The 72,089-nt window shown below is 46.8% G+C and overlaps 1 protein-coding gene across 4 annotated transcripts; it reads right to left on the reverse strand.

The window, feature by feature from the left end:
* Nucleotides 1-31,157: 31,157 nt before the first annotated feature.
* PMP22 (peripheral myelin protein 22) lies at nucleotides 31,158-58,947 on the reverse strand. Of its 4 annotated transcripts, XM_088828921.1 has the most exons (6): nucleotides 56,204-56,373; nucleotides 55,379-55,634; nucleotides 54,512-54,628; nucleotides 53,237-53,336; nucleotides 38,728-38,868; nucleotides 31,158-32,477 (listed from the first exon to the last, which is right to left on the reverse strand). In XM_088828921.1, the coding sequence occupies exons 3-6, from the start codon at nucleotides 54,587-54,589 to the stop codon at nucleotides 32,314-32,316; spliced, it is 483 nt and encodes a 160-aa protein (XP_088685047.1). In that variant the 5' UTR covers nucleotides 54,590-54,628; nucleotides 55,379-55,634; nucleotides 56,204-56,373; the 3' UTR covers nucleotides 31,158-32,313. The 4 variants fall into 4 exon arrangements, with proteins under 4 accessions (XP_088685047.1, XP_055263313.1, XP_055263310.1 ...); XM_055407338.2 differs by lacking the exons at nucleotides 55,379-55,634; nucleotides 56,204-56,373 and adding an exon at nucleotides 58,802-58,947; XM_055407335.2 differs by lacking the exon at nucleotides 55,379-55,634 and having other exon boundaries at nucleotides 54,512-54,623.
* Nucleotides 58,948-72,089: the final 13,142 nt, after the last annotated feature.

Genomic DNA, 72,089 nt, shown 5'->3' on the forward strand with positions numbered 1-72,089 from the left:
CCTTTTCAGATACCAACTTTTGGTTTCATTTATCTTTTCAATTCTTCCTCTGTTTTCTAGTGAATCAGCATAAGCTTTTATCTTAATACCCACCTCCTGCTTTCATATGGTTTACTTTGTTTTTCTTTTTCTCATGTCTGAGGTTATATGCTTTGTTCATTTGTTTTTGGTCTTTTCTCAAAATTAAAGATAATATCGTAGACAGTGATACACTTTTCTAGAAACAAGTCTGATCCTGTAGGTTTCAGGAATGAAATATATTCTTGGTTATTACATTTGAGAAAAAAATTTTTGGTTATAAATTCTTATTTAGTAAAGGGATTACTTACAAGTGTTCCTATATTTATGAAAAAATCATTTGGGGTCTGTTTTTCATTGTTGATTCTTAGTTTTATTGGATTAGGATGAAAGAATGTGGTTTGTTAACTTTCTACTTTGGTAAATTATTAAAGTTTTTTTTGGTCAAGTATATCACTGAATTTTTATAAGTATTCCACAGACATTTTTTTTAAAAATCACATTTCCTCAGAGAAAGAATGTTCTTCCTCTATCAGTGTGTATGTATGTGGTCTAAGTTACAAATGTACCTTAGTTTACAAATTGTGTTTTTCAAATATCATGAATACTATGACTACCTCCTAATAGCTTGCTAATTGATTTGCCAAATTTTTCATTTCCCACTATAATTACACTTTTTATAAATCTCTCCCTGCATCTTCACTTTTCAGATATTATGATGTTTAATAAGCAGTGTTTACATAATCTGATCTCCACCCAGAGGGTGGGACTCCACCTTCCAATGCAGGGGGCATGGGTTCGATCCCCAGTCAGAAAACTAAGATCCCACTTGCTGCATGATGAGGGCACCAAAAAAAAAAAGTTATTTTTTTATGGGCAAAATTTTCTCTGTTCCCCCTCACCATATGTTTCAGTGTTTAAAAACTGACACCATAATTCCTCTTTGATGAAATTTTAAAGGATAGATGAGCCTGGTTGGTGACTGTAGCCATGAAATTAAAAGACGTTGCTACTTGGAAGAAAAGCAAAGACAAACCTAGACAAGCATATTAAAAAGCAGAGACATCACTTTACCTATAAAAGTTTGTATAGTCAAAGCTATAGTTTTTCCAGTAGTCATATATGGATGTGAGAGTTGGACCATAAAGAAGGCTGAGAATTGATGCCTTCAAACTATGGTGCTGGAGAACACTCTTGAGGGTCCCTTGGACTGCAAGGAGATCCAACTAGTCCATCCTAAAGGAGATCAGTCCTGGATGTTCATTGGAAGGACTGATGTTGAAGCTGAAACTCCAATACTTTGGCCACCTGATGCGAAGAGATGACTCAATGGAAAAGACCCTGATGCTGGGAAACATTGAGGGCAGAAGAGAGTGACAGAGGATGAGATGGTTGGATGGCATCACGTCGACTCATCACCGACGTGATTGAGCAAGCTCCAGGAGATGAACACAGCTGAAAAACTGAACAACAACAAAGCATGTTCAACTATATGTGTGCTAAGTCATGTCCAACTCTGCAACCCCATGGACTGTAGCCCACCAGGCTCCTCTGTCCATAGGATTCTCCAGGCAAGAATACTGGAGTGGGTTGCCATTTCCTCCTCCAGGGGATCTTCCTGTCCCAGGGATTAAACTGGCATCTCCTGCAACTCCTGCACTGGCAGGCAGATTATTTTACTGATAGCATCACCTGGGAAGTCGTTCAACCTGTAACACTGTTTAAAAACTAGAGAAAATAGATTTTCCCACTGAAGTAAAAATTTTTGAGAAGACTGAGAAAACCAGAACAGACCCTGTACCAGAGAACAAACAGGGCCAGCCACCACAGAGGAACTACTAGAAGAAAGGAACCAGTTTCAGATGATTTATATCTCAGTTCAATATATCCTTTGGGCCTCCCTGGTGGCTCAGACGGTAAAAGCGTCTGCCTGCAATGCTGGAGACCCAGGTTCAATCCCTGAGTCAGGAAGATCCTCTGGAGAAGGAAATGATAACCCACTCCAGTACTCTTGCCTGGAAAATTCCATGGACTGGAGCCTGGCTCCAGTCCATGGGGCCGCAGAGTCAGACACGACTGAGCGACTTCACTTTCAATATATCCTTGAAGAACAGAAAATGCGTGTGAATGTTTGAACAATCCAGGCCTTGTGTCTCAGTATTGTCCAAACATTTTACAATGAACATTGTAGATTATTTTTTGTAATCGAATAGAATGGATACTTTATTATACAAAATATATTGAAGAATGCTTCAGTTCAGTGGCTCAGTTGTGTCTGACTCTTTGCGACAAGATGAAATGGGATGATAAATGGAATGAAAAGTTGGTTGTCGGAATCGTCTGTGTGGAATAATCCCAAGTCATTATAAACACTTGCATTGAAATAAGCTGGAAAGAAAAATAACAAGGTTAACAGAGGTTATTTCTGATGACAGAAATATTTGTTTTTTCCTGAGTTGAGCTGTATTCTGCCACTCTTTCCACCATTCAAACATAACATGTTTTCAGCTATAAATAAATCAATGATTTGTTAAAGACGCTGACCCCTTGAAACTAAGAACTGAGGACATAATCGTGTTCACTGTCTCAGAAACCAGCACCTGCTGCAGGGTGATCAAGTTTTGTACAGAAAGTTTCAACCAAGCCGTTTCTGGCCATCCTTTAACTTCATCCAACAGGAAATTTAAAAGGAGAGGAGGAGCAAAGGGTGAATGTATCCGGGGAATTCTGGGCAGTCGTGGGACAAGAAGGGTCAGCCCAGGTGCCCTGAGGGTGGTCATCAGCCAGTGAAGGGCTCCAGCATCTCTGATGAACTCATTTTGCAGGCATTTCTAAGAAAAACTCAACAATATAAAAGATGCTGCCTTACTGTTGCACTCCGGCCGAACCGTGAAGTGGATTGTATGGTGGTGGTCCTCAGATGCAGAAGTGAAATATTGGATTTTTCAAAGAGGTATTGAGAGCACATTTCTTCACCCTGGGATTTCATCTAGTCCAGCTACCCACGCATATTAGCTTTGTGCACCATCTGGCCAATGAGCCCCTCTGCCTTCTCTGGACACATCATCACGGAGCGTCACAGCCCAGTTATGGGAGAGACACATCCCTGCCTCCTACCCCTGCTGACCCTGCAGAGAGAACAGCCCTCACTGAGATGACGCAGAGAGGAACTGCTCATCTGTCTCCATCAGGTTGTTTCTCTCTGATACCCAAACATCATTAACCCAGAGACAAATTCAGTCAAACCAGCTGCATGGCGTCCCATGGACACAGAGGTAAACATCATCCCGGGAGCAGAGGTGCCCAGGAGCATTTGTTCATTACACACATCCTCCCGCTCAGCCCACCTCTGCTTTCCTGTGAATGGAACATCTGGACCAAGTGATGCTCCGGCGCTGAGCAATCTAAATGCTGGAAAAAGACCCGCCCATCTTCCCAACAACCCCCGGCCATTGCAGCCTTCTGTGCAGGGAACAAATGTTCCTTCCCTGTCATTTTCTTTCTTTCTTTTTTCTTTTTGTCTTTCTTCTTTTTTATTAGAAAAAGAACTTAATGGCAGAAGAGGTGTCTGACAATCTCCTTAACTCAATTCAAGAGTCATTTCCACATTGGATTAAAGATCTAAATGTGAGCCCAGATTTGTGCAGCAACATGGATGGACCTAGAATCTGTCGTGCTGGGTGAAGCACATCAGACAGAAAAGCAGGAATATCATATGACATCCTGTTATATGTGGCATGGAAAAGGAAATTATACAAATGAACTTATTTATGAAACAGATACAGACTCAGAGAACAAGCTGATGATTGCTGGGGGGGGTGTAAATGGGAATAAATGATAGTTAGGGAGTTTGGGATGGATGTGTACACACTGCTGTGTTTAAAATGGATAACCAATAAGGACCTACTGTAGAGTATAAGGAACTCTGCTCAATGTTATGTGGCAGCCTGGATGGGAGGGGAGCTTAGGCGAGAATGGATACATGTATATGTAATGGCTGAGTTCCTTTACTGTTCACCTGAAGCTATCAATAATGTTGATCAGCTATATCACAATACAAAATAAAAGGTTAAAAAAAAGAGTCATTTCCTTTTTCAAAGCTGCCCCAATTCTACCGCAGGTGTCCTGCCCTTTTGCACCTATCTCCTCCCCAGAAGTTTGTACAAACACCCCATCATCAGTTGGCCTCCCCAGTGGATTGTGAGCTCTTGAAAGACTAATAGTTACTGCAAAGGGGAGCCTTTACCACACTTAATATTTACTCTGTCTACTACACTTAAAGCATTTAAAACATCTTACATAGACTTAATGCATCATTACACATACATCACACTTAAAGCACAAGTATCCTTTCTTGCAATAATATCCAGGTTCGTTCTATCACTGTGTCCATTACACACACGTGTACACTGAGGTTTAAGCAAATGAATTAACTTGCCCAAGGACCCTAGCTACTGGTGGCAAGCGGTAGGCTGCACAGCCCAAGCACGGCCTCAGCTGGTTGCTAAGAGTAGGGAATTCACAGACTCACTCACACGGACCTCACAGCCTGCCTAAGACAGAGAGAGAGATCCCCAGGATACAATGATGGACTGCATACCTGACACATTTATAATAGCAGCAAAACCAGACAAAGATCTTCTAGGTGAGGAAGCAGAAAAGCTTCAGGAAACTTCAGGGTCAATGTTACACCCTGGTTACTTCTCTGACCACCCTCTTCTTTTTTATTTATTTTATTGAAGTATAGTCTATTTACAACGTTGTGCTAATTTATATTGTACAACAAAGTGATTCAGTTATCCACACACACACATATATATGCATATACATTATTTTTCATATTCTTTTCCATTATGGTTTATCACAGGATATTGAATATAGTCCCCTGTGCTCTACAGTAGGACCTTGTTGTTTATCCATTCTGTAAAAAATAGTTTGCTAATCCAAAATTCCCAGCCATCACTCCCCCTTCAGTTCAGTTCAGTTCAGTTCAGTCGCTCAGTCATGTCTGACCCTTTGCAACCCCATGAACTGCAGCACACCAGGCCTCCCTGTCCATCACCAACTACCAGAGTCTACCCAAATCCATGTCCCTCGAGTCGGTGATGTCATCCAACCGTCTCATCCTCTGCCGTCCCCTTATTCTCCTGCCTTCAATCTTTCCCAGCATCACAGTCTTTTTAAATGAGTCAGCTCTTCACATCTGGTGGCCAAAGTCTGGAGTTTCAGCTTCAACATCAGTCCTTCCAATGAACATCCAGGACTGATCTCCTTTAGGATGGACTAGTTGGATCTCCTTGCAGTACAAGGGACTCTCAAGAGTCTTCTCCAACACCACAGTTCAAAAGCATCAATTCTTCAGTGCTCGACTTTCTTTATAGTCCAACTCTCACATCCATACATGACCACTGGAAAAACCATAGCCTTGACTAGATGGACCTTTGTTGGCAAAGTAAATGTCTCTGCTTTTTAATATGCTGTCTAGGTTGGTCATAACTTTCCTTCCAAGGAGTAAGCGTCTTTTAATTTCATGGCTGCAATCACCATCTGCAGCAATCTTGGAGCCCAGAAAAATAAAGTCAGCCACTGTTTCCACTGTTTCCCCATCTATTTGCCATGAAGTGATGGGGCCAGATGCCATGATCTTAGTTTTCTGAATGTTGAGCTTCAAGCCAACCTTTTCACTCTCCTCTTTCACTTTCATCAAGAGGCTCTTTAGTTCTTCTTCACTTTCTGCCATAAGGGTGGTGTTATCTGCATATCTGAGGTTATTGATATTTCTCCCAGCAATCTTGATTCCAGCTTGTGCTTCTTCCAGCCCAGCGTTCCTCATGATGTACTCTGCATATAAGTTAAATAAGCAGGGTGACAATGTACAGCCTTGACATACTCCTTTTCCTATTTGGAACCAGTCTGTTGTTCCATGTCCAGTTCTAACTGTTGCTTCCTGACCTACATACAGGTTTCTCAAGAGGCAGGTCAGGTGGTCTGGTATGCCCATCTTTTTCAGAATTTTCCACAGTTTATTGTGATCCACATTAGTCAAAGTCTTTGGCATAGTCAATAAAGCAGAAATAGATGTTTTTCTGGAACTCTCTTGCTTTTTCGATGATCCAGCGGGTGTTGGCAATTTGAACTCTGGTTCCTCTGCCTTTTCTAAACCAGCTTGAACATCTGGAAGTTCACGGTTCACGTATTGCTGAAGCCTGGCTTGGAGAATTTTAAGCATGACTTTACTAGCGTGTGAGATGAGTGCAATTGTGCGGTAGTCTGAGCATTCTTTGGCATTGCCTTTCTTTAGGACTGGAATGAAAACTGACCTTTTCCAGTCCTGTGGCCACTGCTGAGTTTTCCACATTTGCTGTCCCTCCCCCTTGGCAGCCACAAATCTGTTTTCTGTGTCTGTGAGTCTCTCTTTATTTCATAGATCAGCTCATTTGTGTCCTATTTTAGATTTCACATACTATCGATATCATATGATATTTGTCTTTGTCTAACTTACTTTGCTTAGTAGGACAATCTCCAGGGGCATCCATGCTGCTGCAAATGACATAAGTATTTCACTGTACCACATCTTAATCCATTCATCTGTTGATGGACATTTAGGCTGCTTCCGTGTCTGTGCTGTTGCGAATAGTGCTGCTCTGAACACTGGATCTGGACCCCCTCTGCCTCATGGCTTACACAGTAGCCCCTAGAGTACCTACTGCACAGAGCAATCACATGTTTACATATCTGTGTGCTCATTCCTTCAACTGTCTGCCTCCCCCTCTTGACTTCGAAGTCCTCAAGAAGACCTGCACCCCTGGTGCCTGGCATGTCCTCTCTCACTCAATAAAAAACGAGGGACTGAATGAATAAAATGCACCCAGTTTCTCCCAAATGCTGCTCCTCTTCACGTCTCCATATTTTTTAAACAAATGATGATGCTGGGAAAGATTGAAGGCGGGAGAAGAAGGGATGACAGAGGATGAGGTGGTTGGATGGCATCACACAATCAACGGACATGAGTTTGAACAAACTCCAGAAGATGGTGAAGGACAGGGAAGCCTGGTGTGCTGCAGTCCATGGGGTCGCAAAGAGTCAGACATGACTGAGCAACTGAACTACAACAATGATGCCAAAAGCCTTCTCCATCACTCTGGCTGGACAGCATCCCCTCAGCAAACACCATCCAATTTCCTCTTCCTTCCGTGTTGTGTCTCCTTCCTGTGGGGAAGTTCGACACCACCCTTGAGGAAAGTGAAGTGAAAGTCATTCAGTCATGTCCAGCTCTTTGTGGCCCCATGGGCTATATAGTCCATGGAATTCTCCAGGCCACAATACTGGAATGGGTAGCCTTTCCCTTCTCCGTGGGATCTTCCCAACCCAGGGACAGAACCCAGGTTTCCCGCATTGCAGGCAGATTCTTTACCAGCTGAGCTACCAGGGAAGCCCTTGTTTTCACAGGGAGTGGGTCCTCCAGGAAGAAAGGGAACCTCCGTTAAGTCCTCTCCTCCCAGGGATGGGGGCCTTGCTCCTGGAGGTCTGGCCTGATTCAACTTCAGCAAATAAAGACATGTGGCTCGTATATATCCTCCAATATCCAAAAGCAAGCATCCTTCACAGTGTTCTTCTCTTTCCTCCCACCACGATCCTTGTTCAGACCCTGCCTCACGTTCAGACGGTGCAAAACCCCCCTAACCACACATCAGAGGATCTCCCACAGAAAGGGAACTGGGAAACGAGTCGATACACACCCCCTCTCCTGACTTCCTCTGAGGCCAGATTTGTAAAGTGACCTGGGGGACGCCAGAGCCTCAAGCTGACCCTAGGCTCCCTGAGTCCTTCAGGTCTTTTATTCTCAATCTCGCTCTCTCATCTCTTAAGATCACTTTACAGCCTGTCTCTTTGCCATGCTAATAAGCAGAATTACGCTCAGTCAAGAACAGAGGAAACTGCACATTTTTAAAACATCAAGCTGACCATGAGTCGTGCGGAGCTAAACGCTTCCACGTCCTACAAATGTTTCCACTCAGTCCAGTCAGACGGGGTCCGCGGGGCCAGAGTCGGTGGTCACGCGCACCACCCAGTGGACACAGCCTGGTACTGCACCCACGAAGTACAAGAAGCCAGGCCAACATCCGCCCGCAACTTCCTTAAAGATATTTCCACCAATGGCTTCCCACCCCCATTCTTCTCTGTGTCGGTGAGCTGAGCAGATCAGCTAGACTGGTACTGCTGCTGGGATAGGAGGGAATTTCAACATTCATGACTGTTCGTTTCTCTTTAAAATGTGGAGCAGTGTTTAGAAAAGGCAATTGAGAAGTTGCTTATTATTAACTCGTGGTATTTAGAACCTCCTATGTAGTGATTTGGAGAAGGCAATGGCAAGCCACTCCAGTACTCTTGCTTAGAAAATCCCACGGATGGAGCAGCCTGGTGGGCTGCAGTCCATGGGGTCGCTAAGGGTCGGACACGACTGAGCGACTTCACTTTCACTTTTCAGTTTCCACTTTCACACCTTGGAGAAGGAAATGGCAACCCACTCCAGTGTTCTTGCCTGGAGAATCCCAGGGACGGGGGAGCCTGGTGGGCTTCCGTCTGTGGGGTCGCACAGAGTCGGACACGACTGAAGTGACTTAGCAGCAGTAGCAGCAGCAGCATGTAGTGATTATCTCCTCACATCCACCTCCAAGTTCCAAACCCCAAGTCCTTCATACCGGTTTCACTGTTTCTCCGAGCCAGGTTTTTATAATATATCCAGCATTCCTAATTCTCAGTAGGATAAAGCAGAGCCAAAAAAAAAACAAACAGTTAAAGAAGTCCCTCTCTGATTCCCAGTCCCACAGGTGTACAGAGACGTACACAGGTCCACCTAATGATCTACAGTGGCTGTCGCATCGTCTACAAATTCAAGAAATCTATTTGTAGATGTGAAAGTACAAAAAATGAGGAGTTCCCTGGAGGTCCAGTGGTTAGGACTCTGAGCTTCTACTTCAGGGGGCACAGGTTTGATCCCTAGATGCTTGCTCCTTGGAAGGAAAGCTGTGACAAACCTGACAGTCTTCTGAGAATTGCTTGGACAGCAAGGAGATCAAACCAGTCAATCCTAAAGGAAATCAACTTGAATATTCATTGGAAGGACTGATGCCGAAGCTGAAGCTCCAATACTTTGGCCACCTGATGTGAAGAGCCAGCTCATTGGAAAAGACCTCAATGCTGGGAAAGATTGAGGGCAGGAGGAGAAGGATGCAACAGAAGATGAGATGGTTGGATGGCATCACAGACTCAACGGACATGAGTTTGGGCAAACTCTGGGAGATAGTGAAGGACAGGGAAGCCTAGTGTGCTCCAGTCCATGGGGTCTCAAAGAGTTGGAGACGACTTAGTGACCGAACAACAACAGGAAACTAAGATCATGCAAGCCATGTGGCCAAAAAAAAACCCCATTTTAAAAAAAGTGCAGAAAGTCAAAAACACCTTAAATGACTGTCCTCACCCCTTCTCAAGTTGTAAGCTAAAAATTTTGAAAAATGAACCATAAATCAGGTGCAGAACCTCTATGGATAAGTTTAAAATTCTCCCCCAAATCGTGCAAGTTAGCCTGCATCTACCCACATCTACGATTCTTCTTGTGTTCATCAGAAATGGCCATTTGTTCATGAGAATGGTTGTAGCAATCCACCAGCAAGATACTTCCTTCCCGGACCCACTGTTTCTCAAATGCTTTTGGTCAAAAACACTTCATGTGCCCAGGGGCCATATTTGGGGCTCGCATGTCCTGAACCTGGCCATGTTTGCCTGCATGCATGCTAAGTTTCTTCAATCATGTCCAACTTTTTGCAGCCCTATGGAATTTGCAACCCTGTGGATCGAACCCATGTCTTCTGCATTGACAGTCGGATTCTTTACCACTAAGATACCTGGGAAACCCAAAATCAGCTGTACTTCAATATAAAATTTAAAAATAAAATAAAATGGGGCTGCAGATATTCACCTCGTGAGATGGTGTATGTAAGCGCTGAGTCCCTGCTGGGTTACACAAGTGTGTGCGGTGAACGAACCCTTGCAGGTACAAGGTTGGGGGTGGTGGGGTGTGGTCACTGTCGCTCTGAGAGATATCGGACTTTCTTAGCCTTAATACCTCTCCTTTTTTGCTTTTGTCTTCAGCTCTGGCACTTTCAGAGATTTCTCCTGGGTTTGAAGTCTCTCATTCCATTAAAGATGACCCTAACCTGACTCCTTATGATTCCCTGCAGTTACTGGCCTCACGCTTGTCAGTGTTGTCCACACCTCACTGAGCAGTTGTTCCTCTTTCTTAAGGAAGAAATTGGTTTTGAAATTCACCTGGACATGTAAAGGGACAGATCAGACCTCATAGGAATCCCCGAGTTGGCAGCTTGGCAGCTGTCTGCCCCCATGGCTCCCGGGGACCGCAGCCCCTCTGCCCTCCGTCCTCTTGGGTCTGCTCAAGCAGCTGAGGTTGCAGCCCCATGCCCTGCACTGCTCTGAGCACACCGGTAGACAGAATGTCTTTCAAAACAGAGATCACCAACTTTCCTGTCTGTGAGAAGTCTCCCTAACTTTTCTGATGAATGAATTCTACTGTGTGTGCATATATGTATAATACCCACTAACATAGAGGGCTCCCTAGTTTTTTGATGAATGAATTATATAATAATTTACAGCTTTAGAAGACTGCATAATACACAATTATATAATAGGATTAACCCTTAAAATGCATTCCAATATATAGTAGATGCAGACAAATACTATTTGAGTCTGCTTATATTAAATACCTGCTGCTGCTGCTGCTAAGTCACTTCAGTCGTGTCCAACTCTGTGCGACCCCATAGACGGCAGCCCACCAGGCTCCTCTGTCCCTGGGATTCTCCAGGCAAGAACACTGGAGTGGGTTGCCATTTCCTTCTCCAACGCATGAAAGTGAAGTTGCTCAGTTGTGTCCGACTCTTCGTGACCCCATGGACTGCAGCCTACCAGGCTCCTCCGTCCGTGGGGTTTTCCAGGCAAGAGTACTGGAGAGGGTTGCCATTGCCTTCTCCATGTATTAAGTACCTAGAATAGTCAAATTCATAGAGTCAGAAAGTACACTGGTAGATGTGAATATCTGAATTTTAAAAGCTGGCTGTTTCCAGAGCTCCACACTCAAGGCATCTGATGAGAATGACTGTGAAATACACAAAACGTCTCTGCCAGTTTTCCTCAAGTCTGATCTTGGCACCCAGACGTAAGACCCGTGACAGATCCATGTTACCTGGTGAAACGCTTGAAAACTGAGAGCTTATCGAGAGAGACCCTTAATCCAGCAGCAAGTCTCCTGATTCTCTAGCGAGTCCACATTTGGGTCTTTGAAGGAGAAACGACAGTAAGAAATAAGGTCAAGCTGGGATTTTTCAAGCTGAGTTAGTGCCTTGGAATGAAGGTGTAGCAATGTCTGTCTCTCTGTCCTGTGAAAAATCTGCCAGGGCTAAACCTTGTTGTTAGATGGACCTCAACAAGCAAGACGGGTTAGCTGGGCTAAGGAAGAGGCCAGGCTGGGGAGAGAGAGGGAAGAAAAATGTGGCTTCCTGTGGTTTTCTGAGGGTCACAGCAGTCTTAGGAAGTAGGGATACTGGGGCCAGCTAAACATATGCAAATAAAATGCAACTTTTCAGAGGGCATTTGTTGAGTTCCTTCATTAGCACCAAGGCCAAGGGCAGTCCAGAGCTCACGCAAAGCAGGTCTGAGGGTTTCCTTTTGTTTGTTTCAAGGTCCTCCCAGCAGTGGGAGTATCGGGGTGAAAAGGCGGGCAGCGCTGGCCTTGAAAAGGAGCAGGACCTGTGAGCGATCCCAAGTCCCTCTGGCTTGAATACCCGCCTTTGTCTCCAAAGGGCCACGGCTGGGCTCCCCGAAGAGAGTCCCAGTAATGAAGCAGTTGATTAAGACCTCATTAAAAGTTCATTGACATTCATCACGACCTGGAGGCATCCCAGCAGCCCAGCGAGAAGGAACAAGTGAGGACCAGACCAGCCAGAAGCTTGAACCCTGGGTCTGAACGCTCTTTCTGCCACTTCGCAGTGTTCCTGGGTAAGTGTTTTGATCCGTTCTGAGTGACTCCGATTCAACGCTACTGGGAGCAAATTCTTTGAAAGGTTTAGTCCTTTTTTGCATCTTTACTCTTAGCACCAGCCCCTTCCTGTCTTCTTCTGGTCATGGTCTTAGCATTACCCTCTCATCTGCTCACGGCAGGCCCTTTAAGAACAGGCAAGACACGCATTTCTTGCATCACAGCACCATGAAACTTCCTAAGACAACAGGACCTCTGAGGAATACCACTGGGAAATATGGGGGAAACAAGAGCCTTTGGCCTCTGGCAGGTGCTGATGGGACCTACCCGGGCCCCGAGTTTAACATCTCTGCCTGAAGGTGTCAGCTGTGCCCTTCTGCCCAAATTCAAGCTCCTGGCCTCAGATCCAGGATCTAAGGACAATAGCAAACCGCAAAGTGTCCTCTAGGGACCACTGGTTCTAACAGACATCTAGCCTTCCACCATGGGGCTGGGGCAGGGAATTCTGGCTGCTTTCCCCCAAGGAGCCCAGGAATCTTGCAAGGCCACCTTATTTTTTTTCAATTTTTAGTAAAATAAAGTTGATTTACTATGTTGTGTTAGTTTCAGGTGAACTGCAAAGTGATTCCTATATAAACATATACATATACACATCATATATGAATCATAATTCATCATATATGAATCCCCAGCTCCTAGGTCCAGGGGATTTCCCAGGCGAGAAGCCTGGAGTGGGTTGCTATTTCCCTCTCCAGAGGATCTTCCCAACCCAGGAATCGAACCCGAGTTTCTCGCATTGCAGGCAGACTCTTTACCACTGAGCCACCAATGAAGCCCCACAGCAATGTTAGCCAACACGTTTATCAGGTCACACAATTGTCAGTTCTTCTTTGTGTTAAGAAACAGTTTAGATCTAGTTTCTTAGTAACTTTGAAGTTACAGTATTTTTGACTATCATCATTATGCTGTGCATTAGATCTCTCAGCTTATTATCAACCAGTTGCCATTTGTATCCTTAAACATCATCTCCCCAAATCCTCCATCCCCAACCCCTGGTGACCACCAGTCCACTCTGGTGGACGAGCAGTCCACAACTCAGTTGTTTTTTTTACATTCCACATGTAAGTGAGATCACATAGTATTTGTGTTTCTCTGTCTGACTTATCTCACTTAGCCTAACACCCTCAAGGTCCTTCCATGCTGTTGCAAATGGCAGGATTTCCTTCTTTTTATGACTGAATACTATTCCGTTTTCTATCTACAGACCACATCGTCTATATCCAGTCATCAGCTGACAGACACTTAGGTTGTTTCTGTGTCTTGACTATTTTGACTAATGCTGCAGTGAACATGGATCTGCAGCTGTCTCTTCAAGACAATGGTTTGTTTCCTTCAGATAATACACTCAGGAGTGGGAATGCTGGATTGCACGGCAGTTCAGTTTTTAAGGAATCACCATACTGTATTCTATCATAGCTACACCAATTTCCATTCCCATCAACAGTGTATAAGGTTTCCCTTTTCTCCAAATCCTTGATGTTGGCATTTTAAAAGACTCATCAATTAACAGTTTATCTTCCTCCCAATGAATAATAAAATGGCTGAAACTGCAATACTTTGGCCACCTCATGCGACAAGTTGACTCACTGGAAAAGACTCTGATGCTGGGAAAGGTTGGGGGCGGGAGGAGAAGGGGACGACAGAGAATGAGATGGCTGGATGGCATCACCGACTCTGTGGACATGAGTTTGAGTGTACTCCGGGAGTTGGTGATGGATAGGGAGGCCTGGCGTGCTGTGATTTGTGGGGTCGCGGAGAGTCAGACACGACTGAGCGACTGAACTGAACTGAACTGAAGTAAAAGAGAAAAGGAATTAGACAGAGATAAATATTAGCTTGATTACTGATAAAAAACTGATTGGATGACATGGCCTAGACGCACAACTAAATGGTTTTGCTAATTCTTTGCCGCTGAATTCAATAACTCGCCCCCTTCCCCCACCCCCCGGTCACTGGTCCAGCGTGGAGCCCAGAGGCCCTCCCTGTGATGCTGGAGAAGTGGGGGAGGCTTCCCTTCCACAGAGAAACTCATTTTGAAACAGACCCAGCAGGTTTAGTGTCCTCTTCAACACATCCATGAAGCCAGTCATTTCTCCTCCCTTGGGAAGAACAGAATAAGGAGGGAAAGAATGGGAATTTTCCTTGAAACATGAAGAACCAAAAACAAAGTGTCCGAAAAATATACATGCATTTAGTCACTCAGTCGTTTCTACCTCTTTGTGACCCTTTGGACTGTAGCCCACCAGGATCTTCTGTCCATGGGATTCCCTAGGCCAGAATACTGGAGTGGGTGGTCATTTCCTCCTCCAGGGGATCTTCCAGACCCAGGGATGGAACCCATGTCTCCTGTGTCCCCTGTATTGTTGGTGATTCTTTACCACCTGAGCCATCATGGAAGCCCAAATATATATATATATTTAGAATTGAAATAACAGCCAGCCCAACTCCACAGCATGATTTGCTAATAGTATCCTTATCAAGTTCTGAATTCAGTTTGCTAGTATTTCATTTCAGTGTTTTTGCATCTCTCTTCAGAGGTTGGGTTGTTCTCCACCTGTGTTCTTTGTGTGATGCTTATCAGATTGCAGTACCAGGGGTGTGACAGGATTTCCATCAGCCCCTCCAGGGCCACCTCCACCTACGTCCACTTGCTGTCTGCCCTGGGAGGCTGACTCACAGGGGCCACATCAATGGATTCCACTCACCTGTGGCTTCCAGCTGCGTTTGGCCAATGAGGAACCAGGAAGGAAATTGGAGGATGGGAGAAGAAGGGGCTGAGGGCATCTATTCTCCTAGGCCTGCCCTGCAAGGTCTCAGGAAGCTGACTGGATCCCAGGAGCAAAGATCCCAGCTCCTACCAGGCCCTTCTGAGAAACTCTGATAAGGCCTGCTTCCTGGTGCCTTCAAGCCAAGGTGGGGAACAGGACTGCACTGCCACCTAGCACTTCTGAATCTTCCCCACTTCTTAACTGAGCTCTCTTCAAATTAGCCAATGTGAGAGTGACATCTCTTTCCTGCTGGGAACCTGATGGACGCCTGTGGTTAGGCTAACTTAGTAAAATGAGTTGGAAAGCCTTCTATTTTTATCTATGCTCTGGAACACATGAAATAGTGCAAGAATCTTCTAGTCTTGGAAGGTCAAAGAGCTAGTCTTTAGTGCCCCCTTGGCCTAGTATTTTTGGGATGGGACAGTCCTTTGACAAATGCTTAAAAATTTTCTCATGGTGATTGCTTTATTTCGGTCTCTTCTTCTTGCGTCAACATCTGAATTTCCAAGAAAAGCATTCATTTCTGTAAGAATTTGAAGTAGATTTGCATGGAATTGTTTACAGAATCCTCTCTTTGCTCTTTTAACCCACTCAGAATCTATGGTCACGTTCCCCAGCTCACTTCTAATGTTGTGTATTTGTTGTCCCTTATTTTGATTAAGTTTATTTTGTGTGTGTGTGTATGATCTGCCTCAGGGTCACATGGGTATCAGGATAAAATAGTTTGTAGTGCAGCAGTAAAGAACCCACCTGCCAATACAGGAGACTCAAGAGGTGTGGGTTTGATCCCTGGGTCAGGAAGATCCCTGAGAAGGAAATGGCAACCCACTCCAGTATTCTTGCCTGGAAAATCTTTGGACAGGAGCCTGGTGGGCTACAGTCCATGGGGCTGCAGAGTCAGAAGCAACTGAGCAAGCATTTTGGTTACATTTACCCAGTTTGTGTGTGTATGTGTGTGTGTGTGTGATCTGCCCCAGGTCACATGGGTATCAAACCAAAATATTTTCCCTGTAAATGGCAGTCTTTCCAAAACCTCTGCCTGCCAGTCATCTTGGCAAAGAATCAAAATGAGCCTCAGATCCAGAATCCCCTCCAAGGTGAAAATTTCAGGAATCAACTGAAGAAGGAAGTTCTTTCACAGTTCTGGGTCCTTAAAGCCAAGTCATACCTTGTGTAGAGCCTGTGATGTGGGTGATGGCTCTTGGCCAGATCACCAGGCACATGAGAGAGAGGGCAGGAGAACCCCCACTCCGCTGATCAGGGTCCCTTGATCTTCTGGGCGATAATACTTTTAATTTTCATCAGCGTGAGACGCCGTCCCAAACCAGAAGGGGTTTGCCTAATTCATCATGCTCCCTGGCCACACAATGGGAGCCCTGACAAGCAGAACACTGGGCACTGAGAGAAACGGACATCCTGAACGCTCATGAATTGCAAATGCTTCTTCGTTAAAGGATGCTCTCCTGCTTGGGACCATCTGCTTGATGTAACAGGGCCCAGGTCCGCAGGCTAGAAACATCTGCCACTTTAATCATTTTACCTCTTAATTAAAGCACAACCACAAGGGGGCCAAACATAGCTATGACCCTGGACATGTCAGACCTCAGCCACACAGAGGAGAGCATACATCTGCCTGGACAAGCCATGAATGAGAGCACGGAGGTGTGCTGCTCACCCAATACATGTGCTCCCCACTGAGATAAAACAAATGCGGGCAAATGAATCCCCTTTCTCTATTAACTGTGTGTATTCTTTCAAAGACACTTTGTCTTCCAATTTAATTGATCTTCCACCCAGGGCCCCCTGACCAGTTGTCTCTGAGCTGCTCTGCCCTGAGGCATCTTTATCAAGTAGTTAATGATCTATAAATAAACACATTAATACACAGGGGAGGTGCCATTTAAAGGAACCCCATGCTAATCCTCTTGTACCACAAAGAATTCTTTTATAATGCAAATAGTCACCCTTTAATTGATCTATTTTGTAAGTTCAGATTTTCATATCCATTTCCCACGCGGTGTCAAAGAAACAATGCATGGAAACACTCCAGTGCGTGCCCAGTAAAGCACTTAGTAAGTGAGAGTGGGTGACACCATTATTTCTCACTTTGGGATGTGCCCATATTGTTTTGAGCTTAGGTCAAGTTGCAAGGATGCCACAGAGATTCTGAGTGTACATCTGTCTACCCCACCCCGTTGGTCTGTAGTCTCTGAGAGCCTAGACGTTTAAATTTAATTCATTTTGTTTTGTGCTTACTTCTGTACCCCAGTTGATAAAATGTTGATATCAATAAAAATCATATATGTATCTTTTAATATTTAAAATGCTAAAAAAACTATACATGGATATATACTCAAAAACACTATACAAGATACCTAAAAGAATTGGAAGCAGGATCTCAAAGAGATGTTTGTACACCATGTTCACTGAAGCATAATTCGCAATAGCTGAAATGTGAAAGCAGCTCAAGTATCCATCAATGGATGAACGGAGAAGTAAAGTGTGGTCTAAACATACAGTGGAATATCGTTCAGCCTTCAAAAGGGAGGAGGTTCTGACACCTGCTGCAATAAGGATGAACCTTGAGGACACTGTGCTGAGTGAAATAAGCCATCACAAATGGACATGACCTCATTTGTACCTATTGTGGTCAGGTTCACAGAGACAGAACATTGGTGGTTTCCAGGGGTTTGAGTGAGGAGGAATAATGAGTTAGTATTTACTAGTAAACTAGTGTTTACTAGTTTAGTGTTTCCATTTTTCCGAGATGGAAAGAGCTATGGGGATGGATGGCAGAGATGGCTGCACCACCTTATGAAATGTTTAACACCACTGAACCGAATACTTAAAAATGATTAAGATGGCAAATGTTATGCATATTTTACCAAAAAGAAAAAATAGGGGGGAGACACTCTAAAAGATCATTGTTTAGACAAACACTATAACAAAGTAATGTGAGACTGGTAATGCATGTAAAAATTAAATATATAACAACAACAGCACAAAATGCAAAAGACACAGAAGGGCCACAAGAACTTGAAACAGATCAGAGTAGGGTAGTTGTGTAACAGAGCAGGACCCACTGGGGCCCTCCTTCCCAGGACAGATCTTCCCCCTTGGCCTCTGCTTTAGCTCCTCTCAGAAGTATCCTGATGATAGCATTTGATGCAGATTTCCTGAGTTGTTTCAGTTCAGTTCAGTCGCTCAGTCGTGGCCAACTCTTTGCGACCCCATGGACTGCAGCATGCCAGGCTTCTCTGTCCATCACCAACTCCCGGAGCCTACTCAAATTCATGTCCATCGAGTCAGTGATGCCATCCAACCATCTCATCTTCTGTTGTCCCCTTCTCCTCTGGCCTTCAATCATTCCCAGTATCAGGGTCTTTTCCAATGAGTCAGTTCTTTGCAGCAGGTGGCCAAAGTATTGGAGTTTCAGCTTCAGCATCAGTCCTTCCAATGAATATTCAGATGTGAAAACCTCCCACCAAATGGAAGATGCCAGACTACTTGAGGACCATGAGCACATGGCCCCAGGCCTTCTGGAGCCTCAGGACTGAGAAGGTTAACCCTTGTGACATCACCCTCTTTTCTCACCCATCAGCCAATCAGAGAACTGTACCAGCTGATCACATAATGCCCCTTTCCTCCCTTGGCTTTTTAAAATGCTTTGCTGAAACCTTTCAGAGAGTTGGGGACTTTTGGGGATGTGAGCCACCTGTCTCCTTTCATGACCCTGCAATAAACCTTTCTCTGCTCCAAACTCCAGTGTTTTGGTGTGTTTGGCCTCACCGTGAGCCAGGTATGCCAACTTGTATTAACAGTAACACTATCTAGTTTCCAGACTTATTATAAAGCCACAGAAACCAAGATAGTATGTTTTAGCATCAAGATAGACAAATAGATCAAAGAAACCAAGTCCAGAAATTGACCTAGACATGCAGAAAAACTGATTTTCCACACTAAGGAAATTTAGTGGAGAAAAGATTCTTTACAACACACAGTGGTAGGACAACCAGATAGCCACATGCAAAAAAAAAAAAAAAAATAGAAAGATGAAAGGAACTTTGACCCACACCTCACACTATATGCAAAAATTAACTCAAAACAGATGAGAGACCTAGATGTAAAACCCCAAAACTATAAAATTCCAAAAGAAAATACAGGAGAAAATGATTACAACTTTAGGTTTGGCAAAGGTTTCACAGCCACAAACACCAAAAACATAATCCATACAATTAAAAACTCTGTAAACTGGCCTTTGCCAAAATCAAAAACTTCTGTTCTTTGAAACACACTGTTAGGAGAATGGAAAAATGAGTCACAAATCAGGAGAAAATATTTATGAATCCTACACCCAACAAAGGACTTGTAACCTGAATAAATAAAAATATATCAAAACCCAATAAGAAGAAAGCAAACAACCCCATTCAAAAATGACAAAAACATTGAGCAGAGAGTTAAGCAAATATTTGCAGCTTGAAAATAAACACATTAAAAAATGCTCAACCTTGTAAGTCATTTGAGGGTGTGAGTTAAAACCACAATGAGATATGACTACATACTGATCAGAATGTGTAAAGGAAGAACTCAGTTGTCTATCTACGTCCTGTGTAGCGAAAAACCAAGTTCTATTTCTTCTCTGTACAATGTACACAAGCACTTCAATCCTGACGCGGTCGCTGAATGAGTGAAGGTTCCCCCACCCCCAGCAATTCTCGGTGACACCAGCTGGGGGTCCCATAATTTAACTCAATTCTGACACTAGTTACCCAGAAATAGTGTCGGATCACATGGGTTAAGGGCTCAGTCCCACAAGACTCACACACACACACACACACACACACACACACACTCCCCCTCAGACCCCTGGCAAAACCAGTGATAACCTGGACTTCTGACCAACCAACCAGAAATGGGAGATTTCAACGAATTCAATTAATTTACTAAAGTGGTTCACAGAGCTCAAGAAAACAATGGGCTTTTGCTTATATGTTTATTACAAAGAATATGATAAAGGCAGAGACATCACTTTGCCGCCAGAGTCTGTATGGTCAAAGCTATGGCTTTTTCAGTCGTCATGTACAGATGTGAGACTTGGATCATAAAGAAGACCACGTACCGAAGAATCGATGCTTTCAAATTGGAGAAGACTCTTGAGAGTCCCTCGGACAGGCAAAGAGATCAAACCAGTCAATCCTAAAGGAAATCAACCCTGAATATTCATTGGAAGGACTAATGCTGAAACTGAAGCTTCAATACAAGCCACCTGATGCGAAGAGCCCACTCACTGGGAAAGACTCTGTTGCTGGGAAAGATTGAGGGCAGGAGGAGAAGGGGGCAACAGAAGATGAAATGATCAGATGGCATCGTTGACTCAACGGACATGAATTTGAGCGAACTCCAAGAGACGGTGAAGGACAGAGGAGCCTGCTGTGCTGCAGTGCATGGGGCTGCAAGAGTCGGACCCGATCTAGGGAGTGAACAACAGCAGGTGAAGAAGACTGGAGAGAGGGGTTAGGGCAGGGTATGGAGGAAATGGGGCTGAGCTCCACACCCTGCACTGCCTGCATCTCCACATGGACATCAACCCCAACCCGGAAGCTCTCTGAACCCTGTAACCTGGGGATATTATGGGGCCTTCCTCACAGAGGCATGATCCACCATTAATGCCATTTTAGTCCTTCTTCCTTCTCAAGAGAATTGTAGTAAAATGGGGGAGCTGAAAATTCCAAGCTTCTAATCATGACTTGGTCTCTCTGGTGGCCAGCCCTCATCCAGAGTTGCCTCATTAGAACAAAAGACACTCTTATCACCCAGGAAATTCCAAGAGTTTGGGAGCTCTGTGTCAGGAACAGAGGTCAAAGACCAGTATTAGAATGAGGTGCTCCTAGTGTTCTTATCACTTAGGAAATTACGAGGGCTTTAGGAGCTCTGTGCCAGGAACCAGGGGGCAGAGACCGACACATATTTTCTATTATCTCCCAAAACTGCTGAAATCAAAGACTGACCTGATGATGGCAAGAATGTAGAGGAACCAGATCACTCTTGCCTTGCAGGTGAATGTATAAAATGACGCAGCCACTTCGCAAAACAGTATCGCTCCTTCTTATAAAGGTAGACTAGGGACGGGGGAGCCTGGTGGGCTTCCGTCTATGGGGTCACACAGAGTCGGACACGACTGAAGTGACTTAGCAGCAGCAGCAGCAGCAGCAGCCCTGACTGTGAAGTCAGTCACTTTATGCCTACACCCCATGCGGCAGCCCATGGGGTCGCAAAGAGTCGGACACGACTGAGCAACCGAACAACAACAAAAAGGAAATATCAATATGTATTCATTCAGACTCGTACATGAATGTTCATAGCAGCTTGATATATAATAGTCTCTAAACAGGAACAATCTTAATATCCATTAACAAGTGAATGGACAAAGTGTGGTAGCCAAACAGTGGAACATTTGTCCACAACTAAAAGGAATGAACCACTGACACATTTTTAAAATATATTTTCACATATTTCAAAAATATATATAATTGAACAATGAAGTTAATTTCAAAAATATATTTAACCCAGTGTATCTAAAATATTATCATTTCAATTTATAATGTGTGCATTAGTCGTTCAGTCATGCCCAACTCTTTATGACCCCATGGACTGTATCCCATCAGGCTCCTCTTTCCATGGGATTCTCCAGGCAAGAATACTGGGGTGGGTAGGCATTCCCTCCTCCAGGGGATCTTCCCAACCCAGGGATCAAACCCGGATCTGCTGCATGGCAGGCAGATTTTTTACCGTCTGAGCCACCAGGGAAATTTTTTTTCAATGTATAATAAATATACAAAAACACTGCACATGAATTCAATGTAAATTATTACTGAAGTTAAAAATTCAGGTCAACACACCGACCGCATTGCAAGTACCCACTGGACACATGTGGCTGCTGGTTCCTGGGCAGGAGAATGCAGATCGAAACCACTTGAGAATACTCCACACTTTCCCTGGTTCTGTTATTTATGCAAAACACAAAGGTCAGTTTAATCTTCCCAGTGCTTGCTACCCGCCTACAACGAGTGACGGCAAGTCCACATTTAGCAGCTAAAAGGCAGACATCTCTTTTCTCTTCCCAGTGTCTTAACACTTCATTTTTAGAAAGCGGTGGCCAGTGGCGTTTGGGAAAAGCTGGGTGTGTCCAAGTGGTCCTGATCCTTTGAACTGGCTGTCCCTCCCCACTGGAAGCTGCCAGAGGTCCCAGAAAACAGTCCTTTACTTTTGCAACCTCAGGTTTCTCCCCCCTGCCCCGGCACCCACCGCCATCAGTTTAAAGTGAAGATTTACAAGGAGAGGGAGCTTTCCACACCTCCTTCTTAAGAGGGGTGTCCACACAAAAATAACCCCCAACTTAACAACCCCTCCTCTTGCAAACCCTGTTTCATTCCCTCCAGACCTCTGGAACATCCTTCACCGAAAAGGCAGATCATGTAAGAGATTAAAGGCAAAAGGGCAAAATCAATAGGGGAAAAAAAAAAAGGAGGTTTAACAACAGCAAATGTTTCTTTTGTCAAAGCAGAAATGAGAGTGACTCTCAGGAGAAGTCCAATCAATAGAGACCAATTGGAGATAACCAGTTCAGCCCAGAACATATGGATTAAAATCTGAAACTGGATACTGAGGGTTATGCTAATAATTTTAGTTTGAATTAGACAAGAATTTATAAGATTACATTGGTGTACATATATTTACAGGAGATTTTTTTCCCCTAATTAAAAAAGTTTCCAGTGCCTTAAAGTAAGAAAAAGCCGCACTGGATCTGTCTTTGTAGGTTTTGCTTTCTAAGACATTTTCCTCAACAACTAAAATGAGATCTTGTGTCCACCCTGTCCCTCCCCACCCCAGTGTTTTGGGAACAGGAGAATGGTATGAGAACTCTTCAACTCCCTTTGATACCAAATGATAAAATTAAACACACAATGTAAAGTGGGGGGAAATCATATAGCGTATTACACATGACAATTGCCTAATTATTTGTCCTACAGTTGTCAGCAAGCTGCAAGGGTGAAGCAGAATTAGAGGATCTCAGGGCAAGAATTTAGGACCCAAAGCAAGTTGGGTTTAATAAAAACAAGAACAGCAATAATGCCTAACATATAAGGCTCTTATTATTTGCCAGCATTATGTCAACTGATACTCAATATTCGACCCTGTATGGTAAATACTGACATTCTCTTAGAAAGGGTGCACAGTGCATCCAAGTGACAGTCAGTGAATGGAAAAGCTGGGATTTGAACGTAAGGCACCTGATTCTGAACCTCAGGCTCTTAACCTCCATCACCTTCAATTCATTCCCACCACAGGGCTCAGAATGTCCCTCTGGAGGGGACTAGTGAGGCCTAGACTGAGCCAGGCTCCTCTGTCAATGGGATTCCCCAGGCAAGAAGGTTGCCATTTCCTTCTCCAGGGAATCTTCTCGACCCAGGGATCGAACCCGGGTCTCCTGTATTGCAGGCAGTCTCCTGCACTGGCAAGCGGATTCTTTATTGACTGAGCCACAAGGATGGCCAATTACCAGGTACCAAAGCCTGGGTCCTGAACCCTGGGCAATTCCTGCCCTGGGGTCTGGATATAGATACAGTCATTTTGTTCGTTTCTGCCAAAAAAATAAAAGGACTTAGTCTACACATAAAGCTGGAATGGTGGGGAGTGGAGCTCAGTGACAGAGCATTTGACTACGAATGGAGCTGGAGGTGGAAAAATTATGCTAATGAATTCTATTCAAAATCTTCACTTTGTGTGTTTTAAAGAAGATAAAAGGAACACTCTATTACCCAAGCAGGGGCTCCCCCTGCTGGAAATTTACTTTGAAACCCATACATTGTAATTGACTCATTGAATTACCTCCTTGGGAATGGAATGAGAAAAGCACCCATAATTTAACCTTGCAAGACTGACATCCCCTGTCTATGTGGGTAATGAAAGCCTTTCTGGTAGTTATGAAGCTGAGTTGCTGATTTAGTAAAGTGAATGTTCACTTGCTCTAAGATGAATAGGGTGAGTATAGAAAGATGCTATAAGTCTTAGGGAGGCACTCTTAGAGAATGGTTTTCTTGTTGTTAGTCTTAATTTGGCAGGCAATAAAGTTATCCTGGGATATACCTAATGGAAACCAAAGGAGCACAAAGAATAAAGGGAATGATTTTTCATTCAGTTAGGAAATGTGTCTTGGCTGCAGTCCATCGGAGATGGGGACTCACCATATATTTCTCAGAGATTCAGGTTCTGATATAGTATAGGAGCCTCAAGACGATTCCATGCATCTCCAGCTCTTAAACTTACATGCCTGCCCACTATGGATCAGTGGGTTGAAGATTTTACATTGTAAATCTGAGTGCAGTAATAAAGCTTGGGCATTTTAAAGTCTTGTTTTTGCTTTCTTCTTGGCTCCATTTGGAATTCCAAAAAGAAAAGGGCCAATTTAAATTCCAGACAAGATCCACTTGAAATTCTAAACATGTGGAGTTAAATTTTGGAGTCCACTGATCAGACTGTGAATGACAGCGTCTAAACGTCACAATCAATTATGTCAAGTCGATCAGTCAATCGATTGTGAACTCTCTTACAATTTCCAGCAGTCACTTGCACAGAAGTGTGCCTTACATGAAAACTGCCAACTGTACAGAAAATGAGAATCCCCATACAGTACCCCAGAGAAACAAGCTGATGTATTCTCTGTACTAACACGGATGGAACTCATGTCACTTTTCCATCCTCCACACACATGCATCCCGAAAAATCAATCTTATTTACAAATGTAAATACCTTAATAAAATATAAAAAACCTTAGTACAATGTAGGCAAAAGTAATCCAACAAGGGGCTTCCCTGGTGGCTCAGTGGTAGAGAGTGCACCTACCACTGCAGGAGACATGGGTTCAATACCTGGTCCTGGAAGATCCCATATGCAGGGGAGCAACTGAGCAAGTGTGCCACAGCTAGTGAAGCCCTAATGCCCTAGAGCCCATGCTCCATGACAAGAAGCCCCTACACTGCAGCTAGAGAGTAGTCCACACGCACGACAACTAGAGGAAAGCCCTCAGAGCAAAAAAGACCCCAAACAGTCAAAAATAAATAAACAAATAACCCATCAATGTCAAAAGAATGCCACTTTCCCAAAACTGGCCTTTATTTCATTTACAAAATGAATGAGTCAATATTAAGAAAACTATTGATAGGATTCACCAGAGTAACTGGTTAAAGGTACAACAAAATTAAGTCTTCTTGATAAAGATTGTGGAGAAGGAAATGGCAACCCACTCCCATATTCTTGCCTGGAGAATCCCGTGGACAGAGGAGCCTGGTGGGCTGCTGTCCATGCGGTCGCACAGAGTCAGACGTGACTGAAGCGACTTAGCAGCAGCAGCAGATAAAGACTGAAAACATTGGGTAATATGTAATATAAATTCTTGGTTAAAATTCCTATTAAGCTGAGAATCAGAAATATGCACTTACCAAAATAAATTATGTTTAAACAAGTTAACTATAAGCATTAGCATTTCCATTAAATTCAGGGGAAAAAAAGTGAAACAATGTTTACCATCCCAACTATTACTTGGCATGTGCTGGAAGATCTAGAAAATCAATCAAATAATTTTTTAAATGAAGAAGTGTAAATATGGAAAAGGAAAAAAAAAGCACATTACCTCTCTTTTTTTTCTGTTTTTGCATTGCTGTGATTATCTATATAAAAAGTCAAGATAATCAACTGGATAAATATGGAAAACAGTAAGACAATTCAGTCAAAGAAACAATTATAAAACTGGCTGAGAAAAATCCATGTTTTCAACACACACACACAAGAGCTAACAATAAAACACTACAGAATAAAAGAAATTCATAAAGGCCACAAAGCATGTAAATGCCTAGAAATAGAGTTAATATAAAAGTATAGGACCTATATAATGAAAACAAAAAAAATGTTATGAAGGTGTAAACAAAGAACAGACTCATTAGAGTTGTTCAGACTGGGAGCCTGCCTGAGATAATATCAATATCTCCCCATTGACATTCATTTATACATTTAAATTAGCTCTTTTGGAACTTCCCTGGCATCCCAGTGGTTAAGACTCTGCTCTCCCAGTGCAGGGGGCCTGGGTTCAATCCCTGGTCAAGGAACTAGATCCCAAATGCCACATCAAAGATCCTGAATTCAGATAAATAAATTAAATAAATAAATATAAAAAAATTAAATGACCTCTTTCAAAATAAATACTGAACTCTTGTTTTCGGAACAAAAGAGCCTTCTTGTAGAATAGCTTGTAGCATCTTATAGAAAGACAGATTCTTCTGGCCAAGAATTATTAGAAAATCTGGATTAGATTTTTCCTTCTGTTTGACAGCATCAAGAGATACCAAGGCCTCCAGGATTCAGGAGCTCGCAGGTGTGAGACGAAACCCCGCCCCCCCATTCGGACCAGTCCAACATCTCCTGAATTCCTGCTGAAAGAATTTGCCCATTAATAAGCAGCAGACCAAGAAACTGAAAACATGCCCTGAAACCACTCGCTGAGGGCAGGAAGGCTAAAATCGTTCTCAGGAGCTCAAAAAGCTGGGAGACAAAATGGGAGTTCAGGGTTGCTAAGACATGAAGGGTTCAAGGTCCTGGAGAGAAGACAATTGCAAAGAAGCCAGCCTCACCCCTCTCTGCACTCACCATTTCCTAAACGGTACCCTCCCTGAGTGCAAAGCACAAAGAAACTGTCAGGAGGATGGTTTTGAATCAAATTTCCATTGCTACAAATTCTTAAGATTGTATTATTTCTCAGAAGAGCTCAAGGATGGAAAATAAATGTCATTAAAACAATCCTCTGGGAAAACTCAAGATTCTGAGTGAAGAACTGTGTTAACTGTTCATCTCCAATATCCTGTTTTGCTTTAAATTGCTCAGAAGGAGTAAGAATCTATTCCCTTTAAAATATAGATCCAAAACCACGGGAAAAAAAAAAAAAGAGGTATTACTTTCCAGAGAGAACAGACTAAATGAGAAAATCAGGAACAGCTACAGCAGACAGCTGTCCCTTTTCTTTTTTAGAAACTTTATTGAGATGTATTTCTCCTCCTATACAACTGACCCATTTTAAGTATACAATTCATTGGATATTAGTATATTCACATCTGTGAAAAGGCATGCAACCATCATCGCAGTCCATTTTAGAACATTTCATCAACTCGAAAGGAAACATCACACGTGTTAGTTTTTACAACCCTACATCCTCACCTGCCTTTTCCCAGCTCTAAACAAACCGTAGGGGATTTTCTGTCTCTAAAGACTTTCCAGTTGGGAATTTCATGGAAATTCAATCACATAAAATGCAGTCTTTTATGACTAGATTCTTTCATTTAGCATAAGATATCCCAGGTCCGTCCAGGTTGTAGCACATAGCAGTATCTCATTTCTTTTCATGGCCAAGTAGCTCCCCGGCACATGGATAGATAGCCATCTGTTAATTCATTCATCAGTTGATGGACATTTGGGTTGTTTCCATCTTTTGACCGCTATAAATAATGTTGCCATAAACATCCAAGGAACATACAAGTTCCTGCTCAGACATATTTGCTCGTGTCTCTTGCATGAGTACCTAGAAGAGGAATTGCTGGGTCCTAGGGTAATGCTATGTTTAACCCTTTGAGGGACGATCAAGGTTCTCCAAAGTGGTTGTACCATTTCCATTCCCACCAGCAGCTTATCAGGTTCCAATTTCTCCACCTTCTCATCACCCTATGCTGTCATCACACTTTCCAACCCAAGCTCACCTAGTGGGTGTGGACTAACAGCACAGAACTGTGGTTGGATTTGTATTTCCCTGATGACCCATGATGCCAAACATTTTTTTCAGTTGCTTATTGGCCATTTGTATATATGTTGTTGTTCAATCACTAAGTCATGTCCAACTTTTTGTGACCTCATGGACTGTAGCCCACCAAACTCCTCTGTTTATAGAATTCTCCAGGCAAGAATACAGGAGTGGGTTGCCATTTCCTCCTCCAGGGGATCTTCCCGATCCAGGGACTGAACCCGGGTCAGCTGTGTTGCAGGTAGATTCTTTACCATCTGAACCACCAAGAAGATCCCTTAATTGGATGGTTTGTCTTCTTATTATTGAGTATAAGAGTTCTTATACTTGTTGGAAGCAGGAGAAGGGAAGACAGAGGATGAAATGGCTGGAGGGCATCACCAACTCTATGGACATGAGTCTGAGCAAGCTCCGGGAATTGGTGATGGACAGGGAAGCCTGGCGTGCTGCAGTCCATGGGGTCGCAAAGAGTCAGGTACAACTGAGTGACTGAACTGAACTGACTGATAAGAGTTCCTTATATATATTCTGAATACAAGTCAATTTCCAGATAAACAATTTGCAAGTATTCTCATACTTAGAATAATCTAGAGAAAACAGGTTCCCAGATCAGAAAGACTGGCTTGTGCATGGAAGACCCATCACAGTCACATACAAAGGAACTGGTCTCAAATACCTGTTTCCACTCAAGTGTTTTTATTTTAACATGCGTCTGTATTTGGCAGTCCTTATGGGGTATGTGATTCATGGGGTCGCAAAGAGTCAGACACGACTGAGCGACTGAACTGAACTGAACTGATGGGGTATGTTTAGAAAATAAAGCTCACTGTCAGAGCTGGTGTAATTTTTTTGGAGAATAAAACTAGTACATTTTTAAAAATATGCATGTCCTTTTCTTGGCAATATCCTTACCAGGAATTTAGCACTTGGATATACTCTTAAAATGCACCAATACTCACATGTAAGGATGTTCACTGACGTATTTTGGGTAATAATAAAAACCAGGACACAATCAAAGTGCTTATCATTGAGGAGTTGGGAAATCAATGTCTGTGCAGCTCCGCAGTGAAATACTATGTGGATTCTGAAAGAATGAAGCGGAGCTCACTAAAAACAGAATAAGGTATATGTTGCTATAGAAAGATCTCCAATGTATATCCTTACTACAGGGAAAGAACGGCACGGTGTAGAATAATATGCGTGCTTTGCTCCATTTCATAGAAATCTTACAAATACTTGAATAGATATCTGTGGGGATCCCCTTTTATCCTGGAGGAAATCATAAGCCATGTCTTCTAGTTACATTTGGTAAGAGACCACAGGAAAAAAAAAAAAAGGAGGAAAAGAGGCTTCCACATCTTATCTTTCCCTCTGGATAACTTTAGGATGTCATGATCCTAGACTTACTCTTTTTTTAATGCCAAAAGGTTTATCTGGATGGAGAAGGAAATGACAACCACTCCCATATTCTTTCCTGGAGAGTCCCATGGACAGAGGAGCCTGGTGGGCTACAGTCCATAGGGTCGCAAAGAGTTGGACATGACTGAGCAAGCAACACACTTACCTGAATGATGACATTTAGGCCATTTCTGGTTTTCCTCTTTGTTCTTAACTGTATTCATTTTAAATTTCTAGTTAAATGTTATAAAGAAAGCTTATGAAATGAAAGTGTGTATCTCCAGTGTTCAAGCTCATGAAGTGAAATTCCCAGTTTTCTCAGTCACTCACAGCCATCTGTGCCAACTTACCCAATCTATCCAAGTCAAAGCAGAGTGTGCGGGTTACTGTTAGAAACCTTGGAAGGGAGAAGGCCTGCCATCAAGGATGTTCAAAGACATCGGAGCATGAGGTGCCTGAAGGTGGCCTCATTAGAAATCCTTGCTACTCAGAGTGTGATCTGGGCCGGCGGCACCGGCATCTCTCAGGCTCTAAGTTGGAAATACAGCACCTCAGCCCCCATTCAGATCTGATTCTACAGGACTGCAGGACTCCCAGGAGATTCACAAGCAGGTTCAAGTCTAGAGGCCCTGGACGAGCTCAGAGCTTGTCACCTTGAGCTGAATGCTGCAGTCACTGGCGAGGTTCTTTAAGACTATCCAGGCAAGATAGGTCCCACCACCAGCACAAGGAACCTGCATCTCTGGGTGAGCCCTGCACAGGCGATTCTAATATGTAGGTATTGATTCCTCAGAACAGCCAACATCTTCCCATACACCTCTAACATGACTTTGGGGATAAGCACTTATTTAGTGTTGTCTACCCGCTGGTCCCTAGGCTAAATATTCTACACACATTGATCACCTCTTTTTAATCTCCACAATCCTGTAAGCTTGGAATCAGCATCTTCATCTCACAGACGAGGAAACAGAACCTTAGAGTTTAAGGAAACTGTCTGGCCTCACATTGCTGGTAAGGGGCAGAGGGCAGGTTCAAAGCTAAGGTCTCTAATTTATGTGTACCCTGAATATTCATTGGGAAGACTGATGCTGAAGCTGAAGCTCCAATACTTTGCCCACCTGATGCAAAGAGCCAACTCATTGGAAAAGACCCTGATGCTGGAAAAGATTGAAGGCAAGAGGGGAAGGGGGTGGCAGGGGATGCGATGGTTGGATGGCATCATTGACTCAATGAATCTGAGCAAACTCTGAAGATATTGAAGGACAGGGAAGCCTGGCATGCTGCAGTCCGTGGGGTCACAAAGAGTCAGACACAACTGAACCACTGAACAACAACAACATTGTAACATAGTTAATTCTCTACTGTGCCTCTCAATAAAATGTGACCTTGGAGATGAAGAAGTATGTCCATTAATATATGTGCTGGATAATGCTAAAGAATAACAAGATCATCATTAGCTCAAAGTATTGAGTAAAAGAAAATGTGTGAGACACAGCTTGGGACCCTGGAGCTGACAGCACAGTGACCCCGCCTCCCTGGGGACAGCATGGGGAGGAGTTGGTGCTGACTAACGTCTGACCTGAAAGTCTGGCCTCAGATCATCATGATGCAGTTGGTCCACTGACAATCCACCGGATCACACCTGTCCCGCAAAGGTTAGGGACCGGCGCTGCTCACGCCAACATCTCATACATTACGTGAGTGTGTGTGGTACTCCAGACCCCATGTGGGTCATCAGAGATCAGAACAGGAGAAAGATGGTTCGGCTAAATAACATTTGAGTCCCTCCAGCCCACTTATAGGGTCTGTTTCAGCCACAAGGGCTAGGTTCTCCAGCTAGATGTTTACACGGCTTCTAGAAGGTGTAAGATGCCCCCGGGAGCCTGGACAAATGTGACGATTCTGGTTCCTTAGCACCAAACTACAACCCAGATCATTTACCCAACAGCAGCTTCACAACCCTCTTCCATCTGCTCCAACACACACCTCACGCCCTCGCCCACAAAAACCCATGAGAGCTCAGTGAGTTACTCTGATGTTTATTTTAATGCATCTTAGTCCACACAGTTGGTATAAAATCAGAAAAAGCAAAGCAAAAAAGAAGGAAAAAACAAGGTCTGGAGTCTTGGCATCAGAAGGGCCCCGTATATACATCTACAGTTGGTGGCCAGTACGAGTCATTGCCAGACAGTCCTTGGAGGCAGAGGACAGTCTAGACTCTGCTGCATCCTGGGATCCCACCATCCCAGGGGGTCTAGAAGCTTGTCCGGATGCTCCGACCATAAGGAAATGTGGGAGTGATAAAGGCAGTGCGTTGTTATGTATTATAGTAATAATAGCAGCCTAGCCAGGTACAAAAGCAGTTATAAACCATTTATATTACACAGAATTATTCAGGTCTCCGTTCAGCTTTATGTTGTAAAATTGTTAATTGAATTTCCAGTGAGGCGTTTAGATGATTAGTGATCGTAAGGAATGGTAAATACATAGCACCACTTCGTAGGTTTGTTGTCACCGATTTCTAACCTAGACACGTGACTGGGACACCTCGCCCTCTCCAGGGCAAGGATTCCAAAGCCACAAGTCGCGATTCTCCGAGGGCTCCAGTTTAGGGGTTTTGTTGAGTGCAGGTAAGGCTGCACCCAGAGGCGTGGGCAGCGCGTGTCTGTGTCACACAGCGGGTCACCCACAGTTAAAGGCTTTGGGCCATTCAGGGTTTCTACCCACACTTTGGTTGTCTAAATGAGGTGGAGTGGGAGGGAGGTAACTTCTTTCAGATGAAGGGGAAGGGGCGTGATGGGCTTACTTTCTTTCTGGGCAAAACAAACAAAAAAAAACTAAAAAAAATAAAAACAACTGAGCTTGATTATATGGTTAGGATGTCAAGTTCCTTAGCTACTTTAAGGTTCAACCCAAGGCTGATGGTCAACACGTAAAGCAAACAATACTATGTACATATATGTAAAAAGTGTTATAAATAGGTTTTATAAACCGTCGATATTATATACATCTTCAATCAACACTAACGACCCCCCCACCCCCCGCACTGCTTTCTGTTTGGTTTGGTTTGAGTTTGGGTTTTTTGGCTAGCTCGTTTTTTTTGTTTGTTTTCCTGGCTTCCGGTTTGCTTCCTCCCTCCCCACGTGAGCTCAGAGCCTTGGCCGTCCCATCCCCAGGCCTCATTCACGCTTCCGCAAGATTACATAGATGACACCGCTGAGAAGTGCCAGGGGGAAGGCCACCCAGGCCAGGATGTAGGCGAAGCCGTAGGAGTTGTCCGAGTTGAAATGCCATTCCGGGTGCCGGACCGTGTAGATGGACGCCGCACTCATCACGCACAGACCTGGGAAGGAGAGGGACCAGTTGGGAGCAGGAGGGGTCACGGGGCAGGGATCCTGCGCCACCCCCAACCCAGACTCCCGAAGACCCTGGGCACCTCCCCTACCCACTCTGCTCTTCCCCCAGACTCCAGCTTACCTCACACTTGCACACACACACACACACACACACCAGGGCACCCTTCTCTCTTTCTTAGGGAGAAGGACGTAGGATGCAGAGAGAGAAGGCAAGTCCATCTCAGGCAGGAATCTGCCACCAGACCCAGAACTGCCAGGGGGAATGGAAAGGCACAGGAACCAGGAAACAGTCTCTCTCTGCGTCCAGTCCACCTGACCCAGGTCACGGGCCCCTCAGCCTCTCTCCTGCCTCATCTCCCTTAACTGTCACCCATGGCCAGTCAACACAAGGGCACCAGCAAGAATTCAGATGGCAAGCGAAGCCCATCCATCTCTTTGCAAGGATGGCTGGCTGTGGAGCCCCTGGAAGCTGTGAAACGCTCCATAGATGGGTGGTAGTGGTCTCTGAAACCACGGAAAGCAACACTTTATCATTATCTGAGTGGCACTCACGCCAAGCACAGGGCAGAAGGCTGTGCTGACCCCGGTAGCAGGATCAATACATCAGAGACAGAGCAACAACGCCCGTGGGCACTGCTAGGCAGACAGAGGAACACGTGGAGAGGAATGGGGTGATGGGGGAGGAACGCAGGAGGAAGAACACAGCCAAGAGAGGAGGCCATCACGGACAAGCTTCATGGCGCCAGGTCCCTTTTAACTACTTGTGGTCCCCCAGGGTTGGTCTGCAGCCCAGATGAAGGTGAGAAGGTCTCAGACGGGCAGGCTGGTCAGCCCACCCCTGCCTTGTGGACCATGCAGCCTTTGGGGTGGGAGGGACAAGAAAAACCTCCACCTGGGACCTCATGCAGCAGGCAAGTTCCAGCATGACGGTCCCTGCCCACAAGGACGGTCAGCATCCCTGCAGGGAGGGGTCCAGTGAGGTCAGCACCCTAGCCCCAGCAACACAAAGGCCACTCTGTCCCCTCCTGAACACAGCGGCTTTGACAGGCTCTGAGTGATTCTATTATGAGTCCAGCAAGCATGTGGGATGCCTGTGGGACCAGGGCCCCCCAGGCTGGACCACCTACATCTAACCTCACTGCTATTTGGGCTATTTCACTGGACACTGTGGCTCTGTCTGAACAAAGTGCAGAGGTGGGAATGTGTCATGTTCAGCACCCCGATAAGACTGTCCTTCTGCAAGTCTGAGAGAGGAGACTCCCACTGCATTGCCCACACCTTGAGAGAGCCATACGGCAGGCCTGGGACCCCAGCGGGGTCAGCTCCAGGACCTTCCACCTCCTGAAAGCCTGGGAGAAGCAAAGACATCTTGTCCATGGGGATGTCGTAGGTGGTTAACTATCATGGAGGGGAACTTCAGTGTCAACCTGCTGGAAACACACTGTATTTGCCTCGAGGTCCATGGCTCACCTCAACAGTGTGCTAATTCATTGTCTGACCTACCTAATGAGAGCAGAGCTCTCAAAGAGGAGGCCTGACCAAGGGAGAGGGAGGTTTAAACAGAGCATCCGAAGGGTAGGACGGTGCCCACCCTCTTGGCAGGGCTTCCGGATGGGGCCCACGTCCACCCAGCATGGAGAAATGCCATGACACCTGTGCAGACCAGATGGGCCCAGAATTCCCCAGCAAATAGAAAACAGCAAAGGGAAAACACTCCATCTGTGACCTGGGGGAGCAAGAGAAACAGGACTCACAAGTGCAGCGACTGAGTGGATGGCTTAATTATGTGACATCCGCCCTGGGAGGATCTCAGAAGTAAAGGAATGTGTGCTTCGCCTCAAGAAGCTATAAGCTTATACACTTACAAAGCCAACGAGAAGAGACACATTTGATAATTGTTGTTGTCGGGAGACTGATGTTTTACAGAATATATCATTACAAGGCTGTCTGTGTGCAAAGCAACAGACGTGCCCTGGAATACAGAGCAGGCAGTGCCATACAGGAATCATGAAAAGTCAAACACTTCCCCCGTTAAGGGGACTATGGCTCGCGTTCTCAGCCACCAGTAGGTGGTGATGCATTTATGGAGGTTCCCGTGGAATAGGTAAGCCGCTGTCCCTCCTTCCACTCTCAACCTCCGAGTGACCCCTGCAGCCTCACACATCACTCCCCAGCCTTACAAGATGCCCATCTTGGCCCGGCCAGGGCAACAGCTATGATGAGTCACCCAGAACCAGCGTTTCTAAACGTGGTCTCCGACTTAAATCAACTTCAAACCACTCAGAACAGAAAGGGCAACTGGGTTTTTATTCCTCCCCCAGGTTTTTATTCTAAATGCTCTTTTGTTGCTGTTCAGTAGCTAAGTTGTGTCCCGCTCTTTGCGACCCCTTGTACTGTAGTCTGCCAGGCACCCCTGCCTGTGGGATTCTCCAGGCAAGAATACTGGAATGGGCTGCCATTTCCTCCTCCAGGGGAATCTTCCCAACGTAGGGATCAAATCCACGTCTCCTGCATTGGCAGGCGGATTCTTTATCATTGAGCTCCCTGGAAAGCCCTTTTTAAAAGCACCCCCTTTTAAAAAAAAATGTGATTCTGATGTGCAGCTAAGACTGAGAAGCACCAAAGAGGATAGCGGGGTGCCTCTCGAAACGTCTTCAGGAAACAGCCAAACTGAGAAACATGTAATCAAGGAAAGATAGTTCTTACAGGTGAGACTCTCAGCTTATTATAAGCGGAGAAGGGATGATGCAGCAAGACAGGCAGCGCCAGGCAGAGACGGCTCCCAGGTCTGCAGTCAGCGGAAGAGCTCCACACAGCCTTTCACCTGCCTTCCCCGCACGCTCACTTGCGTGTCTAGAGTCCACACCGCCAGGCCCTCCAACAGGAAGCTACGGAGACCCTCCAGCTGCAACAGCCCCAGGGATGCTCAGCGGATTCTGGCGGCTTCCACCCAACAGGATGCAGTGTTTGAAGAAGCACCTGCCCTGCCCTGAGTGGACCTTGCCTGCGGGGCCCGACCTGCCTGCGGACCGCACCCCGCAACTGTGGACCTGCTCCCTCCTTTCCTCCCTTCCTCACTCCGTTCTACTCTTCTTTTTGTTTACTGCTTGGCTGGTTTTTGCCTTTCTGATTTGTTCCTTGATATTTAGGGGTAATTTCTCAGGCTATCACCAGCCTTTATCACCAACAACCCTCCCCAAACTGTCTCCCCAGTTTGTTGCTGCTATTGTTCAGTCACTCAGTCGTGTTCAGTTCTTTGCAATCTCATGGTCTGCAGCAGGCCAGGCTCCTCTGTTCTTCACTGTCTCCTGGAGTTTGCTCAAATTCATGTCCATTGAGTTGGTGATATCATCCAACCATCTCATTCTCTGCCACCCTCTTCTCCTTTTGCCTTCAATCTTTCCCAGCATCAGGGTCTTTTCCAATGAGCTGGCTCTTTGCATCAGGTGGCCAAAGTATAGGGGCTTCAGCTTCAGCATCAGTCCTTCCAATGAATATTCAGGGTTGATTTCCTTTAGGATTGACTGGTTTGGTCTCCTTGCAGTCCAAGGGACTCTCAAGAGTCTTCACCAGCATCATAGTTCAGGAGCATCAATTCTTTGGCGCTAGGCCTTCTTTATGGTCCAACTCTCACATCCACATATGACTACTGGAAAAGCCATAGCTTTGACTAGATGGACCTTTGTTGGCAAAGTGATGTCTTTGCCTTTTAATATGCTGTCTAGGTTTGTTATAGCTTTCCTTCCAATGAGATAGCATCCTTTAATTGCATGACTGTAGTCACTGTCCGCAGTCTCCCTAGTTACTGGATCCTTTAGATCATGAGATGAGAAACACACAAGAGCAGGGTTGTCAGACGCTGAAAGTCACAAAATCTCTAAGGGAAGTCCCCACTCTCTTAGATCCCAACTAGAGTGGAAAGATGCTTCAGCAAGTTCAAATGCCACATTCTAGAGGGCTGAGGTTTCTTAGACCAGCTCTCAGGTTCTTTTGCCGGGAGAGAACAAGCACAGAACACTCTTAGATGTATAGAGTACAACTGCTATTCTGGATCAACATTTCTAATTCAGTAACTTCCTATTCACAGATGGACTGCTAAGCTGACAAACCAACAACCGAAAATGAAGTCTCATGAGAGATAAGAAGCTAGATCTGGAAGGGACAATGCAAGAACAAATCAAGTGCTTCTAAATTCAGAGGTTTTCGTGGCAAGAGTACTGAACGGCTTGGACTGAGTTCGGAGAAGAATCCAAACGGTGAAACAAGTAAGAATGAGTAAATAAACTTTAGATTAGAAAAGTGTTCAGGCTGCAATGAAGTACTCATCTCTGGACTCTAGTTTTGACTGAAAATGACCTTACTAAAAAGACATTGTTAGAGAATTTTAAGCTAAAATACCTCAGAGGAAAAAAGATAACATACTCCCTGCCTTGAGATGCCCCTTCAGCAGTAATAAGTTCATTCCATCTGATATTTTCAGTCTGACTACTCATCAGTTCTGACACATATACTCATTCATCACAGATGTTTGGGAACTTGGGGATCAAAAAGGATGTAGATTTGAACTCATCTTCCATGGTCAGTCAGGTTCAATGAAAGATCACATAAAAAGCAGTTTCTGCCTTGGGTGTTGTATTCATTAAAAACTGGAGTGGATTCTGAATCTCTAAATATATTATTCATTCCATGTGGGATGGGAGGAAGTGGGGACATCCCAGTGTCCTTGTATGAGCTGCGCTTTCATGTAGCCTCTCCTAGTCTCAGCTTATTTATTAGTAACATAACAAGAGTGTATACAGCACATATAATTATTTTATGAAACTTCTGCTCCCTAAGTCTGTGTCCCTTTTTCTTGAGGACACAGTCATTGATACAAAGGAAATGATCACCTCTGATATCAAACAGTAAATAGGGAGCCAAAAAAGAAATCCCAGAATACATCATAATTCTCTGTTACTTCTGGAAATGGGGTGACTGATGGTCATCCCCAGAAATTATTTCTCATGGCAGAATTAGTACTTTAATTAAGCTGGTAATACCTGAGAAGTTTAGCTGGTATAATGAAACCTGTGCAACTAGCCAAGCTCTATTTGATTTTGAAATTCCAAACCGTGTACATTGACCTGCTGTATTTAGGGATTTGAGGAGAAATGGTTTTCTAGTTTACTTCTTTTTTCCAGGGAAAGGTAACTCTCTGTCTTCCAGAAAACGGTCATCGGTGTCCAACTTCAGGCTTTGTCATACAGCCCTGCATAAGTCATGAGATCTGCCTGCCCGTCCATCCATCCATCTAGGACATGTGGGCTGTTTTCAACCCTCCAATGACTGCTTGTGATCCAGCAATTAAACAAGAGATGCTACCCACTGCCCAATCAGAGGTCAGAATTGAGAATACTTTACAGCCCCCAGATATACTCCAGCACATACGGGATTTATGGGTTATTAGCCTGGACTACAAAATCCATCACATCTACCTCCTATGTCTCTCTGGTGCCCTGAGGACTCAGTCAGCTGGTCATCAATGGACAGAAGGATAAAAGGCAACAAAGTGAGACAAGGGCCAGTATCCAGAGACAAGAGCGGGAAGGCATCACGTCTAGGACTCTGCACACAGACCATGTGAATAACCTGTGCGAAGGGGGTTGCTCGAGGCAGTTCAGGGAGGGGGCAGAGCAGATCTTGGTGTCATGGCCCCATGTCTGGAAGTGACCATGCATTACATGTTACACAAAAGGAAGACGCTGGTAAACAGGAGCCCAGTGGACTCCAGGGGCTGGAGTAAAGGAGAGAAAGATTTGGCAGGTGGCTCCACCATTGCTTAGAGAGGGAGACATGTACCCTGGAGCAATCTAGGCAGTATATTGGGGCCGTTTCCACACTGGAGCAGGGGTGCTTCCCAGGGCACACAATGTGAGCTACAGAAATCCAGCCTCAAGACTGGCCTCTGCTCTATGGACACTCTCAACATTTACCTCCGAGGATGCCTCCTGGACTGAAGTTCCATCCCACGGTTAGGGGCCCTCCTTCCAGAGCTCCTAAGTCCTGTTCCCCATGCACCCCTTTTCATGGAGTGTTCCCAGATTCACACCCACACACACCCCTGTCCTGTATGAAATCCATCCAGGGGGAGGACTCACGCACGTCAGTCATTCTGGAGCCACGCCCACCTGACTGACCATCCTGCATGCAGTCTGGGGGAGCCCAGCCCCCACGGGGATTTGGTCCTCTCCAACTTACCAGCGAGGATCTGGAAGACCCCAGTGATGTAGAACCGGCCGCCCTTGGTGAGAGTGAAGAGCTGGCAGAAGAACAGGAACAGAGACAAAACGCTGAAGATGATGGACAGGATCATGGTGGCCTGGACAGACTGCAGCCATTCTAAGGGAGGAGACACGGGGTTAGGAAAAGGCAGCGCTGGCCAGCCAGAGGGGTGGGGCTCTGCCAGGGGGCGTGGCCTGGGCAGCAGAAAGCCACACCCACCCCCAGTCAGGAGCAGCAGCCCTCTTCTGAATGAAATTCAGGCTATTCACTTTCCCACTCTCAAAAGTCATTCTTTATTTCATGCTTTCTTTGGGAGGGAAAAAAAAGAGGTATTAATACATGTTTAATTGTAGACATTTTAAGAAAAGGCTGTAAGAAAATACTCAGTCCCACCACAAGGAGCTAAAATCAAGTTAAAATATATTAAATTTCCTTCCAGTCTTTTAGCCAAATGAGTTACTTACACAGATATGCGTGTGTTCAAGGGGCTCTGAACCCTGCCCTCTGCCTCCTCTCTCTCTCTGTCCTCAGGGAGTTTGAAGGGCTTCTTGGAGCCCCTGGATTCTGAGAATAGTTCCAAACCACCGTTCAAAATGTCAGCATCCCCCAAGGAGTCAGAGAGATCCTGGGGACGGCTGGGACGAAGAAAATGACGTTGGAGCCAAGACTAATTTTGCAGAAAGTTGGAAGAAGATGCTGATGGGAAGAGCATGCTTTATTTAGCTTTGAACCACTTGCTCAGCCACACTGTGTCTGTTCCCAGCTCATCTCAGAGCAGTCAGCGCTCAGTCTGGCCATCAGATAGGAGCACAGATGACACTTCCTTATCTTAGCTGAACCACCAGCTTTAGATCAAATCTCCAAGCATCCAACTGAAATTCAGGCAAGAAAGAGAACTCTGTAGTTCACCATCTACTACAAATGAATGTCAATTCCAAAAGGAACTGACAAGAGGCAAAAACCTGGGTTTGGCATCACAGACAGGAACCCGCCAGGTTCCCCCTGGAGACCTCCAGGGGCCTTGTCATCCTTCCTTCCTGCATCCCTCCTTCCAAGTGCCAAAGAATCCTGGGGGTGGGTGCTGCTCTAAACAAGGAAGATCAGTTAGAGAAGACCCAGGGTCTGCTCCTCCACAGTCAGGAACAGACTAATGTGCATTGGCTTAGAAAAATACATGCCTATGCTTAGCACAGTAGAAAACACTGTGAAATCTGGATGGCTTATCATCAATACCTCACGAAGATGACCCTGGTTTGAGTTGCAAGTAGTTCATGGAAGAATTTTAAGGATGCTGATTAGGTCAATTGTGACTAGAGTTTCATGGAAGATTGGAAGAATCTTCTGGAAGCATTTTAGAGTTAGAAGAAGCCCCAGGCCCTTTGTACTGAGAGAGATTTCTGGAGATGTTCAAATGAGCCCCATCGGCATGGCCAAGGTTGGGAGGCCCTTGGTTCTAGTCTGGTGTTCTTTCTACCTTGATGGACCATATGCTTTTTTTAATCTTTTCAATTTCTTTGTCAATTAAGGTTAGAAAAGGATACCTAATGGGCTGTGAGCCATCCTGACTTCATTTTTATATCTCTCATTGAACCACTCTACCCAGTGTAGTTGGAGAAGGAAATGGCAACCAACTCCAGTATCCTTGCCTGGAGAATTCCATGGACAGAGAAGCCTGATGGGCTATAGTCCATGGGGTTGCAAAGAGTTGGACATGACTGAGTGACCTTCACTCTGAGCGACTATCACTCACTCACTCACTCACAGCCAGTGCAGGGGTTCTTCTGGAGGAGCAGTCTGCAACAAAGCTACTGCCGCCATAATATTATCTTTTTAATCTTTATTTTAATTTATTTATTTGGCTGCACTGGGATCATCATTGCAGTATATGGGATCTTCAGTTGTAGCATGTGGGATCTCATTCCCTGTCCAAGGATCAAACCCAGGCATCCCGGGTTGGGAGCATGGAGTCTTAGCCACTGGACCACCAGGGAAGTCTCTACGTTTTGAATAAAGCAATTATCCAGCAGTTTGGTAGGTGAAGTTGGAAACATAAAGAAATCTGAGCCACAAAAATAAATCTAAAACTAAGTATAGAACTAAAACAGAGATCATGGGGAATGGCCTTCAAGGCACACCCTTAGAAGGAGCATGGTTGGTGCAGGCAACATCTTAGATTTCTTTCTCCAATTCTGAGATCTTTTCCTTAGTCTCTATCTCCACTCTCATTAATAACAGAAATTTCTGCCAGGCCTCACATTTAGAGAAAACTCAAAATCATACAAGTTAAAACTACATCAATAGGAAAAGTCTCTTAAATTTAATAATGTCACTAAATTCTTCTCAAAATTTCTTTTACCAGGAACTTGAACTTTAATGCCAACCTCATTACAACTGAGTTAATTTTCCGTAAGTTAGTTCTCTAATCAAACCAGAATTAAGGAATCAAGGAAGGTTTTATTCAGCAGGCCTTGGCTAAAAACCTACTGTTTTGAGCTCTGGGAATACAAAGTTGAAGAAGAAAGTTTTCAACCTGAAGCACAATAAATAACACACATACATGATGAAAGTAGGATAAATTCAACTATATTATCAGTCACAGTAACGTAAATCATTACAAGATGTAGAATTCCATCCTGAATTACGTAATTCCTTTCTAGAGTCTGATACAAGAGAGATACCTAAAACCAACAACAGTTAAAAGTTAAAACGTTTTTTAAAAGAGGCACCAGGCAAATATTAACAAAAAGATATAGTAATAACAGCATCAGACAACTGGAATTCAAACTGAAAAAGATGAAGATGGCCAAAGAGGTCTATTTCATAGGCCATTTCATGGTATTTCCAGTTTATCATAAAGAAACAAAAGTCATAAACCTCTGTGCACAGTGTGACCTGGAAAAAATACAAAGCAACAAATGGCTGAAGTATAAGATGAAACTGATACAGCTACAAGCACTGTGGGAGACTGCAGCATACCTCCCTCAGAATAGGTAAATCAAGTAGATCAAAAATATGATAAGACATACATTATTATATGTCTCTATCGTGATGACGATAAAATTTTCAAACACACATGGGATAGTCTTACCAACTATGCAGTAGGCACCAACAAAAAAACCTCAATAAATATCAAAAGAAAGCACACAAGGTGTAAATATAACTAAAGAAAAACAGAAAGTAGAAATTCAAAACAAATCAGTCAAAATAAATTTGGAAATGTTAAAAGACTATCCCAGATAATCCCTTGGATAAAGAAATCAAGATGAGAAGTAAACGTTTCTTCAGCAAGGAATGCTACTGACAGTATGTGCCTTAAACCTACAGGCTGTGGCCCCAACCAGGCTAGGCCATGTGCTCCATCAAAACAGGCCTGGGTACCCCCTGCTTAACTGGCTAACAAGAGGGACCAACTACCTCAGAGGACTGTGTAATGATCAAGTAAGAATGCTGATATAAAAGCTCTGTACAATACAAATAACTCCATTGAAAGGCTGAGCTCAGGGGCAGAGTAAATTAGTAGCTGTAGACTATGGTGGACGGTGGGGAGGGGGTCCTTAGGGTATCTTTATCTGCGCCACACCAAGAAATAAGGTGGACAACTGTGTCCACATAAGCTATTATAGGGTGTCAACCACAATGCCATTTGAGAGCAGAGCCCATTTCAATACAATTCTGATACCAGTTCTTATAAGAGCTTCAGCACAGAGGTTGGCAAATTATCTGTGAAGGGTCAAACTGTAAATCGTTTAGGCTTCTCAGGTCATATGGTTTCCACGGCAACTGCTGAAGTTTGCCATTTTAGCACAAAATCAGCCTCATTCAATATGTAAATGAGTGGGTGTGGCCTGTTCACCTTAAAATCTTATCTACACAATCAGGCAGTGGTCCCAACTGGATCTGCAGGCCATTGCTTGCCAACCTCTGTTGCTGTTGTTCGGTTGCTAAGTCGTGTCCAACTTTGTGACCCCATGGACTGCAGCACTCCAAGCTTCCCTATTCTTCACTGTCTCCCAGAGTTTGCTCAAATTCATGTCCATTGAGTCAGTGATGCCATCCAACCATCTCACCCTCTGCCACCCTCTTCTCTTTCTGCCTTCAATCTTTCCCAGCATCAGGGTCTTTTCCAATGAGTCGGCTCTTTGCATCAGACGCCAACCTCTACTATAGCCAAATACATCCAATGTACAGAAAACAGTGATTAGAGTGGAGAGACCTGGATGCAGAGGAAAATGCTGTCCACTGCAGTCCTGTTTTATACAAAGTCAAATTAATGTGAGGCCAACATGCCAGGTGGCGAATCTGAACTTCTACCCAAGCTCCAGGCCAGTGATACTCTTTTCTCTCAAACTGCAAGTTCAGGGTCATTAGCAGAGCCCATGACCAGCACCCACGGTCATTCTCCAGGCCTTGCTCAGTGCCCGGCAACTATTTGTGGAATGCCCAGTGACAGCGTTTTAACCTCCAACGTTGGTGCCAAGCCCGGGAATTAAAAAACCCCAAATTCCTTGCAGACCTGCTCTTCTGACAAGCCTGTCAGGTAATAGGGTTGCTGAAGCTTTCTGACGTGGGCTAGGCGGTGGCGGCCAGCAGAGACCCACTCCTCCCCGCCACAGAAGGGAAAGCTGGAGATGCCCAATGACCAAAGGTCAGATTCCTACCACCACAGCAGTTAAGCTATGAAGGAAATATATCTGCCCCCTCAGCTGTATTCTTAGCCCAGGGCCAATGAGCTGGCAAGCAAAGGGCTCAGGGAGGCTGCAACCCTCTTCAATGCACCGGCCCCTCTGAGTCCTTCTGCCTCCTTTCCTCAAAGCCTAGAGCCACACCCGAGCGCCTGCCCCCCAAACCTCGAGTCCCACTCTGGCAATTCACAAAAGCTCTCTGACTCCATTAAGAGTGAAAGGAAGGGCAGTGGCAGTTGAGTCAGAGCATGAGCTGGGGAGGCTGAGCCAGGAGGAAGGAGCCACTGTGGTAAATCACCACTGGGGGAGTGAGAGCCGCCCTTGTCCAGAACGCTGGGCCGTCTTCAAAGCTGCTGACCCACCTGCTAACCTCCCTATCCACTGTTGTCACTCAATTGTGTCTGATTCTTTGCAATCCCATGGACTGTAGCCCTCCAGGCTCCTCTGTCCATGGGATTGTCCAGGCAAGAATACTGGAGCCGGTTGCCATTTCCTTCTCCAGGGGATCTGCCCAAACCAGGCATCAAACCCACGTCTCCTGCATTGGCAGATGGATTCTTTACCACTGAACTACCTGGCACCCTCCCCACTGACATCCCGCAGATTGCCACTTTCCTTCCTTCTTGGGATGGATGTCATTCCAGAGGCTGCTGGCTTGCAAGCAGCCTCCATCCTATCCAGGAGGACTTTGCTGTATGTTTGCTTTGCCCACTGGCAGGAGCCTGATCAGGGACCGAGTGGTCCTTGCCCAGGGTTCCAGCTTCTTCCCATCCCACCAGCTGGTAAGCTCTGAAATTGGGCCCTGGGTTCACTTTCCCTGGGACCCACATGGATGCAGCCAGAGGGTAAAGCCATGTGGGGTCTTTCAGCCCACAGACCCTGGCCGGGAGCTCACAAGGATAAGGAAGACCATGCAGGAGGCTCTTTCAACTCAAATCCTGGGGGGCATTTCGACTCCAGCTAAACCTCTGGCTGACGATGAGTGAACTCATGTTCCAGGCGCTCAGGCTGCACCTGACACCGTCACTCGGTTAACTGCCCTCCTGACCAAGAGGCTCCCTCATGGGCAGAAGAATTTGTTCCAGAGTCTAATTTATATGTGTGGTTTGACACCAACAGTCTTATTCCCACTAGTCTTCAAACTGGAACACGGAATATAATACAGTCATTGAGGTTCCGAGGTTACTGAAAATGTCCAGCTATTTCAGGCTTCCTCCATTCCCTAGTTGGAAAACTCTAGTAACAGGAGGGTCAGGTTAGGCTGTGTTTCCCAAAAAATTGTTAAACAGAAAAATGGAGGGCTTCCCAGGTGGTGCAATGGTAAAGAATCCACCTGCCAATGCAGGAGATGTGAGTTTGATCCTTGGGGTCAGGAAGATCCCCTGAAGAAGGAAATGGCAACCCACTCCAGTATTATTGCCTGGGAAATCCCAAGGACAGAGGAGCCTGGTGGGCTACAGTCCATGGGGTCGCAAAGAATCAGACACAACTGAGCCACCTAACACATACACACACACACACACATACACACACACACACACAGAAAAATAGAGGAAGTGGCTTCTATGGTCAAGTATATTAACATCCCTCCTTGGACACTGCAATGTACAGTACTGTACTCAAGGTTCTGAAAAGTCTTACCATTAATAAGAATAGCCTGAGTAGATTTTAAATAATTGTTTCCAAATTGATTGATCAGAGAACGCTTTGTGTTTGTGCTGTCAAGAACTCTTGAACATGTGGAGTCTGGCCACAGTGACTTCAGAAAGGAAGAGAGGAGAAAGACATTTCAATTGCCCAGGGGAGGCAGGGGATGTACAGAGGAGAGGGGGATGCATGGTGGAGGGAGGGGTTCAGGATCTTTGGGTTTAAAAGGCATTCTCCATATGCAAACAATCAGAGGCCTTCTGTCCAAGCATCATGGAAATTAAGAGCCACCAGCCCACCAAGCTCAGCAAACCATGCACTCTCCTCTCTCCCCACACCAACTGAAGTTCTACCCAATTTCCAAGGCCCAGCTCAAAGGCGGTGTCCACTCAAGATCTCCCCATGTCACAATTATATCCTGAATGGGAAGAGGACTCAGGATGCATGGGATGCGATGGGCAACCACCCCAGGCCTCGCCTCGAGCGTTACCCTATTAGGCCATGAGGGTACTTGCCCCAGGTAACCAGCTTTTGAGAGGCAGACCCCATGCAGAAAAGCAGGGACTCATGGTGCCAATCCACTGGGGTGCTGCGGAGTTCAAAGTGTTGTTAGTCGCTCCGTCGTGTCCAACTCTTTGCGACCCCATGGACTGTAGCCCACCAGGTTCCACTGTCCATGGTATTTCCCAGGCAAGAATACTGGAGTGGGTAGCCATTCCCTTCTCCAGAGCATCTTCCTGACCCAGGGATTGAACCTGGGTCTCCTGCATTGCAGGCAGACTCTCAACTGTCTGAGCCACCAGGGAGCCCAAGAAGTTCAAAAGCATGTTTGAAATCTAAAGAGTTAAATGATCCTTCAGCCTTTCTTTAGGTTTGGCATGCACAGAGTCTAGCAGGGAGGAGAATGAATGGGGTGGCCACAGGAAAGAGACCCCTTCTCTGTGCATCTACCTGCCAGGACAACCACAAGCCAGCAGCTGAGCAGCACCGGGAGGCCAATGCCTATGGTCCAGAGACAACATGTTACACAGGCAGGGATGGGAGGCAGAGGACTCTCACCAGCAACAAAGGTCACTGCAAGGAGCAAGTACCACCTGGAGAAGGGGAGACCTGGGAAGATAAAACCACAGCTTCCAGGGACACGACAGGGATTTAGACACCCTGAGGATGAGGTCCAAGCCTCCAGGCATGAATGAAGACAACCAGAAACCACTGAAAATTTAGGGTTCTGACGTGGCCTCAGCTGAGTGATTGCTTTCTTTTTTTAAAGTTGTTTTATTTTTTTATTTGCTGTACCATACACCATGTGGGATCTCAGTTCCCTAACCAGGGATCACGCCCGTGCTCCCTGCAATGGGAGCTCAGAGGCCCAACCACTGGACCACCAGGGAAGTCCCACAGCTAAGTAATTTCTTAATGACAGTATCCCACAGCAGTTCGCCCCCTCTACATCATGGGGCCCTCTTCCCCAACCTTTCTGCCCGCTCCTTCCTGCCCCCATCAGCCACCAGATGTCACAAGACTCACACTGGACCCCTTGCTCCTTCCACCTCTCCTCTCATCAATTCCCCTGCAGACATTAAATACCCTCCTGTGGACACCGATGACCCCAAATCTGAATGTCCATCCCAGACGTCTACCCGGAGCCACAGACTCCTAAATCCAAGTGCTTTGCTGACACTGTACCTTCTCAATGTATCAGCCAGAATGCGTTTTCAAAACACAAATCAAATCACACCCCCTTCTGCTCCAGACCCTTCCATATGTCTGGGCTGGCTTTTTCAGCATCGGAACCTGTCCTCTCCTGCCTGAAGCCTTGCACTCAATCATGCCGGCCCAGCACTGGTGGACACACCAGACTCCTCCCTGCCGAAGGACCTGGCCCTTTCCAGTACCTCCTGGAATGTTCCTCCTGTGGTTCTTCATACAGCTGGTCCCTCCCATCTTTTAAGCCTCCGTCCACGTGACTCTGGCAGGAAGAGGCCTTCTGGGACCAGCTGCTCCCTCCCTAGTGGCGACCTGCTATCGGTCACTCCAGCCATCTCCGGCAGAGCACTCTCCACTGCCCACAGTGACTCACTGTCTTTCCTCCATCTCCCCCGAGTAACTGTGAGCTCAATCCACTGGAGCAGGGAGTGGTATTTCTTGTTTAGTTCCATAGGCTCAGTTTCTGGAAGAGTGCCCAGTACCTAGCACACGCTCAGTCTAGTTAAAGAATGGATGAATAGACCACTCTGTTAGCTCTTTGAAATGAAAGGGAGTCTCTTGAAAGGTAGTGAGTTCCCTGTCACTGGTAGGATGAGCATATAATGGGTACATTGCAGAGGGGTCTGAAGTGAGTGACATGGGGCAAGGGAATGGGTCTGATGACCTCCCGAGCCCCTGCCAGCGTCAGAGTCTACGTGTGTGCTGATAAGCGCATACTCAGAAGCCTTCCTGCCAGGCATCCTTTTCTTGGGCACCAAAAGCCAACATCCACACCCTCAAGCCGCCCCATGGCCAATACCAGCTTCTGAACTACAAAGGATGCTTTCTCAACACTGGTAAAATCCCGGGAAAGCAATTTACATTTTTTAAAAAGCAAAGACTGAGCATCCAGCACCATACGGTGAGACACAGGTCTGCACAAGCCTCTGAATTTACTCCTAGGTGCTGGCATCTGATGAGAGACTCCAAGGGTTGAAACATCAGCATCAGGGCACCTCGTACCACCCCTGCACCTCCCTTGCCTGCCGGGACCTCTGCATCCCACAAGGGCGTGTAGAATCCAGAGCCATTGCTGGGACAGAGTTTGTGGGTTAGCCCAGGGAGCCACAAAGATGCTAAATTGCAAAACATGAGCCCCTAAGTGCAGAGGGCCTCCTGTGTTTTTAAAATTGTTGACCAAAAGCTGAGCCACAGACGAGGAAATGGTCTGATGTCCTTGCCGAAATGGCAATGCCGCCAAACGGATAAATAAGATAAACCTGGTGATCACAGGAGATACATTCCCAGAAGACACATGGTGCTCAAGTCAGGGAGGGGCTCCTGAGACTGGCCAGACTTATTGTTTTCTGACTTTGAATCAAAAGGACTGGTCTAAGGCTGCCTACAACCTACTGCTGGTCGTAAGGTTGCTACTGCTGGAAATAGATAGGTGGGTTTCTGCTTGGTAAGATTTCTGACATATTCTGCCTTATAAATGCACAGGATTGTTACTCCAACTTGGAATAGAACAGCTGAGAAATACATACAAGACAGAGCAGGTCTAAATGAAATCATGAAACTTAGAACCCCATCCACATGCCCCAGAGTCCCTCCTAGGATCTAGAAGACCCTGCAGGCTGGCTTGCTTCTCCATCCCCTGTGTTCTCTGTGCATCAGCTTTGCCAGGCTCCTTCCCGCCCCAGGGACCTTGTCCTCAGGCAGTCCCACTGTCTGGAATCTGCCCCCTGATGTCCCTGTGGCTGACTCCTTCCTGGTCATCCTCAAGAGGTCATTTCTTCCCCACCCCAATCCCTGACCACACATCACCCTGCTTAGTTCTCCTCATCCTTCCTATCACCGCCTCCTGATTACCCACATTTATTGACTGATCTGCCCAGTAAAATGGGAGCTCACATCCACTGGCATCCTCAGTGTCTGCAGTGGAATCCTCTGCAAGACAGGTGTTCAGTGAAGAGTCCTGCATGAAAGGACACAGGAGAGAAGGGAGGGGACCGGGGAGAAAGGGGAGAAGGAAGGCGAGGGGACATCCTGAGGCAGGCAGTCCATGATCACTGAAGCGAGAGAAGGCTGAAATGCCAAGATGAAGGGAAGAAGAGATGGGGTGAGGTTTAACAGGAGCAGATCATGCAGGTAGACGCATGGACCTTAGCAAAGACGTTCATCTGAAGATGGAGACCAAAGGGACCTCTGAGAGGTTTTAAACTGAGAGTGATAGGACAAGGTTTGTATTTTTAAATATCATCCTGGATCCGATGTACAAAATAAGGAACAACGAAGAGAGAAAGACCAGGAGTAAGGAGGCTGCTGCAGTGGCCCTGGTGCGATGTGGGTGGGGATGACGAGTGACCAGTGGGACCAGGACGGCTCCGAGAAGCAAGAGGAGACACATCCAGGCAGACTCTGAGTGTGGAGCTCACTGGACGGTGGGACAGCGCCCACTAAAATACTGGAAACTGTCCAAGGGAGAGACTGGGGGGAGGAGGACGAAGGCTGGCTGGTTTGGGGACGCCTCTGAGACATCCCAGCAGAACTGTCCAGTGGGTGGCTGGCCAGGCTGGTCTGGAGGTTGGAAGAGAGGACTAGACTGGGAGGAAACAAGGATTCAAGAGACATCACGAAACAGTGAGAGCTGCTAATGACTGGGGAAGTGGAGAGAAAAGTGGAGAGAGAAGGAAGTCGAAGGATCGTCTATTGCTGGCACAGGTCACTGTGCTGCTGAAGGGACCCAGGACACGGCAGAGATGGACTATTTACAGAACCCTAAAGTAATAGGGCTCCACTCTGAAACAGCATAGGACGCACCAGAGCTGTTGTCAGAGTATGACTGGGTATGGACGGGGGTGGTCACAGCCTTGAAGAGAAGCGATGCAAGCCAGGATTACTGGGAAGTGCTTGCTATTAAATTTCTGTGAATCAAGAAGTCATGCTTCCCATGAAGTCAGATGACTCCATGCTCAGCCTCCCTTGACACTAGGTGTGGCTCTGTGACTGACTTGCAGGAAAAGACAAAAACAGAAGTGTGTGGTCTATCTGAAGATGTTTCATTAAAAGGGAGGGGGACGCATTCTTCTCCTCCTCCTTTCTCTATTCTGTGGCTTGAAGCAGAGATGAAATGGCTGGCGCTGTAGCAGCTGTCTGTTCCATAAGGATTAGACAAAGAAATGAGGTAGAAAGTGTCTATGGCTCTGATAGTTTCTTGGAATTGCCATATCGATGTTAGGCTGCCTATTTCCATACTTCTTTTGAAAGAAAGAGAAATAAACTATCTTATTTAAGTCACTACCATTTGAAGATGTTTTGTTTTGTGGGGTCAATCTTAATCCCAACCGGAATGCTAGCCATTGGTCTAACACGTCCCTCCATTACCTTTCCCCTTGCTTTAGGTCATGTCATTGCCTCAACAGGGAATTGCCTCCTCCTTGCCTGTGTTTATTTAAATCCTGCCGATCCTTTGGAGGATGGATCAAATACCACCTCCCACAGGAGACCTGCCTTCCACTTCCTTTCCTGAACTCTGGCTCTGCCTGCCTGCCCCCACTCCTCGGGCATCAGGCCTATGCTGTCTTCATCCCCTCCGCAGTGACCTCCTGATTCAGAGCTCAGGACTATCAGGGCCAAAGTCCAGAGTCTACAAGTCCTTGTATGCCCTGAGCCAAGAGGCATTCAAAACAAGGTCATGATAAATATTCCCTTAGTGGTCTCCTTCACCTCTGCCTGCAGCCAGGATCAGGATAGAGCCAGGGATTTATATTCTAAATGTATGTAAAAGGATTTAGATAATGGAAAAGCAGACAAAGTTGAGGGCATTTAGTAAGAAATCTAAAACCAACTCTAATACAAAGAGGGAGTTCAAGGAAAATCTGACTCCATCCAACTATGTAACATAGATGTTTGACTGCAATGTGGTAACAAGCACCATTCATATAAGAAAAAAAAAGAAGAATGAAGCCCTGCAGAGGTGCAGGGCTCCAGCACCACTCACACAAAGATATGCCCTTCAAAAAAAACAGCAAGTCACGTAAACCAACGCATTTTCACATAACAAACTTGTTGACATATTCTTCACAAACAAGTATCAATAACAAATTACTTTCAGTGACTTAAGTAAAAGGTATGTTTGAAACATTCTAAGAGCAAATACAAACCAAGGTGACTGGTTTATGACTAACAGGGTTCATCTGTAAAGGCAGTCTAATTTTTTTCTTAATTGTGTATTTTTTCACCTCTTGTTTGGCACAGAAATGGTTAAACCCAATCCAAAAGGCAAAGGAGGCCCAGAGGATTCAAATTTATCAGAGCTTAGGCTGTAACACAAGCTGACCCATCAGAAGATGACAGCAGAGATACTGACCACTGGGGAAGCTGAAATGGGAACATGTTACTTAGAAGTTCAAGTGCAAACAAACACAGCTTGTCCAGAGCTCCTCAAAAACGCCCTTCCTGGGAGAGACGAGAAGGCAGGTGTAGGGGAGAAGCAGGATCTTGGAACCCCCTGCCCCAGGAAAACAACAACGTGGATTTGGATAAAGACCCGAGATGAAACACTCCAAGGTCACTGTCAGCAAATCCAAGAAGATGAGGTTGAACACAAAAAGCCAGCTGAGCAATGGGAAGTTCCCAATTGAAATGACACCAGTGCCTCTTTGGGAGCTGCTGGGAGGACGGTACAGCAGCCATTCCTAACTGACCACGGTCAACGCAGAAGGCAGGCCAGCAGCATACGAACATCGCTTCCCTGCTGCAGGACAATTTAGATCCCTGCTCCTCTGCCGACTCACCCCTCTTGAAACCCAGCCGGGTTGGAACATGCCTGCCAAAACTGCCTCTTCCGGGCCTGTGAGTGTAGAATCCCCTGCCAACTCCACATGGCCACACACCACTTGGGGGAGGTGCGACTGGGTACCCAGGGTCTCAGGGAAAGCCAGCCCTCGTGGGCAGAGTCACCACGCATGGTCACCAGGTGTCAGTAGGGAGCAGAGCACCTCCCATTCTCAGCCTTTCGGGGAACTTCAGCCAGACCTTGCCCAGGAGACACCGGATGCTGCGGCTTTGGGGCCAAGCAGTGCTCCGGCCACATGCTCAGACACTCCTGAGGGTTTCAGTTACTTGGCTACCAACTCACCACACAGCCTCAAGGGTGGTTTTAATTCAATATCGTTCACAGACTCAGAGAAAAGAATTAAGGACTGCTCCCTTCCACAAGGACTGGAGTCTCTTTTCTTGCCCCCAGGAAAGCAGACACATAAAACAGTGTTTTCTACTGCTTGGCTATCCTCCTCGAGTAGTTCTAGCAGTTTCTCTTTATGCTGAGGTTAGAGATGTTTGGTTGGTGATACTTCAGGGACAGTTTGGGTACATAGCCCAGAGAAGGAAAGTCCAGCAGTGAAACTGGACTGTGAGAAGCCAGAACCAATGGCCACTGCCCCGCCTGCCTTGTTCAACTGCATCTGAAATGGTTTCTGTCACTGGCTATAGCATCTTCAACAGAAATATTTGATCAAGGGGCAGCTGCGGTCACACTGAAACCTCATGTCCAGGCTGAGGACACATCCTTTGGAACATGAGACTGTGAAGAGCCTGGTCCACTGTGTCCTCAACACCATCACTGTGGCCCCTGCCAGGGTCCACGCTGCCACCAGACACTTTCCAGCCACTAAAAAGACTGCATCGTATTTATCACTGCCTCTCTACATTCACAGACCCCAGGGCCCTGCTGAGCCCTCCCTCTTTCTGGATACTGCAAGGATCTAAGAGTATGCTTCCGCTGCCAATTAATCCCTTTAACCTGAACCCAAGAAAACCCGGTTTCCAACATCTCACAAGCAAAGATGCTGAGGACAGAGTAAAAATATCCCCGGGCTCGGGTTGGGGGCATGCAAACAGTGTCAGTGCCCCAGCTTGCAACAAGGAGTCACTCTACAGCTCTGATGGCTAAATGGGATCGCTGAGGCCCAAGACCCAGAGAGGAAGTCCTGTAACTGGAGACCAAAAGGGGCCCATTGATCCCCGGGACAGCCCCTCCATCACTGCACCAGGAAGACCCAGGGCACTCCTGGATATTCCACCACCAAACCAAACTTGCTCATTGGATCGAAACTCCCAGCAGAATCTGCCTGAGATTTTGCATCATCATTGCTTATCTGCATCCTCATTTCTTCACTCACTAAAAGAATTACACTAAGTGATGAGCAGGAACAGGTGGGCAGGTCTAGGGCTTCTCTCCAGGTAGAGAGAATGTACAAAAATTGCCTGAGATCTCAGCTTAGCCAGTGAAGCTACCGCCCCTCTCCTTTTATCTTGGCTTCCCAGCCCCTGACCACATCTCACCCCAGCCCAGCAAAACCGCTCTAGCTTTTGAGTCTTCCAAGAACAAGGGCTTCTAGGTCTGGAGAGAGAGGCATGTCACAGACAGACCAGGACGAGTTTGTGGAACAAAAAACCATCCTCACCATTTGCTGATGACGAGAAACAGTGCTGGACACTGCCCATGGAGAAGGTGCTACAGTTTTGCCAGAGGTCAGTCGCATGTCCATTGCCCACCATCCATTGCTAGAAAGAACCAGATGATACAGTAAGTCAGAGGAGGCAGTGAGGAATGACAGACAGGGTGGGGGAGAAGACCAAGGCAAGGCAAAGCGCAGCCTCAGCCACCGTCCAACCAGAGCCCACGGTGCTAGAGAAAGGGGAGAGATGGTGCTCTGTCCCAAACCTTTTGTCGAGGGGATAGCCAGGGCTTTGCAAGTAAAAAGCACTTTGTAAGTGGAAAAGAACCTCACAAATATGAGTTGCTCTGTGCCAAGGTGTGTACGGCAGTAGAAGGAGCCATGGACTTAAGCCAGGACACCTGCATCCAAGCCGTCTCTCCTCCCCTGATCTCCTGAGTGCCAGTCCCCATGCCACGGCCACTCTGAACTCATTTCCTTATTGGTAATTCCTGTCAACCTACAGTTAAGATGTTGGGAAGATGTTGGTAAGTGATGAATCAACTCATCAGTCCCCAACATAATTATTTTTCAACCTTTGAACGAAGCAAGAACATCATACCTGGGACTTGTCGTATATTAAGAAGTTAAGACCACAGTCGCATGACTGCCCAAACCTGGGCTCATCTTTAAGAAAATGAGTTTAAAACCTACTGAGCTGGATGTTTGTTGATTTTGTAATGCAAGTTATCCCAATGATCTGTTTGTACTGGAGGAGGCTTTTCTAAGAAGGTGTCCTGTGCACAACACAAAACAGACCTGGGACTATGAACCATTAAGGAAAATCTAATCTTAACTTGCCAGTTTCAAGTCCGTTTATGAACAAAGTCACCCATCTGATAGATGACATTTGGAGAAAAAACAGACCTTCCTAAATTTTCCACTTCCTTCCTCAAGGACAACCACCACCTCCCCACCTCCCCCGCCCCATCAAGAAAAATGCCAAACAAGCTTATCACATGAAGGGGTAGGGGGGACCCTGGATCTGCACTGCCATTCTTTAGCTTAAAGAGAGGTCTGTGTGCTGACCTAGCCCAGTGCTTGCTTGCTTCCTCCCCACCCCTGAATCCGCTCTGATTTTCTCAAAAACTACTGAAAAGGCGCGGACTGCCAGAAACTGCAAAAGGCCTGAGGATGTCTGAGACTCATTGAGGGGGCGCGGCGGGAATCGTGGTCCGGAGGCCAAGCTCGGGGCTAGCTCCGGGCGCCCCACCCGCGCGCGTTGCCCGGCCGGACACTCACGCTGACGATGGTGGACACGAACAGCAGCACCAGCACGGCCACGTGGAGGACGATGATACCCAGCAGCAGAAGCAGCATTCTGGCGGCGGGTTCTGCTCAGCGGAGTTTCCGTCTGGTCTGACAGGAGACACAGCCGAATTGGACGTGAGGTCGGGAGAACTGGCCCGAGCGGGCGAGCGAGGGAGGGAGGGAAGAAGGGAGGGGAGGAGGGAGGGGAGGAAGGAGGGGTGGAGGGAGGAGAGGAGGGAGGGGAGGAGGGAGGGGAGGAGGGAGGGTCCTGCGCTTGGAATGCCCAGGCCTGGCCCGCCGCCCGCCCACCCCGCCCCATGGCCGCCGAGAGAGGGCAGCAGCCGACCGTAGCATCCCCGCCCCGCAGCCCGCCGGGCCGAGTATCTTTTGCTTTTGGAACAAAACAAGCGGTACGCAAGACGCACGTCGAAGTCTCCCCGGGAGGGAGGTTTTTCCAGAGTGCCAAGCAGAGGCTGCAGCGCGCCTCCACCCACCCGGGCGCTGCGGGGGCGGCCCAGCCTGCGGAAGAGGGGCAGATAAGGGAGAGCGAGCGCTCTCCCGGTGGAGTGGAGGTGGGAGCGAGGGGCAGAGGCCCAGGGCTCAGCGAGAGGCCCGGGGATACCAGCGGCGTGCTGGGAGGGAGAGCGCGCGGCGGGGAGCCGGGTCCCCAGACCCCAGAGCGCTCCGCATTTCGTTAGGCTCCGAGTTTCCACCCAAGTTTGGCCCGCTCGGGGGAGCCGCCCCGAACCCAGCACCGCTTGGCAAAGACACCCGCGGCCCCGGAGAGAAGGCGCAGAGCCGAAGAAAGAGGAAAGAACCGCCCGGGAGAATTGCTGGGGCCGGCGCCTCCTGCCCTACCCGGGCGCTGGTCGGGCCGATGCGCTCAGGGGCCTGGCTGGAGGGGAGCAAGTGTCCGTGCGAAGGAGAGGCGGAGGTAACGGGGTGAGCCCCCCAGAAATAAATGCAGCCGCACGGAGCCGGCAGGACCTCTTCTATCCGCCGCGGTGCGGTCCTCACCCCACACCTCACATCCCGCGTCTGATCTGCGGGAGGATCCGCACGTTTGCGAAGACGGAGCTGCGTTTAGGGAACTGCTGAAGGACAGAGTCTTGGGCTAGAAACAACGATTCAAAAACTTCAGTGTTTAAAGTACCCAGTCGCAGGCCCCTCCGTCCTCTCCTTCAGCAACACTTTCAAAAAAAAAAAAAAACCCTGGAACGTGCAGAGGAAATAAGCAGGGTTTTCTGACGTCTCCCAGAAGGTTTAAATTAAATCCAGTGACTCCTCACGCCGAGGAGGCGGGGGGAAGTGGGGGGAGACAAGAGAAAGATGAACGGGTATGTAGCTAGAAAATGGGGGGGGCGGGGACCCTGTACCCTGAAGATGTCCACCGCAGGGACTGCTTTGCCAGCGAGTCTCCGAGTAGGCGACTCTCCAGCGAGACGAAAAGTCCTCCGCCCCTGCCCCTCATCCAGACATCAGCACCCGCGCCCCCGGCGGTTCACAGACCCGCAGGTTCTCCATACCAGACCCTTACAAGCCCCCCAGGAACGATGCCAGACAGGCGGTGTTCCGCCAGGGATCTGGGAACGCGCCCCCTTGCTCCGCGCGTTCTGGCGCCGTCGATGGAAGATGTCCACGTTCCTCCTCCATCTCCTCCACTCTCCCGGCCAAAGCACTTACGGCCCAAAAGATAGCTGTCCCCGATCCTCAGAGATCCTCAGAGCTGCCTCGAGCACACACTCCGTGCGTCCGTTCAGCGGCTGGCCTCCGCAAAGACAGCTGCGCTGCGGGGCTACGCGCGCCAAGCGAGGGGCAGGAGGGAGGCTCCCGGCGTTCCCCTTTAACGGGAACAACGCCCTGTCTGCGTCGCTGCAATAGGGTGTGTCCCTGGGTCAGCGTGTGCAGGGGGGCGGGACTCGGGGAGGGGAGAGGGCAGCGGGGAGAGAGGGAGGGCAAGAGACAGCCTGGGCCTTACGCTGCGCCCCGGGAGAAAGCAGATGACTGCAAAACCGCTGGGACTTATCCTGCAAACTAGCAGACCGCGCAGCTTTCTCACCTCCGCTTCCCCTCCCTTCGCTGACTTTACCGAGACCAAGAGTTGACCGATATACTGGCCCCTTCGCCCCCTCCGCCCACGTGGGATAGTCGATCAGAGGTTGCCCCCGCGGGTGCCCAGCGCCGGGCTCTGGGGCGCATGCATTCGGACCGCGCCCACGCGGAGGCCCAGCCTGGATGCCCCTCCCACGGATAGGGGCAGATGGCACTTAAGCGCAGGCAGACATCCCTCCCCTGGAGTCCTGGCGCCCCTGGCCTGCCCCGGCGTCCTAGCGGGGCTCACCGGCACCAAGCCCGCCCGCGCGATCCCGTCTACGCCCAGGCGGTGCGCCAGGTGCCTCGGATTCCCGAGACGGACCTAGCGGGCCTGCTTGGGGGGAGTTGGAGGAGGAGGGGAAAAGGCTGCCTACTGCAGGACAGCGCGCCCGGGGGTCGCTGGGCAAATGCAGACCACAAGCGGGTACGCTCCAGGCGAGTTTGCTGGCTTGGTGCCCGGCCTGGGCAGGCGTCCCCGGCCACAGGGTGGGGAGTTGGCCATTTGAGGTGGGGGAAGAGCAGCCAGGGAAATCAGCTGATTCATAGCCGGCTGAAGGCGGTCCGCCCAGCGTCACGGGGAGAGAGGATAGCCCTTCCGGGCGCAAGGTGGGTGCGCCCGAGTAAAAGGGGAAGACGCTCTGGGAGCCCGCCTTAACGCGGAGCGGGAAGGTGGGAGTTACAGGTCTGCCTGCCAACGCAGCAGGTCATACACAAGTCACCAGAACCTGCCTGCACTGTGTGTCACAGAACATCGCCGCCCTGAATGACTCAAATACCCCCATCTACTTATTTTACTATCTGAAAGCAGCTGCCTGTGGTAGCTAATTATACATTCTTCAAGCAAAGATAATTTGAAAAAATTCTTCAAACAATGGTCTTTCAAAAATCCTTCGATTAAAAAGACGAATCCTTGGAAAATTTTTGTTCACTGCCCAGTGATATGGCAGGTGGGTTAGCAGGACTCTGAAGTGGTCTGTGAGAGGCGGTGTGGTACACTGGTTAGGCATGAAGGCTCAAACAAACCTGCTTACTCAGGGCTGTGGATTTGGTCAGTTTGCTGAGGTTCGGGGTGCTTCAGTTTTCTCATCTGCAAACAGGACTGAGAATGCCCATTTTAAAGGGTTATGGTGTTAATTAGAAGAAATAGTGTGTGAAATACTTAGCATAGTGTCTGGAACCAAATAAATGATCAGTAGTACCCAGGAAATTGTCACTATTATTATTATTATTTCAGATTTAATCTTCACAACAACCTTTTAAGTAAAGCCCGACCCCCTAAACTAAAATCGCTTACAGTCCCCTAGATTGAAAGCACAGTTGTAGGTGAAAGGACTAACTAAACGAATGGGAGTGATCACTTTCCTCCTGGGTCATATTCTAGGCTGGGTTTGCCCTGGGAATTATTGCCTGCCTTTGTGCCATTCAGACTTTTTATTTATTAAACCAACATTGACATGATCACCAGGTTCCCAGGACTGTTCTAAGCACTTTATAAATATTAGCATATCTACTCAGGATTTTCTTCCCTTCTTGTCTTTTTTTCCAGCTAAACTTCTGAATGAAATATAGACATCTAGAAAAGTGCACACATGGTGAAGTATGGCTCATTTCTTCCTTTCCTTTGCACCCAAGGTTTTAGTCATTAACCAGGTCACACAACAGTCACACGGCAGGACGTCTGAACCCACCCGTCCCTGTCAATCAGTCATTTCACTGCCCCTCGCCTGCCTCCTGCCCACTCAGCCCCCAGCTGTAGAAGACAAATGCTGCCGCCTAGGGCAATGTCACCAGCTCAGCCACACCCAGGTCCCGGCCAGGGCTCCGTTACAAGTGGAAGCCTCTCCCCAACCTGCTTACAATCCAAGGTCACCTGCCAGCTGTGTGCGTGGAGCTGTTTTCCATCAGGACAGGCGTGTCTGGTCCCCTTCCTCCCTTCAACTCTGGATGTGCCGGGGTTTCTAGGTGCTCACAGAGGGCCCTTCTGGCCTCCCCAGCCAGAGTGTATATCCAGCTCTTAGCCAAGGATTTTAGAAACCCTCGGATTCTCTGGTCATTTCCAACACACACGCGCGGTCTCCCCTGCGATCCTTTCCATTTGTGGTTTGCAGGGCGTGGGGCTGGGCAGCAAGCGCTCCGTAAATCATGAGCACACACCATCCAGAGGCACAGTCTGCCAAGACAACTCACCGGGCCAAACAGGGTCACCCCTTCCTCCACGCGGCTCTCTTCACACTCAGACGCGTGTCAGGCAGGCCCCTCCTGGGACAGGGCAGCCGAGACAACAGCAGCTGGCAGGTCTAGTCCTGCTGCTTCCCACCAGGATCCCCGAAAAGCGCCCTGGTGGTGCTCCCCAGTAACTGAAGCCAGACCAGGCGTCCATCCAGTTTATTCAGGGGCTGGTCCAATGCTGGGATATGTCATGGTGGCCTGAGAGCATCTCAGCCTCTACTGTTTAAAGAGACAGCACCCAGCTTTGTGTCTTCACCAGAACACAGTGATCCCAAGAGGCCCTTGGGGCGTGGGGAGTGTGGACTGGAGGGAGAGGAGCTTTGGGTGTGCCCGAAAGCTGGGATGACCAAGGCCATTGTCACCGGACAGCACCGCCAGTGCTAGCCTGTGTCAGAGCAAAGAGATCACCCAGTCCTCAGTGCCCCCCCACCCCCAGTAAAGTCTGTCTGTGAAGATGAAACATAGGGTTGGCCAAAAGGTTCATTCAGGTTTTTCTTTTACAGCGTATACAGAAGCTCAAACAGACTTTGAGGCCAATGCAGTACACTATGTGTAAAATGTGTTTGCAGGTAGGTTTCATCCTTTATGAACGACATCATTTTAAGGCACTCAAACATTGCACAGGTCATCTCTTCACAGGATCTCAGCAAGGAACCAAATCAGGGCCCCCGTTCCAGGCCCCAGCCCCAAAGGGTCCCTGCCACCTGCCATGACTGTCTAGACTTCTCTCCTCCCTGTCACACAGGCAGGCATTGAAATGCAGCTTCTGGAAATGGGTTCCTACAGTTCTATCTTCCGTGGGCTTTTAATCAAGTCAGGATTAAATGCTGACCTTCATGAGATAATTCAAATAACAAGCCTCTGTTGAGAACATTCTAACCTATCGGGCAGGACAGGTTGGAAGAACGATGGAAAAGCTGTGGAGAAGCACTCAAAAGAAAGGAGGGTGCTTTTCGGACTCTTTGCAGCTTAGACCCCTTCAAACTCTCAGAAAACATTCTCCAAGGGGTGGGAGAACTGGGAGACTGGGATTGACACATTTAACAGATTGATACTATGTTTAAGATAGATAACTAATGAGAACTACTGTATAGCACAGGGAATTCTCCTCAATGCCCTGTGGTGACCTAAATGGGAAGGAAAGCCAAAAATGAGGGGATATATGTATACATATAGCGGATTCACTTCATTGTACAGCGGAAACTGACACAACATTGAAATACAACTGTACTCCAATAAAAATTAATTAAAAAAAAAAAGAAAGTGTCCATCTCTACCAAGTTCTCTAAGTGGAAGCTTCTGGGTGAGGGGGCTTGGTTTCAGTGAATGAATTTCCTGAAATTCTGGCAGTTTCTCTCCCTCTTCTGTGAAGGGTCCCCCATCTGGAGCACCCATGCATGCAGGGAGGCCCCCCTCTGCCACAAACACTTTGTGTTCTGTTCTGCTGGACTCCACAGTCAGGAGGGCGTTCTGCCCCCAGGTAGCATCTCCCCACTCACAGGGAAACAATTTAGTCTGTTTTCATACCTCAGATTTCAATTCTGGCTGCTCCTCAGAATCAGTCTTTGATTGGGAACATCCTTGCCCAGACCCAGAGCCACACAGGGACGCGGTGGTCTGGGAGGGGGCTCAGGTGTGGGTCATTTCTAACATTCACTGAGATGTTCCAGCAGCCAGTCAGATCGTCACGTGGTGTCAGTTCAGTTCAGTAGCTCAGTCATGTCCACCTCCTTGTGATCCCATGGACTGCAGCATGCCAGGCTTCCCTGTCCTTCACCATCTCCCTGAGTCTGCTCAAACTCGTGTCCATAGAGTCAGTGATGCCATCCAACCCTCTCATCCTCTGTAGCCCCCTTCTCCTCCTGCCTTCAGTCTTTCCCAGCATCAGGATCTTTTCCAATAAGTCGGCTCTTCGCATCACATGGTGTCAGGTGGCCCCAAATCGAGGTAAGTCCCAGTGCAGGCTGCAGTGTTACACAGCTGTGGTCAGAGTCTCGGCAGGCATAGCAGGGGCTTGTGTGTATATCTGATGTGTGTGTATGTGTGTGTGAGAGAGACAGAGAGAGAGAGGAGTTTCTCACAGTCCTCTGCTGACATGGTGGTGATGGGGGCTAATGAGTATGGTGTCCCTGCAAACCCCCCCAGACACCCCGCCTTCCTGGATGCCCCCAGGATCTGACTCTGAAGACTGCACTGCAGAGGCTGCTGCTACTCAGGCCAGGAGATTCCTGCTCCAGGGCCTAAGAATTCAGAGGAAGGAGACTGGGGTAAGGTGGGGTGTGGGGGGAATCAAGGCACACTAAGACATGGAGTGATTTTCTCAAGATGCCCCATGAGGAAATGGCAGAGGACAGATTCAATCTAGGCACCTGAGTCCACTCTTGGTACCACTGCTTTTTGGAGCCTCTTATTGGTGTCTGGGGGCCTTCCTGGTGGCTCAGACAGGAAAGAATCTGCCTGGAAGACCCGGGTTTGACCCCTTGGTTGGGAAGATCCCCTGGAGAAGGGAATGACAACCCACTCCAGGATTGCCATGGAGAATATTATGGACAGAGGAGCCTGGTGGGCTACAGTCCATGCAGTCACAAAAAAAGAAGTCGGACATCACTGAGGGACAAACACACACAGCTGTCTGGATTCATAGTACATCTATACCTTTTTCATGGTGCTTCCATAGATGTTCAGTTCAGTTCGGTCGCTCAGTCGTGTCCGACTCTTTGCGACCCCATGAATCACAGCACGCCAGGCCTCCCTGTCCATCACCAACTCCCGGAGTTCACTCAAACTCATGTCCACAGAGTCGGTGATGCCATCCAGCCATCTCATCCTCTGTTGTCCCCTTCTCCTCCTGCCCCCAATCCCTCCCAGCATCAGAGTCTTTTCCAGTGAGTCAACTCGTTGCATGAGGTGGCCAAAGTATTGCAGTTTCAGCTTTAGCATCAGTCCTTCCAATGAACACCCAGGATTGATCTCCTTTAGAATGGACTGGTTGGATCTCCTTGCAGTCCAAGGAACTCTCAAGAGTCTTCTCCAGCACCACAGTTCAAAAGCATCAATTCTTCGGCGATCAGCTTTCTTCACAGTCCAACCCTGTTATGTGATCTAATTCCCTATTTTCACCAAAGACACTGAGACCTTTTATCTGTTTATGTATCCTAGTTCATTTTCTCATTAAAAAAAAAAAAAGTAAGAGAACGTCCTACCACCTCCACCCATTGCCCCATCCTGTGTGGCCCCCAGTCCCAGAGCCCTGACTCACCCTGCCTCCAAGCTGTCAGCGTCACTCACCTGTGCAGCCAGCACAAGGTGGACGCGGCACACGGCTGGTGTCTGATTTCATGAGACCCTCACTGCTCTCTGCAGGGAGGAGAATCAGAGCAGATGCATGGAAGTAAGAGGCAACCCTTGTCTTCTGCACTTAGAGTGGCCAAAATGCCATTTCGTATAGTATCTTATTTGAAGGGAATCAGGACTATTTTCTAGCTGGAAACTGAGGCTTGGAAAATTGAGGGTCTTTCCTCCATGGACCAGCGAGTCCCTGCTGGGACTTGCAACCAGCTCCTCTGGTTTCCAAACCTGTGATGCTTTTCCATTATGCAGAATTCCCCAGAGGAAAAACAGAGATGAGTCTCAATCGGGCATTTGTCCAGGGGATGAATGTCGTTGGCACATCGGCCCCACCAAGCACTTAGTCAATATCTGGGGAGTGTTTACTCCAGCAGGGTGGCCTTTCCTGTTTCCTTACAGCCAGCAGCCTGTGTGGGCGTTTCTGGCGGGGCTCGGACACAGCTGGTCTGAAAGGGCCCTGGAAGGCTGGTTACTGCCCCAACCAGACCCATTTAGACTCTCTGAGCAGTTTGTTATTAAGAGAGTGAGCTGAAGAGGGGGATGCGGGAAGAGAAGGAGGGAGGGGAGAGGGGAGAGGAGGAGAGAGGGAAGGAGAGGGGAGAGGGAAGGGGAGGAATGAAGCCAGTGTTGACTTCTGTGTGCAGACTCTGCTATAGCTGGACGTGTCTGAAGTTATGTCATCTCCAAGCCCCTAGAAGATATTCTCAATGAGCAACGAAGACGCAGGTAAAAAGCAGCCTATGACATATAAACTCAGGTTGGCACAGGGCCGTTCCCTCAGTTACACAGATTGACAGTTTATCATGGGATACGTCGCATCTTTAGCTGCCCCACTTATGGGAGAGAGAGAGCACAGAATGGTCCTGTGGAGCCATTGGCATGATACGAAGTACAAAGAACTCTTTGTTCCCAAACACAGTGTTGCTGAGAAAGGCCGAATTCCATAGATGCAAGTGGAGGGGCAAGGCGGTCTTCTCTGACATCTCACGAGCAGGCGAGAGCAGGGATTCCGAAGCAACCCAAGAAAGAGAGGGTCCCGTGTGGATTTGCACTTGGGTCTGAGAACTCTGAAACTTTTCTAAAAACTCTTACTGCTAAGGAACGTTTTTCTTCTCCTGGTGGAGAGAGACTCCCTTGGATGGAGGAGGTGACAGTCTTGAGGGGAGGTGATTGGAGAGGCATGGACAGACTTTCCAAGTCCTGCAGGCCAGGCGAGACAAGGCCAAGAAGACAGCCTGGGCTGGCTGGCAGAGGCCGGTTGTTTTCGAGGGAGGTGGACAGGAAGGTCCACTCTAAGCCAAGGGAATGCTTGATTCCGGCAGGTGGGACCACACCAGGCAGCGAAGCATTCATCACCAGCAAAGTAGAACAAAATAACGGGCACACACAAAGCATCTCAGCAAGGGACCTAGGGGAGCGTTCCTCAAGCTGCCTTATTGTCCCCAAGATGATTCCTTTTGTTCCGTGAGCACTTCTGAGCTGGAGGAATGAGGCTGCACTTCAACTGAACTTGAGAACAGATGTTTTCTTCCTCATGACCCCCTGAACCACTTAACCAGTGGGAAACCTCAGCAAAAGCCTAGGAAGTTCACAGATCAAGGTCAAAACCTTTGGACAGGTTCAAGGCAAGACTGGGCAAAGCTTCAAGTATTTTTACTCTTCATTGTTTAAGACTAGGAAATACCTCTCCGGGGAACTTTAGTGATAAATCCCAGACCTCGTGTGGCAATTATCTTACAGTTTTGATCCAGAAAGGAAAATTCTAGAAATACGGATATGCAAAAAAAAAAAAAAAAAAAGCAGCTATTTGTTGCAGCACTTCTATAATGAAGGAAAATGAACATGCTATATCTCAAACAATAGGGGATAAAGGTTGGAACAGTCCTAAAATGAAATGCTGTGAAGATATTAAAAATAATGTCAAGTAAGATAATTTAATGAAATGAAAAAAGTCAACATCATATGGTTGGGGGGGGAATTACAAAATGCAATCCCTGTAACTGATCAGACACTCCCCAGACGCAGTGCTGAAACCTTGACTTTAATACCTACAACAATCCCAGAAGGGGTGGACCACCATGACCCCTTCAGCCCCCAGAGGTTACCACAGTGCCTAAGAGCACAGAGTTGGCAGGTGATGCAGCCCAAACATAAACTTGGACGATAAGCCACTACATCCCATACATGTGCCTCTGTAGGCTCAACCCAGTTTTCACAGTGACGAAAATGAAAGTGTTAGACTTCCCTGTTGGCCGAGTGGTTAAGAATCTGCCTGCCAGTGCAGGGGACATGGGTTCGATCCCTGGTCCAGGAAGATCCTACATGCCAAGGAGTAACTAAATCCACAAGTGCTGAGCCCACCACGACTCTGAGGCCTCTCTGTCCATGGGATTCTCCAGGCAAGGATACCGGAGTGGGTTGCCATGCCCTTCTCCAGGGGATCTTCCCCACCCAGGGGTCAAATCTGCTCCTCTTGCATCTCCTGCATTGGCAGGTGGGTTCTTTACCTCTAGCACCACCTGGGAAGCCTGAGAATCATTATGCTGCTGCTGCTGCTGCTGCTAAGTCACTTCAGTCGTGTCTGACTCTGTGTGACCCCATAGACGGAAGCCCACCAGGTTCCCCCGTCCCTGGGATTTTCCAGGCAAGAGTACTGGAGTGGCTTGCCCTATAACCCTCAGCAAATGCAAGGTCAGACATGGTTCAGATGAGAAGTGTGGGCCATTCGACCACGGGGATTAAATGACTCCCTTGTCTGATTGTCTTTTTCTTTTTAAAGGTTTCTTTACATGCACCTTTTTTTAAAAGTCTTTATTGAATTTATTACAATATTGCTTCTGTTTTTTCATGTTTTGGTTTTTTGGCCACGAGGCACATGAGATCTCAGCTCCTCGACCAGGGATCAAACTTGCACCCCCTGTATTGGAAGGTGAAGCCTTAACCTCTGGACCATCAGGGAAGCCCCTCCCCTTGTCTTACTATCTTATGTCTCCGAATCTCTCTCTGTCCCTCTTCTGCTCTCTCTCCCTCATCGCTCTCATAGCTCATCCATCCTTTATGCTGTACAACCACAATGAAATCAAAACACCATTAAAATCTGAATTTCACTACCTTGTAAGCTTCTCAATCCTTGGAGACCTCAGGACTCTTTTGAATTTTCTTCCCCAGCAAGGTCCTTTCCAGAACCTCCCCAAAGGATGCCCCACACAACATACTCACTCCACTATCATCTTGGATCCTTGAACCTACAACTGTGTCTTTTGGAGACCCTCGGAGGGGACTAGGTGATGAAGGCTTTCCTAGATGTATCAGAGCACTGAATGCTTGTTCTCAGATTGTCTCCAAGGATTAGATTCCCTGGAACTCACCACTGGAAACACTGACCCTCCTGGGCCCTGACATCCTAGCCTAAATCAATGGAGACAAATGGAAGAGATGAAGAGGCATTCATTTCAGGAAATGAAGAGGCAGGTGTAGGGGCAGGAGGCATCAGCCAAGGCGTCCCCACCCCCGGCAGGGAGGAGGCAGTGTTCACAAGGGCTGTGATCCCCAGTAAGGAATAGGGAGGATGTACTCTGAGGCCATCAGGGACACGTGGTTCCCAGGGACCACTCAGGCTCTCACCTGTCAGGTGGTCATTCTCCTCTCAGGGGGACCACTGAGTCTTAGCTCAGGGCATGGCCTCATCATGGACTTTGGAATAACGCCCAGACCCCAGTTACTGGGTTATAGGAATGATCCGAAGGTGGCCTTGGATGGTGGCCATCCGAGGAAGACCTGTGGAAGATGGGTGGTTTACATCTTCACTGCAGGCTGAGACCCATTACTTACAAGCTCCCTGTCATCTAACTCCAATGCTTACACATCAATTATTTAAAAATAGCCCAAAAGTTTTAGCCACTTAGAACTTGGCTGCTTTGCAAGCCCCATGAGACCTCACCCCACGACTCCAAGCCATTGAGGAGAAAGAGTCTGCGGTTGTAAGACCCCTGCAAACTGCTACAGTCCTTCAGTCCTCTGACCCAGAGATGTCCCACTGGGCAGCATCACTGGACACACACATAAGCCCTCACTCCTGGCCCCTCTCCCAAGGAGTCCCTTTCTCTCGTCCCTTTCTGGATGGTAGTCCCTGTGTATGGTCTCTAGCTGTGATGAACTGACCTTGCCTCTCATGCAACCCTGTCCAAGATCTACTGATGAAGCTTGCTGTGTGTTGTCAGCTCTGGGACCCCCTGACACACCTCCACACACAGAGACCAGTGACACACAAAGGAATATTGAGCCGGTGCGCAGAAGCCCAGCGATGCCACAGGGATGCAGGCTGCAGGGGAGGGCAGGAACTCCTCCAGTGAAAAAAAGCATCCTGATCACACTGTTACTCAGATCACCCCAGGTTCCTCACATAACCCCCTCCGAAGAGGTTCTTCCTGAGAACCTCTCACCCTGAACCAGGGTGAGAGTGGTTGGTGAGGGTTGTCAGGGATGGGCCCCCAACTGGAAGACCTTCTAAGAAAGAAGCTCCACTCCAGCAAGCTGAGAAAGATGACCACTGAGGGGCCGGATACCTGGACCCCTCGGCTATGGAGCTAGAGAAAATAGGAACCTGGTCCGCCAGCCTGTGCACGAGTCCTGTGGCACCGGAGCCCAGCACTCAGACAGCGCACCAGCAGGTATGCATCCCCCAAGGTGACTGGTGGAGTCGTTTTTCTTTTTGTTTTTCCTGAGAATGTGAGGTTTATTAGAAAAGGCAATTTAAGACTTTTTCTTTACATGAGTTCCCCTTCCTGAACTCATGTACAGAAAAAGTCTTAAATTGCCTTTTCTAATAAACCTCACATTCTCAGGAAAAAGAAAAATGACTCCACCAGTCACCTGGGGGGATGAATAGATGGATTAATGTCAATGTATGGCAAAACCAACCAATATAATATTGTAAAATAATCAGCCTCCAATAAAAACAAATAATAATAATTAAAAAAAGACTTTTTCTGTAAGTTCAAGTTTTTCTATCCTCTTTTTCCTTTTTTTTTAAATTGAATTACAGTTGATTTACAATGTTGTATTAGTTTCACATGTATGGCAAAGGAATTCAGTTATGTATGCGTGTGTATATTCTTTTTCAGATTCTTTTCCTTTATAGATTATTACAAAATATTGAGTAGAGTTCCCTGTGCTATACAATAGGTCCTTGTTGATTATTTATTTTATAAATAGTAGTGTATCTGTTAATCCCACACTCCTAATTTATCCTTCCTCCCTGCTATTTCCCTTGAGTAACCATAAGTTTGTTTTCTTTTCTATATCTGTGAGTGTATTTCTGTGCTATAAATAAGTTCATTTGTATCTTTTAGATTCACATATAAGCAGTATCACATGATATTTGTCTTTCTGACTTACTTAACTTTGTGTGATAGTATCTAGGTCTATCCATGTTGCTACAAGTGGCATTATTTCATTCTTTTTTATGGCTGAGTAATATTTCATTGTGTGTATATATGACATATTTATACCCATTTCTCTGTCAATGGACACAAGTTGCTTCCGTGCCTTGGCTGTTGTGAACAGTGCTGCTATGAACTTTGGGGTGCATGTATCTTTTCAAACTAGAGTTTTCTCCAGAGATATGCCCGATAGAGCCATTTTTCACCCAATAATTTTAGCGGCTGATTCTTACCCCCCCTACTCCTTATACACAATGTTATGTGTGAATAACTGGGTGGAGCTGAAACCAGTTGGTATTGTTTTAACAACCACACAATGGATGAAGACTGAGTTCCCAGTCTATGCCAGTGGCTGCTTCTATAAAGGAAACAAAAGCTATACAGTTTCTCTAACTAAGGTCACTGGACTTTACTGGCTTCTTCCATGATGACAGAGTAAACAGATGACTGAGCATTTTTGGCATCCACAGTCAGAACCAGCCTCTGGGAGCAGTGTATTTTGAGAATCTTAACCTCAACTATGTGAAAAGAAGGAAAAATAAAGTCTTAAAATCTTATTCATTTAATAACTCTTTAGTGAGCAGCTACTATGAGCCAAGGGTGAACATTGTCACAGGGTCTCGTCAATCTTCATTAAATGAAAAATAGCCAGGAAAACCTCTGGTCCCTGTATACTCACCTCCTTGCAATATAGCTTTTCTGTTCCCTCCATGAGGAGGTACAGTCTGTTTCTGCACCGTTTGAATCCAGAGCTGACCTGCTTTAGCCAATGGGATGTTAGGAGGCTTAAAGAGCACTTGCCCATTGAGGGTTAATCTCCTACTGCTGGGGACCGTTCCCCCATCATCACAACAAGCCCAGGGGATCTCAACCATCCCACCCAACTCAGCAAAGCCCCCAGACCCACAAGCCACCCTGGACTGAACAGTGGATTCGGGCCCAGATCAGAAGGGATGCCTAATGAAGCCCAGCCAGCTCTCAGAATCTTGACAATCAATAAATTGTCATTTTAAGCCACTGAGTTTAGCAATGGGGACTTCCCTGGTGGTCCATTGGTTAACATTCTGAGCTTCCAATATAGGGGACAGAGTTTCGATATCTGGTGGGGGAACGAGGATCCCACATGCCGTATAGTTCAGCCAAAAAAATAAAAGTTTGGGGATGATTTCTTACACAGCTAAAGCTAACTGATACATGAAGAATCATAGAGTTGGGATTTCACATCAAACAGGTTATAATCAGAAGCAGGACTCTGTCAGCAGAGGTAATTGCAACCCCCCTCAACTCCGGCGCCACCCATGGTCGTGGATAGACTGCCGCACATTCCTGGTTCTTTGGAGCCTAGAAAACAGGCTTTCATCACTGGCTCAGCTGCATCTCTGAGGAATGAGAGATTGATAAGACTCCAAGGTCCTCGCCAGAGGGACATGTCCCCTGGTCACACTGGGTGTCATGCCATGAAAAAGTGCTCTAAAAGTTTCTAAAGTCTCACTCTCAAAGTGTGCTTCCTCATGGCAGCCCTGTTCCAGTTGGTGAGCTGTGTGAGCACAAAGCTTCCAGCAGCATCACCGTGGAGACAGCTGAGGCCAACCCCGCAACTCGTACAGCCTCCTGCCTGGAACCGTGAACTCTCATCTGTGGCGTAAGCCTGACTATTAACACTTTTCCTTTGATGCAGCTCTTCAATCCCCAATGCAAGGCCTATGGAAAATCAAGTAACAGGCACATTTTTATGAAAAACAGCACTCTTACTTGGGAAGAGCACTGAATAATGAAAAGAATAACTCTCAACGTTCAGCATCTCCTTGGCCAGAGAAAATAGTCATACCAGGAAGCATTGCTCTATCACCACCATTTCTGAGCCACAGTCTATTTTTTAAGTATTTATTTATTTACTTTTGGCTGTTATCAGGTCTTCCTGCTGTGCACGGCTCCGCATTGCAGGGGCCTCTCTTGGGCAGAGCGCAGGCTCTAAAGTGTATGCTCTGTGACATACGGGATCTTAGTTCCTGGACCGTGTCCCCTGCATTACACGGCAGATTCTTAACCGCCGGACCACCAGGGAAGTCCCTCAGCTACAGTCTTGATGGCAGCACTACTCTGAGGCTGGCCCTGCCCAGAGCACTGGTCCAACACTGCTGGGCGAGGGTCTCAGGGCTGCAGGAACCACACTCTACCACACTCTGAGCGGTCACCCCCCTCCACGGAGCCACCACTATCCTAATAACCTGCAGACTCCAGGACCGTAAAGCTGTCATTTCCAGAGAAATCTGCAAAGTGCTTTAGAGAGTGTCCCTTGAAGCACCTTCCTGAGGCAGAGTCTTGCAGCCTTAAGATATTCCTCTCACTGGTAGAAACAAAGCTTGACATGTTTTGTATTGCTCTGTGGAAGCGGGGAAGATGAGCAGAGGAGCCGACTTGTCAAACAGTCAGGGCTGCTGCAGCTCCTTCACTACGAAATCGCCTCGGGTCCAGGACATTCTAGAGCCTGCTCTCCTTCGTCCGGAGAGGATGGGCCCCTCTGAAAGGTACCAGCATCCAACCATCCATTGTCAAGACCGGAAGCTGCGGCATCACTCCAGACTCTGTGCCCCAAGGATCACCGAGTGTTAGCAGCTCCACCTCCAAATTGTTTCCACCACCTTCATTTTCACAGCAACCACTCTATTTTAGGCCCAGGTTTGATTTCTCTGAATTACTGCCAAAGCCAAATGCTCTCTCTGCCTGCACTTTTTCACTGTCTCAGTTCAGTTCAGTCGCTCAGTCGTGTCCGTCTCTCCACGACCCCATGAATCCCAGCACGCCAGGCCTCCCTGTTTATCACCAACTCCCGGAGTTCACTCAAACTCACCCCCATCGAGTCGGTCATGCCATCCAGCCATCTCATTCTCTGTCGTCCCCTTCTCCTCCCGCCCCCACTCCTTCCCAGCATCAGAGTCTTTTCCAGTGAGTCCACTCTTCGCATGAGGTGGCCAAAGTATTGGAATTTCAGTTTTAGCATCAGTCCTTCCGATGAACACCCAGGATTGATCTCCTTTAGAATGGACTGGTTGGATCTCCTTGCAGTCCAAGGGACTCCTAATGACCATTAAAAATAACCATCATCACCAACTTGTTATGTTCTGGACATTGTATTAGCACAGTAAGTCCCCTACATACGAACCTCTAAGTTGCCAGCTTTCAAAGATGCAAACATGTGTTTGCGTGTCCAATCACATGAATTAGTTCATATGTCTATAAGATTATTGTACTATAAAATTCAAAATATTTTATTTTTTCTTTGTTTTTTATGGAGTGTGTGTTAGTCATGTCTAGTGCTTTGCGACCCCATGAACTGTAACCCACCAGGCTCCTCTGTCCATGGAATTTTCCAGGCAAGAATACTGGAGTGGGTTGCCATTCCCTTCTCCAGGGGATCTTCCCAACCCAGGGAGCAAACCCATGTCTCCTGCATTGCAGGTGGATTCTTTACCATGTGTGAAAAGTATTATAAACCTATTTCAGTTCAGTACTATCAATGATGGACAGGGAACCTGGAGTGCTACAATCCATGGGGTCACAAAGAGTCAGACACAACTGATTAACTGAACTGAACTGAACTATCAATATATAGCAAATCATGTTAGTTGGGTACCTAGGCTGACTTTATTGGACTTATGAACAAATTGGACTTAGAAACATGCTCATGGATGGGAACTCATTCATGTGTAGGGGACTCACTGTACTGAAACTGACCTGAGAAAAAGTAATTATTACTTTTCCCCAACATTTTATTATGAAAAAAATACCAAAAAAAGTTGAAAGAGTGGCCCAGTGAACACCCAAATTCCTACTACTTAGAATCTATAATTGCTACCTTTTAACAGCATTTGCTCTATCACATATGTATCCACCTATCAACCCATTTTACTTTTTATTCATTTAAAAGTTAGTTGCAGATGTCAGGCTATTCACTCTTAAGTAATATGACATGAAAACCATTAAATAAAGTGCAATACATGCTTAACATTTTTAAGGTAAGATTTACATACAGTAAAATATGCACATCTCAAAGGCACCACTGATGGAATTTGATGACTGTCTCCACCTGAGTAGTACAGCACATTATTGTCAACCCAGAAAATTCCATCAAGCCTCTTTCCAGTCAATTCCCAGCCCCCAGGGGTAAACACTGTCGACAACTATTATTTTTGGAACTATTATTCAAAAATAAAACTAAAATAAAATAAAACTATTATTCCAACTATTATACCAAATTTCAGTGAGGGAAGCAAAGCTAGAAAAATTGAACATTTTGCTCATAGAATCAAAGTCAAAAAGCCTGGATCTTTCTAACTCCAGAGATCATGTTCTCATCCTGGCTTTGTCCCAAAGCTTCAGCTGAGTGTCTCTAGTGAGGTGGCACTTCCCACCAAGGCCTCCATGGAACACGCTGAAGGTTTCTTGAGAGAAAAGTC

This window comes from Moschus berezovskii, chromosome 20 (assembly GCF_049115385.1).
Source record: "Moschus berezovskii isolate FMDL1 chromosome 20, NW_MosBer_1.0, whole genome shotgun sequence".
NCBI lineage: Eukaryota > Metazoa > Chordata > Mammalia > Artiodactyla > Moschidae > Moschus > Moschus berezovskii.

Bases quoted from the DNA above. Each gene is read 5' to 3' on its own strand.
- PMP22 (XM_055407338.2), bottom strand. From the start codon at position 54,589: ATGCTGCTTCTGCTGCTGGGTATCATCGTCCTCCACGTGGCCGTGCTG. The intron at 53,337-54,511 runs GTGAGTGTCCGG...GGTTCTTTCTAG, and splicing joins TCGTGTCCACCATCGTCAGC to CAATGGATGGTGGGCAATGG. The intron at 38,869-53,236 runs GTGAGGATGGTT...CTCCTCCCTTAG, and splicing joins TTTCTCGTCATCAGCAAATG to AATGGCTGCAGTCTGTCCAG.